General features: G+C 35.6%; 3 protein-coding genes and 1 long non-coding RNA gene across 4 annotated transcripts; 1 reads left to right on the top strand and 3 right to left on the bottom strand.

Moving 5' to 3' along the window:
- Positions 1-2,128: 2,128 nt before the first annotated feature.
- Positions 2,129-15,066, top strand: LOC126614288 (fatty acyl-CoA reductase 3-like). Its single transcript, XM_050281871.1, has 10 exons — positions 2,129-2,334; positions 2,445-2,548; positions 4,343-4,545; positions 4,873-4,973; positions 5,878-6,070; positions 12,987-13,148; positions 13,256-13,337; positions 13,757-14,023; positions 14,396-14,523; positions 14,632-15,066. The coding sequence occupies exons 1-10, from the start codon at positions 2,256-2,258 to the stop codon at positions 14,783-14,785; spliced, it is 1,473 nt and encodes a 490-aa protein (XP_050137828.1). The 5' UTR covers positions 2,129-2,255; the 3' UTR covers positions 14,786-15,066.
- Positions 9,997-11,558, bottom strand: LOC126614289 (uncharacterized). Its single transcript, XR_007620334.1, has 2 exons — positions 10,813-11,558; positions 9,997-10,736 (listed from the first exon to the last, which is right to left on the bottom strand). It is a non-coding gene; the product is annotated as an uncharacterized LOC126614289 (long non-coding RNA).
- A 25,919-nt stretch (positions 15,067-40,985) lies between the features above and the next one.
- LOC126617499 (alcohol-forming fatty acyl-CoA reductase-like) lies at positions 40,986-50,448 on the bottom strand. The gene is made up of 10 exons (XM_050285592.1): positions 50,248-50,448; positions 49,426-49,529; positions 49,130-49,332; positions 48,896-48,996; positions 43,549-43,744; positions 43,222-43,383; positions 42,887-42,968; positions 41,914-42,180; positions 41,610-41,737; positions 40,986-41,501 (listed from the first exon to the last, which is right to left on the bottom strand). Exons 1-10 carry the CDS (start codon positions 50,324-50,326, stop codon positions 41,342-41,344), a joined length of 1,482 nt encoding a protein of 493 aa, XP_050141549.1. The 5' UTR covers positions 50,327-50,448; the 3' UTR covers positions 40,986-41,341.
- A 10,024-nt stretch (positions 50,449-60,472) lies between these two features.
- On the bottom strand, positions 60,473-62,466 carry LOC126617010 (uncharacterized). The gene is made up of 4 exons (XM_050285097.1): positions 62,385-62,466; positions 61,367-61,962; positions 61,175-61,243; positions 60,473-61,033 (listed from the first exon to the last, which is right to left on the bottom strand). Exons 1-4 carry the CDS (start codon positions 62,464-62,466, stop codon positions 60,473-60,475), a joined length of 1,308 nt encoding a protein of 435 aa, XP_050141054.1.
- Between the last annotated feature and the right edge of the window lie 9,623 nt (positions 62,467-72,089).

Genomic DNA, 72,089 nt, shown 5'->3' with positions numbered 1-72,089 from the left:
TATTTTATTTTTTTATAAAGTCAAAAATAAAAAATAAAAGTATTATTTTTTATTATTTTATAATAAAAATAATAATATTTTAATAAATTGACTAGGCTATTTTTGTAGGGGTGGAGATGTTTTAGTTTATTATTGTTCACTGGAGTCTATTATTGTTCACTTGAGTGAATAAATACGCTGGGTGCTGGCTCAAAGTCTTTAGGGGTGGACTTGCTCTTATAATCCTACCCACCTTAAAAAGTTAAAATATTAAAATGCTATTTCCCCACCCACTATTATTCTCAAAATAACTTTAACATATGCACACATATGAAATTATAAAACAACATATAATTTTCATAATGCATCACATACGTGGTATTTCAACTGGCTCTCGTGCTAGGGTGCTGCTGATTCATTCCAAGCGTTCTAAAATGCACACATCAATGAAACAGCAAAAAAAGGAAAGGATTGTTTGATTTGCTTAAAGATTTTCGTAGGTGAGTTTTGTGTTTCTCAACATATGTTGGCCAAATTCAAATAAGCAATAAAAATAAGGATATGTTGCCCAAATCCTTTTTGCTGATCTTGAAGTCATAGGAATGCAAATTCAATTGCAAAACACAGAGGTATCCAAATTCAAAAGAAAAACTTCGACGACATATATAAAGTGCAGCAAATGCAAGAGATCCATATAAAAAATTATACTTTTACCTCTTCAATAGAAATATAATCTTCTACCTCTTCCATAGAAGCGACATCTTCTACTTCTTGAACGAAAAAGTCATCTTCTAAATTCTTTTTTTTTTCTTTCTCTAGATGAAAAGAGATGGAAGTATGAGCTAGGGTCTAAGATAGACTGAACATGCAACCAAACCCTTTTTTTTAACGCAAAAGAGGATAATTAATATCCTTATCAGTCGTTTTATAAATAAACAAATTTATAATTAAAAAAATTAATTAAAGATGAATGAAAAGATCTAAAAATATTAGCCGTGTGTCATGTGCCGGGGAAAATGCACTGCAGCTTTAATATTTGCAGGGAGGGTAGGTTGACGTATTGGTCAGACCCTACTAGAATGCCAAAAGAGTGTACAAGTGTTGCTAATCCGAAGATGCGATCCACAATTTTTATTATATATATATATATATATATATGTATGTATGTATGTATGTATATATATAAGCTTTAATATTTGATATTTACGGGGAGGGTAGGTTGTATTATTGGTCATACCCCAACTAGAATGCCAAAAGAGTGTACAAGTGTTGCTAATCCTAAGATATCCACAATTTTTATTATATATATATATATATATATATATATATATATATATATATATATTTTTTTTTTTTTTTTTGACTTGTTCATTGGGTAAGTAGTGTGGGCTACCTTCTCCATATGATATCCAAAATATTCAAAAGAGTAAACTAAAGAGAATAAATTTGTAAATAAAGTTTTAAAAATTAAAGGACATAAAAGTTGATGATTGGTTTATTACTTACACGTTGATAAACGTGCTTATTCTTATTGGTGACACATAATTTAATTTACAAATTTAGTTTCTAGATTTAGTCTCTCTATGATTATCCTATCCAAAATAAACCAAATCATGGGCAAGTGTACGTATATATAAATTAATTACTTATGTATATATTAGTTGCAAAAGAAGAAAATGAAATAGAAAGGTGATGTGGGATTTTTCTTTGGTTTCTAAAAATATAATTATTTAAATGCAAACGTGAATTAAGTTAGCGTGTTTGTTTGTTTTTTTTTTTTTTTTTCGTTGATCGTTTTTATGTAAGTTTTATTATGATAATGAAGGATGAGATACTAAAATTTAAGACATCTTTCATATTGAGAAGAAAATACTAGAGAGATTAAATTTTGGAAATTAAATGACATGAAAATTGATGATTAAATTATGACTTGAGAATTGATAAATGTATTTATTTCTATTATTAACGCATCATTTAATTTTCAAACTTTGTCGAAAATAAACAAATATAAAATATAATAAAAGGGGTAAAATGATTGAAGTAATTAATCCTTTGTCTAAATGAGTGTACCAAGCGAAGCAACTGTCCAACTACTTCAGTACACTCCACCTCATAATATTAAAATCATAAAATGGCTGTACGACAATATATCTCCACACCACTCCCTCACTTTGGTTCACATTTGAAGCATACAAGTCACTCTATAATTTGATCTCTCTTTAGTCTTTCTTCCTCTCCCACCTCACCTTCTGGTAAATACCTTCAACTTTCCTCCAATGGAGTTGGAAAGTATCCTTTATTTCACCGAGAGCAAGAACATTTTAGTCACTGGTGCCACTGGCTTTCTAGCAAAGAGTACTATTCGATTCTACCCCTCTCTCTCTCTCTCCCTCTCTCTCTTTCTCTCTCTGTTTTTGTGTCTTTTTTTAGTTAGAGAGCATCTAAATATGCTTGAATGGATGCAGTTTTTGTAGAGAAGATACTGAGGGTGCAACCAAATGTTAAGAAGCTCTATCTTCTTTTAAGAGCTCCAGATACAAAATCAGCTACTCAGCGTTTGAATAATGAGGTATGTATATATGCAACTGGTCGATTGCCCTTTGATTTTCTTCTTCAATCCATTGCATCTAGGGTTCAAAGTAAAATAAGGTATATGTACAGCTATCTATATATAACTTTTAGTTTAGTGCAGGAGAAATGTGTGCTTCAAATGTATTTACCTTTTGCTTCTACATATCTTCTTTTTGCGCATACAAAATAGGCAAGAACGGCAAAAAAATATAGGCATTTGTGTCTTGGACCACCTCAGTCAGTCTATCTAAGAAGAAGTTTGGTGCACTACAATAAATGTAGGGAACTTTCATGAAAATGACTTGTGTTAAGTTTATTTTAACCAAAAAACATGTCAAGCTTTATTTAATGAAAAAGAATTAAATATTAATAAAAAAAAGCCTTAAATTTTAATAAAAAGGAAAAAAAAACTTAAATTTTAATGAAAATGACACAATTTAAAAAAAATAAATAAAACCTGATGTGTGCGGGACTTGTGCGTCCATCACAGATACTGTTTATGAAACTGAACACTATTTATGAAACTAAACGGTACTACGCTATTTATGAAACTGAACTGTAATACACTATTTATTGGTCTAATTTCATAAATAGTGCCTAATTTTTTGTTCACTTTCATAAATAGTGTATAGTTCTTGGTTGCCTAATTATTGAGTCCAATTTCATAAAAAAATGTATAGAAATTGGTACAATTCATAAATAGTGTCTATTTCTTGGTCTGGTTTCATAAACAGTGCATAGTTATTGGTTTACTTTCATAAATAGTGTCTAGTTCTTGGTCATATTTCATAAATATTGTTTAGTTCTTACTCTAGTTTTATAAATAGTGTATAGTCTAGTTTCATAAATAGCTTCCACCTATTGGTTTAGTTTTGGAAATAATGCCAAATTCTTGTTTTTGTTTCATAAGTGGTGTCTACTTATTGGTCTAGTTGCATAAATAGTCTACTTATTTGTCTAGTTTCATGAATAATGTCTACTTATTGGTCAAGTTTTATAAATAGTGTTTAATTCTTGGTTCAGTTTCATAAGGTTTGAAACTTGAACCCTTTTTGGTCCTATAAAAACACCCATTGCACGAAAACGATGAACCCATAAATGACTCTTTAGATCAAAACTTAAGAAGATTATGTTCTTAGTAATTATATTTAAAAAGCTATTTTCAATTACCAAATTAAAATTTCCTCAAATTTTTTTAATGCCTACAATAATAAATGAGCTCTACATCCAATTCTTGAGCTTGAGTGTTATCTTGGAGAAATTTTTCATTGTGCCCATAACACAAATGGTATATCACGACGTGTTATTATGTAAGTAGTTGGAATTTTTATTTTTTATGTAATTAAATTTTTAACTCAAGAATCTCACAACTTGTATAGAGACACATGGTGTACCATCTCGTGTTCCGGCGACATTGAAAAATCTCTCATCATCATGACTACTATTGAGAAACAACACTACAAAATTAAAACTGGGGAATGTAATTCAATTTGAAGTCTTTTTCTTATTCTAAGCAAAAAAAAAAAAAATCTATTAATGTAGCTGACAATGGGAGAAAAAAGTGGTATTGTTTTTTTTGTTTTTTTTGTCTTTATCATTAAATAAAGTTAGTGGGTGATTTTTAATTATAATGTAAAGATTTGAAACCATTTTAATTAGTTTTCCTATAAATATATGAAATGTGGGGAAACAAATATTTTTGTTTCTGAATTTGAAATGGGATGGAAATCTGAATTTTGTCATTGCAAGTTTTTTTTTTTAAAAAAACTCTTTTGGCCACTTCTATATGTAGATAATTGGGAAGGATCTTTTTAGAGTGGTGAAAGAAAAATGGGGAGCAGGTATGAACTCAATCATCTCGGAAAAGCTGACTGTGGTGCCTGGAGACATTTCTCGTGAGGATTTGGGCTTGAATGATTCTAACTTGAGGGAAGAGATGTTGAGTCAGATAGATGTCATTGTGAACTTAGCTGCAACAACCAACTTTGACGAAAGGTAATGATGTTTAGGAAAGTGATTTCCACATGCTTCGACTTTATAAATTTAAAAAGATCATGCAACAAAATAAATAAAAGTATGCCGAGGAATAAAAGTAGTGTGCAGATATCACTTCTTTAATATTTATTATTGTTGAATCCCAATTTACTTAGAATTATAGTTTGTTTTTGTATTCTTGTCAGACTGTGAACTTATAAACACAATCAATTATTTTGACGCATAATTGAGATTTATGGTTTGATTGTTTAGTATGTCTGGAAAAATATTACCTATATAATATAGGAATATAGTAAACTAGATTAAAATATATGATGTTGTGTGCAGATATGATATTGCACTTGCTCTCAATACTTTGGGAGCAAAGCATGTATTGAACTTTGCCAAGCAATGTGTTAAACTAAAGGTGCTGGTCCACGTATCCACAGGTTAGTATCTGATATCTGTCATCCCTTCGAATGTTTCTGGATCTTTTGATTTTTAATTAAGATGATATTATCATTAAACGTTGTTCTAGATTGCTTTTAATTAGCATGACCTTTTAGTCCCTTTGTTCTGAACTAATTATAAGATTAGAATACCAAGCTTGAAATAATACGACCAAAATATAAAATGGATGTGTGTGTGTGTGTGTGTTTAAGAGAAAAATGGTGAATTTATTCAATTTACAAAGTCATATCATCATTCCAGAGAACATCATGAATAACGTTCGGAGGTTCCTCAAACTAATACGAAACCAAATTATATAAAATATTTAACAAATTTACTTAAAAACACAGTAAAATAGCAGAAATATTTTTTTTTTTAAACAAGTTTTTAAGGTCATTAAAGTTGTGTAACAAATGCACAAGCTATATTATCCGTGCGAGGATGTGAAGGTAAAAGAATTCAATATTTGTGAAAGGAGAAACCTTACAATGGCTTATAAGAGGTTGGACCATATAGCCAATTAGTTTTATGGTGGAACTCCAACTTTCTTTATGATATCATAGCAGGTTGCCCCACATGTAAAGCCCAACGGCCACACGTGTTCCATCTCACCATATTCGTGTTGTCCACATGTTTGGCTTGAAAAATCGCCACACGTGAGGGGACACGCGAGGATGTGAAGGTAAAATAGTCCTACATTAGTGAAAGGAGAAACCTTGCAAGAGCTTATAAGAGATTGAATTATTCTCCATATAGCCAATTAGTTTGGTGGAACTCCAACTTTCTTCAATCTGAACTTTTTATGTTGAGCGAATTTTTAACATTTTTTTAGCTAAAATTGAACCTTTGAACATATCATAATCCTTATTCATTATCCCACTTTCTGCTGTTTTATGATTTCAGCTTATGTTTGCGGCGAAAAGGAGGGACTTCTATTGGAAAACCCATACCACATGGGTGAGACACTCAATGGGACCACAGGTCTGGATATAGACAATGAAATCAGGCTGGTCCACGAAAAACTGAAAGAACTCCGAGCGGAGGAAGCATCAGAACGAGCAATCACTCTCGCCCTCAAAGACTTTGGACTCAAAAGGTTTGTCAAAAATAAAAAATAAAAAAATCTCCCGAGCTCCTTCTTCTTTCACTTGTTTGTTCGCTTAAACACTTTGAACTCATTAGAAATTTTGACATGCATGCTACGATGACAATGTATATGCTGTGATGGAAGTCCTCGGATCAGTTTATTGTTTGTTTAGACCTGGTCTAAAGCTTAACCTAAGCTATACCGTTGAACTAGGACAACTAGACTTATACCTGTGAGCCTTAAACGTTAAGTGTTCATGGTAGCTTTAATTTATGGTGTTTAAGGTTGACCATCTTTGATTAGTAGCCAGATTGAGTGATTGTTTTTGGTGCTATACAGTATCCTGTCGTTCAAAGGCACAAAGGCAGCCATCAATTCACGAGTAAAACTATCAAAATTAAAAGAAAGAATAATAAGATATTAATCATATTATACATGACATATGGTTTAAGTAGGCAACATATGTGCAAATTTTGCCGATGCTTTTGCTTGTCAGAGCCTTCTTATTACTGATTGTCATATTTGGGATCATAGTACTCTCTCCTTTGCTTTTGATACTTTTCGCTTTGATTATGTAGGGAATGGTTGTATTCGGGGTTTCTCTCTTCAATAAATTACTTCTTTGTTTCAAAATAAAAATAAAAATATGAGAATGACATAGTAGAATACCACTTGAGGTGTACCCGTATCATATAAGTTGTTGCCCTTATATTCTTGGCTTGGGTTTACTGTTTCCCTAAAGATATTTATTGTTGTCAACTGATAGCTTTCATTCAATTAATTCAAGAGAAATTTTATTTGAACTCATACAACCTCTTTTTACACCTAATTTATTCTCCACACCCATATTATTTTTAACTAAATTATTAATATCTCTTTAAACCCAAACTTACTACTTAAACTACCCTCACAAACACAATTTGATATATAAATTTATCTTTACACCCATTTAAAAAATAAAAATAAAAAATCAATGTTTTGAAATTCATTCAAGGCATAAAGACAACAATATCTCTCACATATTTGTCTCATGCGTAATCCTTCTTTTTTGCTGATTTTACTCAATCCCATATCTGTTTTAATTTATCTTTCATCTGTTGATTTTGCTTAATCCCATATAGATGATTAAAAAAATTAAATATTTAAATCCCATATGTTTTTATTTTATTTTTGTTCAATCAGTATGCGTTTTTTTGCAACTGATCAAAATTGGATCAGCCAGTCCCTCCAATATTTAGTACAAAATCCAAAAGTTTCACATGGTCCGTTGGATCAGCTTTTCATTCATGTGATCTGAAGTTTGAAGAATCCTTGGTTGCTTCGAATCCATAAACAATAACATAAGCATGTAAAAACTCAGAAGTAACATCGAGCTAGTGCGATGAAGGCACGACACATTACCAGATGGTAGCAAGAAGTAGATTGATTATTGGGTATATATTGGTCTATTGATAAATTTTGGTTTTATTGTTCATTTCATCTTGTACTTGACAGTAATTATGCAATAGGGTAAGAAAGAAAATTCATATTTAAAGTTTAAGTTGGGTGTAGAAAAAAGTTATATGAGTCCAAATAAAATTTCCCTTAATTCAAATATCAACGTTTACATCTTCCATGAACATTAAATAAAAATTCAAGAAATAAAATTCCGTGAAGAATTATTGATATGATTCATTATAATAAATGAAAATATGACTTTGGCCCTACAAACTTAATTTTCTTTACCTAAAACTTAACATAATTTTTTTTACTTGATTAAAACCCAGATGACTAGAATCCATATAAACAAAGGAAAACTAATGAAAAGGGCTTGAAAACTTTGAGTTTTAATGATAAGGACAAAATAAAGGGTAAATTGAATAGTACCAGGATTGACTTTTTAGTGTAAAAATATGGTTTTTCGTTAAAGTGAACAGTACCGGATGCTTTTCGTTAAAGTTCCCTATAAACAAATTCCTTAATGAAGCTTGAATTCAATTAATTTATATGTTCCGAATGCCGAAATACCCCTATTAATATCAATTGGATTTAATTATTTTTATTTACCGTCAATTATTGTAAATTGGCTAATTAGTCATTAGTTGTGTTAAGTGTGGGATTGCGCATTGCATTGTGCCATTTCTTTTCCTATTCCAAATTTCACAATTATTCTTGCTTCCTATATTTTTGTTTGAAATTAATTTATTATATGCATCTATGTAATTATTGTGCTTGTGAATATAGGTAAATTAGTGGACATTAAAAATAGTAATTAGTGTGCATGTAAATATTAGGTAGGTACATTAAGTTAAAAGCCGACCAAAGAAAAATTGTCTTATGTTATTCTGGAAAAAGTATCATGTGATGTCCTAAAATAATGTGTCTATTATTCCCTCGTCTTTTAGTTGTAATATATATTGGTGTATGAAAAGAGTATGAAAAGAGTGTACTTATAATTTCTTTCAAGACAAGTTGTAAGTTACATTCATTGACATGATTGGGGAATAGTATCACATGTTTTAAATAATTTGTAATAATAGGTCAACTATTTCTCTAGCTTGTAACTTAGATTAAATTTTGGGTTTTATTTAGAGTCTAAAAGGTGTAAGTTTATGTTTATAAAATAAGAGTTGCAAGAGTTTATCTTTAAAAAACAACAAAATAAAGAATAGTGAAACAAATATGGTGAGGGCAATGATACCTCAGAGTCAAAAAGGGTTTTTTTTTTTTAGGTTTTTATCACCAATGGTTCATGAGATTGACCAAACTTATCATTTTAGTCACTCACTTTCAAAATCAATCAATGTCGTTATTGACATTCACTATCTCACATCAATTTGGTCATTCTGTTTAGAATCCGTCAATTATTTTGTTAATTTGTACTAACATTTGCCTACACACTTTGTGTGTATAAACGCATTTTTTTTAGAAAAATGGGAAGGAGAGAGGGAGAGAGAACGTTTTGGGGGGGGGGAGTGAGAGGTTTTTTTTTTTTGGTTTTTTTTTGTAATTTTAAATATTGAAGATATTTTAATATCATTTGTAAGTGAAGCTTCGATAAAAAACAATAAATATTGAAGATATTTTTACATTATTGCCTATCATTTTTTTTGTGTAATAAGAGACTAAATAGTCTTTTTTTCTCTCTTTTGGTTGACAAAGAGGGTTTCATAAATGTAGTTTTAGATGTAGGACCCACAAATCCAATAAAATAGTGACACATAGATTATACAAATGGTCCTTAACATTGATCAAACACCTCATTTTGGTCCTTGAGTTTCAAAAATCAATAAATTTAGTTCCTGACTTTTTCTACCTCACATCAATTCAATATTTTTTGTTAGGGTGATAATATGGTCCCACTAATCTAATCATATGGCGCCACATGAGTTAACTATATAAAAAAAAATCTTTTTAAGATTTAAAACTAAAAGTAAAATAAGAAATTTAAAACTAAAACTAAAAGGTAAAAAAGAGACATCATTGTCATCATCTAGATATGCTCAAAAAGAAAACGAAGGCACCATGACACTACTAAAGCTCTTAACCTCCCAGCCTCACTCCTCATTCTATCCAGTTGATTATAATCCTATCAAATTTGAATTGAATTTGGATTTGATTTTATCGAATTTGGATTGCATTTTTTTTCTTTCCAACTGGAATTGTGGGATGCGAGAGAAATGCCAGTGTGGAATATTCATCAGTTGGATCTTCCTAAAAAAAATAGTTTCATATAAATAATCTACTTGGTGTCATATGATTGGATTAGTAGGACCACATCAACACACTGACAAAAAATATTTACGAAATTTTAATGGGAGGACTCAATTGATGTGCGATATTGAAAGTCAGGAACCAAATTTATCGATTTTTGAAACTTATGGACCAGAATGAGGAGTTTGATCAATATCACGGATCATTTGCAATAAAAACCCTTCTTTTGTGTAATCCACGTGTCATTATTTTATTGAATTTGTGGGTCCCACATACAAACTAACAGAATAATTGACGGAATTTAATTGGAAGGACCAAATTGATATGTGGTAGTGAATGTTAGAGACAACATTAATTGATTTTGAAAGTGAGAGCATTTGGGATAAAAATTCTTTCTTTTTCGGTAAGATGATAAATTAAAGAGACCAAGATTGTGTGCCCTCCCATCTTTCCATCCCCTTCTATTCCTTCTTTTTTTTTTTAACCATTGATTTCATGTTAAGTTAATTTAATGCTCCAGATTTTACCATCTCACGTATTTTCACTCTTTTTTCTTCCACTTCGCTTCTGCTGCTGCATTCACAGACCAAGAAACATTTTCAGCTGCACAACAACAACAACATCCTCCACCAAGAATGCCATTGAATTATAATACAATTTCCGAGTTGCTTTTCGGATTCTAAATCATGGGTTTCCTTCTTAGCTTCCAAAAAATAATGAGTTTTTAACTAATCTGCTGATTGTTCAAGTGGGAGAGGAAAATTTTAAGAATCTTCTGCCGATGGTTGATGCTCCAAATTTAGACGAGTTACAAAATTTGAGATTTGCATCATAAATCCAAGCACAAAGGCGATATTTGAGATCCCAACTCGAACATCATGAAATAAATTTCAAAACAGGCATTGAAATCGAAACTGAAATTAAATAGATTTGAGAGTTGATTCATATCCGGCTTTCGAACCCTGTCACCAGGAACCAAACCCTGAAACCCAAGAACACAAAAATAAAGTTAAACAGCAAAAAGCACTGAAATTTAGCATAATTTTCGCATTCCATACCTTCTTCGCGAAATGTCAGCGAGAGGAGTGGTATCGCGGCCACTTCAGGCTCTGCCCCGGTGAGTTTGCCAGCTCCGGACTCGATTTTCTGACGAGTTTGCCAACATCATGAATTAAATATTACCTTCATCCTCTGGTCAGGTTGTGAATTAAAGGTTGATGAATTACAGGGGCTATCGTGCTCCTTATAGGCTCTGTTACAACAAAATCTTATATTCTGACTTCCAAAATTTTGAGAATCTTCTGCTGATGGCTGCTGATTCTCAAAATTTTCCTCTCCCACTTGAACAATCAGCAAATTAGTTAAAAACCCATTATTTTTTGGAAGCAAAATGGAAACCCATGATTTAGAATCCGAAAAGCAACTCGGAAATCGTAATTCCATGGCATTCTTGGTGGAGGATGTTGTTGTGCAGCTGAAAATGTTTCTTAGTCTGTGAATGCAGCAGCAGAAGCGAAGAGGAAGAAAGGAGAGTGAAAATGTGTGAGCTGATAAAATCTAGAGCACTAAATTAACTCAACATGTAATCAATGGCTAGAACAATGGAAGGGGATGAAAATTGGAGAGCAGACAATCTTGATCCAAATTAAAGGTGGACCTGTGATTTGCCATCAAACTTTGGAGCACCTAATTAACTCAACATGTAATCAATGGCTAGAACAATGGAAGGGGATGAAAATTGGAGAGCAGACAATCTTGATCCAAATTAAAGGTGGACCTGTGATTTGCCATCAAACTTGGAGTATGCATTGATTGAGATATAAATCAAGCACATCAGTTATTAATATTTTTTTACCAATGTTATATTTATTATATATTTTTAGAATAATGCTAAATAGATCAAAGTTTTAAAACAAATTTCTAAACCAAATGATGTGTCATCAATAAGAAATAAACACGTTAATCAATACCTATTAATAATCAAATCATCAACTACCACATTATTTAGTTTATAATATTTGATATCTCTAATATTATCCTATTTTTATATTATGTTTGTATCACACATCTAATAGAGGTTGGCCCTTGTGTATTGAGACATAAGCCAAACACATCAGATATTAATATCTTTGTAGGAATGATACACTTATTATATTTTTTATATCATATTTATATCATCTATTTAATAAAAGTAGAGCCCAACCACATATGTAGATCTCATTTCTATTTGAGCGGTGGTACAAGTGTCATATGAAAAATGTTGCAAGTGTAACATTTTTGATATACCATCTCATGTGACAAATAATGTGTACATGGCACATCAATGAATAAATTTATTTAATTGAACATTGGTTTTATTCATCACTTATTACATGGTATAGTATAACAATGTGGCATTCCTAGCATCACTCCTTTTTTTTTTTTTCAAACATATCATTTATCACCTGCATGTTAGTTTTTACTTTTTGAAAAAAAAAAAAAAGAAGTTGACATATTTAAAATACTCAAAACCTAATCATTTAGCAATTAAAATTAATTTTTTTTTCTGTATGTATTTGCAACAAACATTGTGAGTTCTATCTGGATTAATTGCGCCCTTGAAACTAATCTTACGAAGAAACGGTTAATACAATAAAGAACACATACCACTCTATGCCTTAGTAGTCTTATCAAAAGCATGAACTCTTTGTCGAACTTCTTTTTTAACAAACGATATCTACATTAAGAGGTGGGGAAGTGGACTAAGCCTAACAGTGAGTTAACACTAATGTGGTTCAAACTCTTTGTCAACCTTTTATCTAATAATTTATACTTTGAAGCAAATTAGGATAAATAGATATAATGAATTATAAGGATAAATAGATATAATGAATTATAACAAGGAAGGATTTCCATACACCTTTTGTCCTTCTACGCGTTCATGTTTATCTTGACAATTTTTTTTGAACAAATAAGAAAAAATCAATGTGAATATAAATAAATAAGAGAGTGTAGAACGAGAGAACGGTGGCTGAAAATCACTATCTCATGATAAATCTACTGAACTATACCTAGTGTGCATTGTAAAGTTATGAAATCTGCTGAATATTATATATCTAAATTTGTTTATTAACTTTTCTTGTCCTCTTTCTCATTAACTATAGTAGGATAAATTGATTGTAGTTATGTAAACTATTGAAATCCAAACGATGCAAATTCTAAATCGCACTTTTTTGGTAAATTACTTTCTTAGAGCAATTCAGTATGGATGGCCAAACACGTATGTGTTTACCAAGGCAATGGGAGAAATGCTAATAGGAGATCTAAAAGAAAATCTACCTGTGGTCATTATTCGCCCTACCATCATCACCAGCACTTACAAAGAACCTTTTCCTGGTTGGGTTGAAGGAATCAGGTGTGTCGATACGAATAAACCTTTCTTATTATTTTTAAACATATAACTAGTTTTTGGTGTTATATAAATATTTACTTTTTTTATCTGTTCACTTGTGTCACATGCAGAACCATTGATAGCATTGCAGTTGGCTATGCTAAAGGAAAATTAACATTCTTTCTCTGCGACATTAATGCAATTGTTGATGTGGTGAGTTAACAAAATACTTCATTTTGTTACTATTCGTACCTTCTTATCTCCAAGGTTTGAGTACATTAAAATCAAATACAAAATTACGTAGCTATCTATATGTGAAAATCCATCTGTACTCATAAAAAAATGTAATTGACATGTGTACATACTTTTCTACAAATATATATTCATATAAATGTCAAACTATGATCTTCAAATAAGGAAGAATGACGCTCTATCTATAAACAACCGAACAATGTTCATTAAAGAAGTCGTATTATACCTGTTACAAATATTAGGTTGGTCGGCCAACAAGTTCATTAGCCCAATAAAGAAAAGAAAAAGAAATTCTACTTAATTAGTGCTTATCTTTCATTTATATTCTTAAGCATTTACAAAACATTTGATGATATATTACTTATATAAACATCGTGCAGATACCAGCTGACATGGTTGTGAATGCAATACTTGCTGCAATGGCAGCCCATGCAAACCAACCTGGTGAAGTAATTTATCAAGTAGGATCCTCTAGGAGAAATCCTGTAAGATATGGTAATCTTTACGATTATGGAGTCCATTTCTTCACCAAGAAACCATGGATTAATAAAGATGGGACGCCAGTTAAGGTTGGCAAGGTTCCAATTATGGGCAGCATGGCTAGCTTTCACAGATACATGACTGTCCGTTACTTACTTTTCCTAAAGGTAATTGGTTCTACATATTCTTCTGCATCCATAATAATATTTTTCAATCACAGCTTGTCGACGAACGTAACCAAGAAAACTGTGAGGTCAAGTGCTGGCGTGGCATTGCGAGTCAATATAAATTATAACACGTGTAATGAAATTCAGGTTGACCGCTTGTGGTTTAAAGTTAGATGTTAAATGCACATGCTATGGTATTTTAGCGGGACTCGTAGCACGACATGAGAACATGTCTGGTTCCATCATCTAGAGGTTCCCCATCGAGTCTTATTTTACCTTTTACTTTCTCTAAAAGTATGTAAAAGTAGCCCCTTGAGTTCTCTGTGTCTATTTTGATATTGTATTCTTTGTCTAATTTTTCCAACGCAACAGGGATTGGAAGTGGTTAATGCAGCATTTTGCCAATACTTCAAGGGCACGTACGTGGATGTCAATAGAAAGATCAAATTTGTGATGAGACTGGTGGAGCTTTACAGGCCATACTTGTTCTTCAAAGGAGTGTATGTATATGTGATTTTCCTTATGTTCTTCATGCCATTGGTCTTGAAAGATTATTTTGATCCATATTGTGAGACCCTAACTAACTATGAACTAATTATTGCATACAGCTTCGATGATATGAACACAGAGAAGCTGCAAATGGCAGTAAGAGGAAACACCACAGAGGCAGATATATTTTACTTTGACCCAAAGTGCATAAATTGGGAAGACTACTTTCTGAATGTCCATCTTGCTGGCGTCGTAAAGTACGTTTTTAAATGATTACCCAAATTGGGATTAAGTTAATGTTTCTTTTGTCTTTCATTTGTATTGATATAATATATTTTGGAATTGGTGGAAGTAATTGGGAGGACTCTAGCCAGTGTGTTTACTCGAGGCTGTATGCTGTGGCTCCGAATAGCATATTATAGTAAACTTCAATAAGTGTACGAATTATGATAGAATGTTATTGGTATTTGTTTTCATAATCATTGATGGTGAAAAATTGTTGTCGTCAATGTAATATGTTATATGAAAGTGTTTACTTTAATTGGTTAACTAAATTTTGTGTTTTCATTGTTTATTTTTTTTGGTCCAAGTATAATTCTAAGTGCTACTTTGTACTACGATCAAGTGGTATTCATTTTCACTTCTAAATGAGAGGTATTCTATACAACTTGTATGTATTGATGAAAAGATATTTGGTTGTATGCGAAATTGTTGTTGTATTTACTTACATTGTAAAGCATAGGTGTTGATGTAGGGGTAGGTTGTGCGCAAATGCAACTGCACCATGTAGCAGTGGTACATGGATGGTCCTGTTTTGTATATCTATGATGGGGGATCATACATATTTTAGGAGTGATCATGTTTGTTATATACACGATGGGTGATCACTGCCTACACGATTAGATTGTGCATATGGTTCTGCTTGGTATATTCGCGATGAGGGTCCATATGCATTATAAGAGTGAGCATGCTTAGTATATCCGCAATGAGTGATCACTACCTAATCTAATCCTATAGGATATAGTCCTGCTTGGTAAATCCGCGATGGGGGACTAGTAGAGAATGCTTTGAATAATATTTTATTCTTCTCAATGAGAGGTATTTATACAAGGTGTACAACCCTAATGTAATACGAAGAAAACTAATTACACAAGATTACAAGAGATTACACGGAATTGATATCAATTAGGAATCCTACCTAAAATACAAAGTCAACACTCCCCCTCAAGTTGGTGCATATATGTTACTCATGCCCAACTTATGTAAGAAACTTGAAAACTTATGACTTGAAACAACTTTCGTGAGGATATCTGCCAACTGATCTTCTGTTTTTATTGTCGATAGCTCAATTATTTTTCCTTCTAATTTTTCTTTGATGAAGAACCGATCAACTTTAACATGCTTTGTTCTATCATGTTGTACCAGATTATGTGCAATGTCATAGACAGCTTTATTATCACAAAATAATTTCATGGGCTGATCATGTAGTATATCCAAATTGCGAAGCAGGAGCCTAAGCCACATAATTTCACAAATCCCCAAAGCCATACCTCTATATTCAGCTTCTGCACTGGAACGGGCAACCACATTCTGTTTCTTACTTCTCCATGTAACCAAGTTACCCCCAACAAATGTAAAGTAACCTAATGTTGAGCTTCTATCGTCAATCGAACCTGCCCAATCTGCATTAGTATAACCTTGAACTCTAAGATGATCATTCCTTTTAAACAAAATTCTTTTGCCGGGACTTCCTTTCAAATATCTCAAAATTCGCATCACTGCATTCATATGTTGTTCTCCGGGATCATGCATGTATTGACTCACTACACTTAAGGCATAAGCAAGGTTCGGTCTTGTGTGTGCCAAGTACATTAAACGACCTACTAACCTTTGGTATCTCCCTTTGTCAACTAGTACTTGATTAGGATCAACACTAAGCTTCAATCCTTCCTCTAATGGTGTAGCTACTAGTTGACAAGCTGACATGCTGGTTTCGTGCAACAAATCAATAATATACTTCATCTGTGATAAGAAAATTCTTGAATTGCTTCTCGATACCTCAATCCCCAAAAAATATTTCAAGGATCCAAGGTCCTTCATCTCAAATTCTGTAGACAATTATCTTTGCAATGCCGTACGTTCTTCTGGATCATTACCTGTTACCACCATATCATCTACATACACAATAAGTGCAGTAAGTTTTCCATTTCGTCTTTTTAGGAACAGAGTATGATCGGAGTTACTTTGTTTGTAGCCAAATGCTCTAATAGATTTTGTGAATCTTCCAAACCATGCCCGAGAGGACTGCTTTAAACCATATAAGGATTTCTTCAACCTGCACACTTTTCTTCAACCATAGTAGCATTATGAAATGTGGTTAGTGTTTTCTCCATGGGGATATAGATACGGAGATTTACATTTAAATTCCCAAAGCATTACATGGACTGGTTCAAATAGTTCCAAACCATGAAACACCCTCTTAACTTGTTTGAGGCGTTCATTTACAATCTGATGGAAGTGGTATACCTGTCTAAGTGATTATTTGATCAGTCAATGATGAATTATGCCCTTACGTGTTAAACTATGAAGTCTTATTCCGAATTGCTAGAGTTACGGTTTATGTTGTTAACACGAATCTCACTAAGACTCCGGAAGAGCTTGAGAAAACTGTCTCGCACCTGAAGATGGAATTTGAGATGAATGATCTTGGGAAAACTCGTTTATGCCTTAACCTGAAGTTAAAGCGTTGTTCTGATGGTACCTTGGTCTACCAGTCAAACTACACCCCGAATGTGTTACCTTTGAGTATACCTATGATCGTCCATACGTTATATGCAACTAAGACCCTTGAAGAGGTTATGGAATCCGAAATTCCATATCTAAAGTTCAACTTTGCGCTTCGTTGTACTTAGCTCATTGTATTAAGATAAGACATCTCCTTCGATGTTGATTTATTGGTAAAGATGCCTCACCACGCCTACACGCAACCACTGAATTGGTATTAAAGACGTACCCTAAAGGTACTATGATTTTGGGCAAATCCCAAAGCATCTTGAGCGGATCCAACCCCCTGATCCTCGGAATGATGCTTGCCTTGTTTATTAAGCTGACGTAGGTTACTTTATCAAACCCGCACAAAGCAAAATCCCCAAATGGTTATGTCTTTATCATTTAGGGATATCGGAATATCTTGGAGGTCCACGATATGACCTTAGTTGCGAGATCTTCGAATCATTCCAAGACTTAGCTTACTTCACTACGCCATACGTGAGACATGGTTAGGAGTTCTTGTTGAGTATATTCGAAATACTTGTTATTTTCATCCATCGTTGAGTCCCAACGACGATCTATGAAGATTATGCCGTATGTATCCACCCGACCAAGCCATGATACACCAACGAAGTCAACGACAAGATATATTGCGTCCACATCTACATCAGCAAAGCATCAAGAGATTAAAGGTATGCAAGCCGATCTCAGACAACCTTGCCGACCTCTACACGACATCACTATCGAAGTCAACTTTCCAGAAGCTTGTTCGAGGAATTAGTATGCTTAACTATCATATCCAATGCTTGTAATTCTCATTTAGAAGTTCTGTCAAACTCAATGAGAGTATCTAGAAGCATACTCACTTGATCTTAATGTACTCTTTTTCCCTACAATTAGGAGCATTTTTCCCACTAGGTTTTTGCTACCTAACTAGGTTTTGACGAGGCACCCATCCTGGGTAGATCATACCCTTGTGAGCTCTTCTATTTGCGTCCAAAAGACGTATAATTTTGACTTAATGCAACTTCTTACTTTTCTCTTTAGTCTATAGGATTTTCTCCCACCTTGAGTTTACCATAGCGAGGTTTTGTGAGTTTTACTTTTTATGCATTATTCAGTTGATTTGAGACTCGCATTCGCTCATTATGCCAAGGACTTCATCAACTGTACTTGCTTCATCACTAAAAACGTGATGCGCCATTTACTTGAGTATTTACACACTCAAGGGGGAGTGTTGCAGTCCTAGTAGATTAGAAATGTGATTGTGTAAATCCTAGTAGATCTAGGAATATCTCTTATATTCTTATTAGGAGTTGATTACCTATTAAGAGTTGTAATCCTAAAAGGGTAAATATTTTACTTATCCTACTACTATAAATAAAAGTACAATAAGGTGGAATAGAACACACCTCACAAATACACATCTCTATCTTCTCTCTCTATGCCGCACCTTCTCTCTTTGGCCTTTATATTTGTTCAGTAAATTATGCTTACAACATAGATAACAATTGAAAAACTAAAAAAAGAAAGTGAAAAGAGAGGGAGGAGGCAGCAACGGGAGAATCTAAAAAAATTAGTGATTGGTTGACTTCTGAACTTTTAATTAATGAAATACTAACATTTATAATTTTTTAATATATGTGATTATTCACATCAATTGTCACAAAGATTATTTTCAAGTGATATAACTATCAGCGTGTCATATGTTTCACTATGCCCCTTGCGCTCATCATTTGTGCCTCACTTAATCAATTTTGACAGATGGGTTGAAAGGGGCAGGAAGTTTCGCTAATTGAAGGGGTTCTTTGATTTTACACCCTTGCTTTCACATCTACATCCAAAACCACAAAAATCACATTGGAACGTAAATTAAAATACCAAAACACCCCTATAAAAAATACCCCCAAATTCTTTGGAAAACCCTAAATGATTTAACTTTCTAGTTATCTTGTTATTAAAACTCATACTTTTTTTAGAGAATTGTTATTGGCATTTCAAAATTCTTATTCTACACTCCAAACTTTCTATATTTAGAAAGGAAAATACACTTGTGAGGAGTATATAATGAGATTTTTAAAATACCAATAACACTTCCCTTTTTTTAACCTATCCTTATTACTGCTGAAAAGACAAAGTGACTCTACATCAGCGAAACTAATGTTTCTTTCAATCCACTTAATGAAATGGGGTAATATGAAACAAAAAAAAAAATTAGTACAAGAGATAAAGTGAGACTAAATAGAATATAATGAATAAAAGTGAGTTTTTACTATACGTAAGCTTTATTAAGCTTTATTTAATACCAAGAATGTGTATGTAGATGGAACTGGCTGAATTTGAAGGCCTTTGAAAATGTAAAGTTTAAGGTGGTTTAAAAGTTTACTTGACGAGGATATGCATGTAGAAAAAAGATTACTTGAATGCGTACTCACATTTTGTCTTCCACGTGCTTAAACCCCTAGATATTGGAAAATAATCATCGTCGAATTTTTTTTCTGGGGATTCAGAAAATTTCGTGATAATAATTGTTCATCGTACATTATGCAGTAAAAAATTATTTTAAATTTTAAATTTAAAATTAAATATAAATAATACCTAATAAAAACTAATCATATGATGTACGATATACGATGAATGATCATGATCAGAGGATCTATCAGATCCCTATAAAAATGATCATCGCTGAATCATTTTCCCTAGATATATTTTTTTTTTGGTATTTATCCATCACCAACCCAACAATTAATATCCTTTTCCCTAGATATTTATCCATCACCAACCTAACAATTAATAGATTACCTTTTAGTCACGCAACCATCTCTTCCTTCCTTTTTCGCTATTTAAATATTTTTTCTCTTCTTACTACAAGAACACTGATTTTCTACGAAGTATCAACCTGGTCCAGGGGAAAAAAATTGTAGTTACGTATTCAAGTGAACATGCCATGAGAAGGGATATATCTATTTTTGGACAAAAAAAAATAAGTTATGGAATATATTTCAGATCGAATTTCAACAATTTGAATCGTCCATATTGTAAATCACGATTTCTAGATTATTCTTGCAAAAATTCAATTCAATCCAAAGTTATTTGCCCATTCAATTGTTATGATGAAATTTCAATATTTATTAAACCATTGTGTTTGTTGATTTTTTTAAACTCAATTAGATATCTCAAATATTTTTGACTTGGCTAATATTTTGCAAGAATGATTTATGAAGTGAAACTTGAAAAATAGATAGTTCGAATTATTGAAGTTCGATACCGTTTGTGCCCTACAATTAATACGCATTTAAAAAAAAATTGGAAATCCCTTCCTTTAAAATGGTGGATGATATTGGAAAGGTCACAACGAATCATTTACTTAACTAGTTTCGGAGTTTCGAATAGAGAATTGTTATAAGCACTCTAAAAATCTCATTTTGCACTCTAAATTTTCTATAATTAGAAACGAAAAAAAATGCATTTGTGAAGAGTGTATAATGAAATTTATAGAGTGCTAATAATAATTCCCTTTGGATAATACAAAGATTATAGGCAATCAAACGCAAGTTGATAAAGAGTAGAGAGTGAGATCCAATTATGAATTATGCCAGGTGGGTAATTAGAATAATATAAAATGGGTAAAAGACTGTTTACTACCCTCATGTTTTGTGGTTTTCAACATTTAGTACATCAAGTTTTTTTCGTTTCAGATTCATACCTAAAGTGTAAATTTTGGGACAGTCTCATACATCCGTTAGTCAAACTGTTAAATCTGCCGTTAATTGTGACGTGGCGCCATGATTGGGCGCCACATGTCATCCACGTTTTTTTTTCTTTTTTTTTCTTTTCTTTTCTTCTTCCTTCTTCTGCAACTTTTTTTTTTCTTCCTCCTTCTCCTTCTTCCTTCCTCCTTTCTTCCACTTCTTCTCCTTCTTCATTCTTCCTTCTTCTTCCTTCTTCTTCCTTCTCCTTCTCCTTCTTCTTCTTCCTCCGAATATGGGGAATTTTTTTTTCTTTTTTCTTTTTTCTTCTTCTTCCTCCTTATTCCTCTTTCTTCTTCTTCTTCTTCTTCCTCCGACTGCAACTTTTTTTTTTCTTCCTCCTTCTCCTTCTTCCTTCCCCTTCTTCTCCTTCTTCCTTCTTCTTCCTTCTTCTTCCTTCTTCTTCTTCTTCTTCTTCTTCTTCTTCTTCGTCCTTCGAATCTGGGGAAGATGAAGGTTTTTTTTTCTTCCTCCTTCTTCTCCTTCTTCCTTCCTCCTTCTTCCTTCCCCTTCTTCTTCTTCTTCCTTCTTCTTCCTCCGAATCTGGGGAAGATGAAGGTTTTTTTTTCTTCTTTCTTCTTTCTTCTTCTTCCTCCTCCTTCCTCCCTCTTCTTCCTTCTTCTTCTTCTTCTTCCTCTGACTGCAACTTTTTTTTTCCCTCCTTCTTCCTCCTTCTTCCTCCTTCTTCTTCTCCTTTTTCCTTCCTCCTTCTTCCTTCCCCTTCTTCCCCTTCTTCCTTCTTCTTCATCTTCCTCAAAAAAAAAAAAAAAAACCCTTCATCTTCCCCAGATTTGAGGAAGAAGAAGAAGAAGGAGGAAGAAAAAAAAAAGTTTGCAGTCGGAGGAAGAAGAAGAAGAAGAAAGAAAAAGAAGGAGGAAAAAGGAGGAAGAAGAAGAAAAAAAAAAAAACTTCCCCAGATTCGGAGGAAGAAGAAGAAGAAGGAAAAAGGGGAAGAAGGGGAAGGAAGAAGGAGGAAGAATGAAGGAAGAAGGAGAAGGAGGAAGAAAAAAAAATTGCAGAAGAAAGAAGAAAAGAAAAAAAAAACGTGGATGACACGTGGTGTCCAGTCATGGCGCCACGTCATAATTAACAGCAAATTTAACAGTTTGACTAACGGATGTATGAGACTGTCCCAAAATTTACACTTTAGGTATGAATCTGAAACGAAAAAAACTTAATGTACTAAATGTTGAAAACCACAAAACATGAGGGTAGTAAACAGTCTTTTACCCATATAAAATTTTCAATCTCATAGTATATGGCATGTTTACTTACTTCAATTGGGTACCTGTAATTTTATCAATACCTGATTTTTTTCTTTTCTTTTCAAATGGTAGGTTTTATTAAATTCTAAATGAAGGGATATATCTTCTGCGAGAACATTGAAAATAAATTTGGGACCAATACAATCCCATTCGAAAAAGTCTCATTCCTTAAAAACATACGCCACAACAAGATGTGCCGCCCAGTTTCCTTCTCTGGGTGTATACACAAACTCTACTGTTGGAACTAAATTCATACACATTCGCGGACGGAGGTGAAATCCAGTCGGACTAACCCATGATCTCTGTTGAGGGGAAAATGAGGTTGATTGGGGGTATGGTTGGATCCGAAAAGGACTGCTTACGTATCTCAAGAAAGGAGAATCAAACCACAGGTGTAGTTTTAAGAAAAAATGGAGTAAACCATCATTGACGAATAACCTATGACAGGGCGTTGGGAGATGAGTTCTCCATGGACGTGTCTACACGTAGAGGCCTCGGTCAGGCATAGAGAATGTGTGTGTAGTATATGACTTAGAGAGATAAGTCGATGATAGAGATGTGATGTCTACATTTCTGAGAGAGAGATAGAAAGATAGATAGATCATCCCCTGATAAATACCCAGGCTAATGTATTTATAAGGATCTTAAGAGTTCTTGCAGGAAAAGTAATATTCATCAAATCGGGAGACTATCTAGGAGGAAATCTAGGATAAGATACCCAATCTTCCTAGAATTATGATTATGTTGCCTAATCCCTAAGATATCCTAATTTGACTTTAGTTAGGTTTTCCTTATTTTGGAGGCAATACTTTTGATAGGCTTAAACCTATCCTACCGGACTACGCTTCATTGGCTTCGGGCATACTGATCATTCTTTCCACGTGTCATAGGCCTAGAAAATCATGGTCCCACAATTGCCCTTAACTATGGTTCTGAGAATGTGTTTCTCTTCGAAGATGGATAGTTACCAACGGACCATGAGTGAGTCATCTAAAAATAATTTATTTGGAATGACCTTTGAATTGCTTACGTGATTCGGAGCTAACCAAGTCTGGCCAGTCCTAACTTCTTGTCTCTTAAAGGTTTGATCTTTCAGAGTTTCGAACTGTATTGTAAACACCTGGTCGAATTTTTTAATGCATAGCTAAATAGCTAGATGCGAGGTAGAGTATGCCTTAGGAATATTCTTCTAAGTCTTTTTTACTCAAGTCATTCAGTTTGTTAGAGTAAACGCTTGGTACTTTTCATCTTTTGCTTCCTAATCGTGAAATATAGTTTAATTCGTCAATCTTTTAGAAGTAAGGAGTACTGAGGCAAAACAAGAGTAAGCTTGTAGGCACGGGATAGAGTTCATCAAAAACCCCCTCGGTGACATTGATTCGAAAAAATGTTAGCTTTCAAACCTTGTGTTTATAAAGAGTCCCATTGCGATAACTGGAGTAACACCTTACTCCAGCACCAGGTATTATATACTAAACTCATCCTTTTACCCCAAACTTGTGATAATGCATTGATCAAATTAAGGATGAGAAAGTGTCGGATCATACTCATGATGGCCTCCAAATTTTAATGTCAGTCTAACATATTTGAGTTATCTTATTTGTTGATTCCGTTTGTTCACATATTTGAGTTATCTTATTTGTTGATTCCGTTTGTTCTTTGACCTGCCCTCATTCTAGGTCTGAGGATTTTAATAGTGCAATGTGTAACTAAGAAGGGATTTCCTTCTCAATCTGAATTGTTGATTCATCCCTAGTGAATCTTAAACAAAAGTTTGTTATGGACTTGGTCACCTGCATGTGGTCAAAAACACTTTTTGAATCCTTTTGTCAGATCTTATGTGTCATACCTAAGCATTTCTGATCGGACTACATTTAATTGGTTTGGCTAAGGCATTTCCAATTATCGGAGATCCCATGGAATAAAATTCCTCTTAAGGATTTCCTAATCTAGATGCCTCATTCAGACCTACTTAACACATGGTGTTGCGGAACGTATTTGGCTTAGTACACTAGTCCAAAATAGAAGTAGTCATACTCAGGAAAGGTGTTTAGAGCCACTCTCGGATGACTTTCAAATTGCCTTTTGGACTATTGTCTCGATTGGCGTAGAGCCCGGGTTTGAATGTTACAGCTCACAACCTTTCTAGTTGTATAATCTTTTCAAAAGCCGGATGGTGCATTGGACTTCCGGGTTAAGGTGTTATGTGCTCATGTCGATAAACCGGCAATCGTAACCAGACTTATTACGGCTCGAGCCTCTCAAGTTGCTAACCGTACAATATAGGATGGGCTTAATAGAGACTCCTCTGACTACTTTGAATTTTTAGATTTGTAGTCATGCGAAGTTTCAAAGTTTTTCATATTTCTAAAATTTAGGGTATTCAATGTACTGCGATGAATGGTGCAAGAAAGAACAAACGATGGCGAGGATCTGAAAAGATCATTTCCCGCTTTGGGTATTTTGTCCTTGGCATGCATTTAATTGAGTATATAATCAAAAGATTAAAAGTACTTGTCTCTTGGATCGATATATCATGGTTTGGACCAAGGTTGTTCACCTGTTGGATGGGCCTTCAAGTTGTTTTCCCCATTTGTCTTTGATAATGCCTTTGAGAATTCCAGAGGATATCTAGGGATACATATTATATCATCTTAGAAGTGTGATTACTTGCAACGTGTGCCAATTCCTAGATTGTAGAAACTCCAAGACTTAAAGGATTTGATTGTGTCTATATCTAAATCAGATCGCATGTCTTGCAGTACAAGCATGGTCATCGACTCTGCTTGCTCTGGAATAGGGTGATGGTGGCATCACTGCTCCGTCTGATAGAGTCTGCCCAGAACTGGTGAGTCCATAACTGAACTACGAAAGTTCTTCTCACTTCAATCTGCCTTGCTCCGATTGGTTTCAAATTGAGGTAAGTAATTCGCTGTTTAGACATCTACAAGTGTAGGAATCTGACTTCATAACTGCCATGTGGTGTAGGAGTTGTTCGGATTCATGAAACTTTTCTTCTTACTCAATGCAATATACTTGTCATTTTCCATTACAAGCTAGCAGTAGAAGAGGACAAATGTGGAGTTATCTTTGCACTATTCTTTAGTTTGTAGCTCGTTGGGGCGGACTTGAATGGGTTGGAACCTTTATGTTAACAGTTAACTTGATCATGACTGTGTGTATCCTGAACTCGAGGTTGTTGCATGCTGTTGCTTGTTGTTCAATGTAAGTTCAGAGGAAAAACTTAAGGGATTCTATAGAGAAATCAGTCTGTGTTATGATGGTAAAACGACAATAATGTCTTCCACAGGTAACTCAGAATTGAGTTATGCAAAGTTTTCTAGAAAAATGACTTCCATACCTTTGCAAAAATATATGGCTCGAAATCCAGTTTGCTCCGAGCAGGTACAGTTTAATCTGAAAAGTCAATAGTGTTGTTGTGATATGTTGCCTGAGTTAACTTATTGTTCAGCTGTTTTGCCTGCCATTTTTTAGACCTTTTTTTCTTTTGGAAAATTCTGAAAAAATAAGAATATTGTAGCTCGATTTTTAGCTTTCCAAGCATATATGGCATGTCATGGGGAAAAATCAAGAAAGCCTTGAAAACTTCGTTTTCCCATAGTTGTGTGGTTCCGACGAGAATACAGCTTCGACTATCTTCGTACATAAAACTAGAAATTAGCTTTGTTGAAAATTTTGAAACTTTGTGTTGACCCTAAAAACTATCAAGCCTATGTGGCGCGCAGGCCAAGTAATTAATAAGCTAACTACGTCCTTCAATTGTTTGCAGGGCGTGCCAACACGTCGGCCGGGCTCAACCGAGGAGTAAAATGTGTTGATGTTGCGGTTGAGCGTGCAGCTGACTTCTCGATTTTGCGATTGCGGTCGAGGAAGGAACACTCTTGATCTTCGGGTTCTAGAGCCTGAAGACAAGGCTACTAGTTCTGCAAAGTTCATAAATCATCGACGTCAGATTCGGTCACAATGATTATATTTGTAAGAGTATAAGCACGCCAAATCAACACCAGAGTATAGGGACATAGGTACTCAAAGAAAATGTATGTCTTGATCGTGAAAGTGGTTCGGCCGTTAGAATGTCGAACTCTAAAACCTACTTTAGAATACCCAATCATAAATAACTCGGCGTTCGATGTGCCGAGCCCTAGTAACTCATCACTTCACCGAGAAGGTTGATAAGACGACAGGATCCGAAAATCCTTCTTGATCGAGACTTGATAGATAACCAGTCGACCCCGTTGTAGTGTTGTTTATCCAAACTGAATGTGCTTCATGGTCGGCTGATTCTACGGCAACAGTGATGTTTATCCAAACTAAAGATGTTCGCCGGTTGCCTCCACAGTGCTGTTTATCCAAACTGAAGGTATGTCGGCAGAAAAGAAAACAAAAATCTCAAGGTTGTTAAGAGGTTTCGCATAGAGCGAGGGTTTGCGCAGGGCAGTTTGTGTGTTGAATTGGAGAGGGCTTGTTCGATGTCCTCCCTCCCTATTTATAGTAGCCACCTATATCGAATCCCAATCATTCTCGGATTAGAACTCCTTTCCCCGATTCAACCCTATCTCGGCCAGTCCTACTCCTAATAGGACTTTGAACTTAACTCATTATCAGGCCGCATTCAATTTCAAACTCTAACATCCTTATCTTACCGAAACTCCTTCTCGTAATATGCATCACCCACATCCCACAGGTTCCCGACGGGATATGGCCAGCTTCGACGGCGCGGCCCATGAGCTAGATACCTCTCTAAACACGGCCTCTGGGCCGAGAACAATTCTACACTCAGCCCAACTAGCACCAGGCTGAGAACAATTCTAAACTCGGCCCAAACCAATATTTTTTGGCCCAAACACTTTGATACAACAATCTTTGAGTCTTAACTTCCGTCTCCAACTGGCCTTGTGTCAAAATTCATCAGGGAAGTCAGTTTTTCATTGAAAATCATTCAAGTACACATAATGGTTTTAGGCATTATTACATTGCTCCTAGAGCTTTTGTGAAAGCACTTGCCCCAGTCAGAATGTTAATAGACTCAAATTGAGTTGCATGTAGACTTTAGACAGAAAATCTAAAAGAGTCGATCTTGTGGTGAGGTGTTAGTCCGCATGGAGCCAAACTTGTTTTCGATTCCCTGGCTTGGTAGCTCTTATGAACTAAGCTCATCCGGGGCAAATTTACTTGGATACGATTTTCCCTGAGTCTTAAGGTCACCATTTTCTTCCTTTTTCGTGATTTTTCGTGTTATGGCATGATCATTTACTTATCTACCTTTCTTCTTTTTTTGGTTAAATGCTAGAACTTTTCCCACTTCTCGGACTTGTAGAAAAGCCTTACGTATTGATCTTGCAGATTCATGAAAATAGAGTTGCCCATTTTGTAAGCCAGAATATCGTTGGTTTTGCTGAACGTCGGAACAATTAGACGATTTCAGAGTAGTTTTGATTATGCAATGCTTAGTGTCTTCGTGGTTCTACCATGAATAGGAGCTACTGTGCTCCATGTTCTCTCAGAGTTCGTCCAAACTAATCGGATTCAAGACACAATGGAGCAATGGATGCTCATGTTGTCTTTGGACTATAGAGATGCTGTGAATTGAATTAGTGTTGCATGCCCAGATGTATGGATCATGGAGTTGATTCGATGATGGATGTATAAGTCCAAAATCATTTAATCAGTGCAGGTCAAATCGCAGATGGATATCATGGGTCCGGAAATTGTTTTTGCAAGTCGCATTGCAATTAGACATGTCAATAAACTGTTGCAACTGGGCTCACGTTCTGATTGCCAATGGTTCATTCTATTCGTAGCCTTATTAGGAGCAGAAATTGCAAGACGAGGTCGCGGTGTTCATTTCTTGAACGGGGAAAGGTCGATCGCCCTACGTATGCGAGACCTAGTAATTCTATTATGAGGTTGTGGTCGCGGTGAACAGATTACAGAACTGGAACCCTGCTTTCAATATTTTTCTCATCGATCTGGGAATATTTCCCTCATTCGACACTGTCTTTGCTGATCGTCATGATTTTGTCAACTTTTGAGGATTTGGGAAACGTTGATTCTTAAACTTTTCATCTCTCTAATGGCATTGTCATGGCTACTCGATCAAAGGTTTGGGAAGAGTTGATTCTTGAACTTTAAATCTATATATCTCTGGACTGATAAATGTCCCTTCTAGTTTTCATTTGGCATGCCTAATTCTGCTGTTCCATATTGGATTCCTAGTCATGAAATCTTCCCTCGTGTTTAATTCAATGCCCCATGCCATCAAGTTGTTTGAGTTCTCAAGGATGGTAGCCTCAAACATATTCATGTCATTGTTCTGAATATGTGGTTCCTACATACAAGGATATCTAGTGACGCAACAATTACTTTAATTGAATTATTAACCAAGATTAAATAATTTTTAGACCGCAAAGAACTAGGTGTGTTCGCTCCCTAAATCCGCCATGGCGCCTTGTGGGCAAGCCGGGGATTTACTTCACATACGAGATTGGTGGGTGCGGGCGTGCCACTACTAGATGCCGCTAGTAGACGGGATTTGAATGATTGAGGTTGCGCCTTTTGACTTCAAATCAAGGGATTGTGCCATTTGAGTGGGAGTTGCTCAAATTAAGGTTCTTTGTTTGCCTTAAAAATAAGGACTTTACTTATATGAAGAGATAGAACAATATGTAAATGACAAGGTTGCTTGGAAATGTAACTGACAGAGGAAAGTGACTAATATTGCAGATTGCTTGTAATTTATATGACTGGAAATGAGTACATAAAAGCTACAAATGAAATCGATACTACAAGTGAGTAGCAGAGCTAATAAACTAGAGAAAAGAAGGCTTTTTGGTGAAGGTTGATCCCGAAAGGGATGAAGGCTTGGTGCTGACTACAGCTTCGTTTGAAGGCAAATCTGGCTTTTTAAGCAGAGTTTGTGCTTTTGTTTGTTTGTTTGAGTGTCCATAATCCTTGTGCAGCTGCTCCTTTTTATAGAGGTCTGGAGGAAACCCTCCTGTTGAGGTTTTGTATCTGCCCGAAAAAAGCTTGGGCAGCTTGTATTCCATTGCTTTAGACAGCTTGCATGCTTTTCACTTGCCAACTTGCATGGAGAAATAATATTAAAAGGAGAACTTGCATTTCCACCACAAGCTTTTAGCACATGTTTTCCCACTTGTAATAAAATAACATTTAAAAGAAGCAAGTTGGCTTCTTTCACATGTTCCTTGCCCGAAAGCTTGCTGATGCCTTTCCATCTACTTGCAATACATGCATGTATCTTGATTAAACAAATGCTAGACAAACCTCCACCACCCAAACAAATAGGAGAAACAATATTATAGTGTAAAACATATCCCACTTGCACCAAATATCTCTCCAAGTTAGCTTTCTTGCATATTAATCCTCCAAATGCCATATTTTACCCAAATTGCCCAAATAAGTAAAAATGGGTATATTTTGAGTGCAAACAGTGCCCCCCAAGTTTTACAAATTTGAGCAAAGTTTGTGAAACTTACAACCCCAATGCTGCCAGGATTGATGTCGAAGGAAGAGGCACGTCTACCTCTTCAGTCCTTTCGTCGTTGAGAAACTTGGCAAGATGAGCAAGGCAATTGGTAGTGTAACTAGCATTGGAAAGAATGTTGTCTGACTTGTGCATCCTTCTTGTTGATACCAAAAAACATGGGAGCAACCTCACTGATTACATAGATAATAAATTGGACAAATGCTCGAAGTCGGGCAAACTGGAGAACAAGGATAAAACATAAATAAACTTGGGCAACTATTTATTTTTTGTCTTTTTCTTTTGGCCTCTTTTCATATGTAATATAATATATAATACAAATACATATATATATATAATATAGCCCACTCGGCAAAGAGAACAGAAAGAGACAAGAAGAAAGAGAAAGGAAGGAAAAGAAAATAAATAAATAAAGAAAAAGGAAGAAAGAGAAGAGGACCCTTTCGGGCAAGAAGGGAACGGAAGAGACAGAAGAGAAAGAAAGGTGAAAGGAAAAGGGAGAGAGGGAAAGAAATAATAAAACAAAAGCACTATACTTTCTTTCTTAGGCCACATACTATAATATAGATAGTATGCTGCCCTTTCGGGCCAAGTGAAGGACAGACCTTGAGAAATGGACAAGGAACAGAAAGCAAGAGAAAAGAAAAAAGAAAAGGAAAAGGAAAAAGAAAGAGATAGATAGAGAGAAAAAGATACCCACTTTCTCTAGCCTTTCCTCTTCTCCAAAAGAGAAGCTGTTTCTCTGTTCGAGGTAACACTTAAAGATCAAGGTGCGGCAACCATAATCCAAGTCTGAGAGAGAGAGAGAGAGCTGCTGGTCAAATGAGAAGAAAGTGGTGATTTTTCCTGGAGCTATGAAAGGGTATGCCTTGTGCGTGCGTGAAGAAAATAACCCAAGTCCACGGATCATGAAATTTGATTGTTGCAGAAAGAAAGGAAAGCTATTAGTGTTTGTTGGAGATCCAATCCCTTCCTCCTCCTTTTTAACTGGGAACATGTACCAAGCTCCGTCTGCAAAGGTAAATTTCTGCATACTTCCTTCAACTAGTGGTGAAGCTTCAAGGGGTGAAAGAGACGGCCGAAGGCCGGGTAGGTCTGGCTTCGAAGCTGCGGCTGTTATGTTAGCTGCCATTGTTCCCTTATTCCAACTCCTGCGTATCAAGAGATCCTGCTTGAGGTTTAGAATTCTGCTTCCCAAATCAAGGTAGTGCTGTCTACTTTGCGCTGTTGCTTTTGTTCCGCTCGGAGGGAGGTGGTCATGTTTGACCGATCGGGAGTTGTAGTTCACCGCAAGTTGACCAAGATATTTTGCCGTTGAGATTTTGTTGAAGCGCAGATCCAAAATAGTCAGTGGTATTACTTCAAGTGACTGGGAGTGGCAACCACCACATCTGCTCCTTGATCAGTATCTCTCAGTTGTGGACCCTTTGGAGCTTCTTCATACGAACGCACAAGACATCTTCGACGACTTCCCAAACTTTACTGCCTCCTTTTGAATCTATTTTGCCAGCTCCCTAGTTTGATGATAACATCAATACAGTTGGAAATGGAAGGAGTGAGCGGGGGCTGTACTAGACTTTGATCCGCTGTTTGATGTTCTTTGCCCGAGCTGCGATTCCAAGACACCAACCATGGATTCTTTTTTGGAGTAACAACACCACCTCGGGCTCATGGGATTTTGCAACAACCCCGCTGTCGAAAGCATTGCTGGAATTAAGTTCGTTATCACTTCCAACATGATGTTGATGCGCAGGTTTTGGCTGGCTTTTGTTGTCTTCTTCTTCCCGCGAGCTCCGGTATACTGAAGGTGAAGACTCACCGGTGCCTCTTTCCGTTCCCCTGTCGGTGATGCACTCTTTGCTTTTGAAGAAATGGCATCTTGGTGGAGAAGTGCCTCTCGTGCTCTTCCTTTGCTTTGTAGGCGGCATATTGGGCAGCCATGGCTTGCATCTTGTCGACCTTGCCCACTTCATGCTGCAGAAGGCTGCCCTACGTTTAGACGGTCTGGTATCTACAAGAAGTTTCAGTGCTCTCCTTCGAACCTTTAATTCTTTTGTAAGCAGCTTGGTAACACGTCATTGAAGCTACAACGGTTATGGCAAGAACACTTCAGATATGTTTGCCAGATCAAACATGGGGCCCCACGTTTGATTGACAACATCGAGCAAGATAAAATGTCCTGCTCATCGGGCAAGATTATAGCTCTCTCGGGCAGCAGCAACATACTTTCATCAAGCATTCGGGCAAACTGCAAAAACAATTATGCACCCACCATCCAACCTCCACGGTTTAATCGTAGCCTCCAATGGTAGTCGTCGAAGTAGCCCGACCCTTGGTTGTAGGAGCTGGTGAGAGTTAGGGAGACATGCAGAGTCTGTTGGTGGTGAGCAGGGAAGACGTCACTTCCGTCGGGCATGGTTATGATGGTCTCATCGGGCACCACCAATCGGGCAAGATAACCCCCTGTTCTTTTGCAATAGCCATTGAGAAGCTGTCTGATAGATTTTTGTACAGGAAAGCCATGATTTGGCTTTTTATAAAACCTCCAATTCCAAGATTCTGGGTGAGATTTGTGGAAAATGTAGTTTTATTGGATGGTTTTGGGTTCGGGCTAAATACACCCATTGGATAAGAGAAAAGTGGAAAGAAGGGTAAAAATGGCTACTCACAAACTGCCCAACTCTTTGATATTTTCTTTAAAGTTCCCCAGCAAAGAAAATAAAAAGGGAAAGAAAACAAGAAAAACAAAAGCATGAAAGCAAAATGTTTTTGTAACTTTTGGAATTTTTAATTTTTATATCTTTTTCTTTGTAACAGCACAAGAACACACAAAGAAAACAGAGTCCTTTCAAATACTATAATATTAATATATATACACATAAAGCCCTTTTCGGGCAAAGTACATAATATAATATAATAATATAATAATATAATATAAGACACATATATATATATATAAGGCCCATTCGGGCAACACTTTTATTATATAAAATATATATATCAAAAAACTATATATATAGCCCTTTCGGGCAACATTTTACAAAACATATTATAATACTATATATATATATATATATATATAATCTCCATCCCCCTACTATAACATATATGTACATACAGCCCTTGTCGGGCAAAACACTTTTATCATATAATATAATAAATATAGACACATAGATATAAAAGTGTTTTGGGCAGCATAAAGATACGTGAGAGAGAGATAGGAAGGAAAAGAAAGGAAGAAAGAAAGAAAGAAAGGAAAAAAAGGAAAGAGAAGGAAAAGGAGGAGAATGGTACTGGAGAAAATGCACAAAAGAATAACACAAAAGAAAGCCATTCGGGCAAATTAGATGAAGCCCTTTGGCTGCTCAATTGTTATTCTTCTCTCAACACTCAAATCTTTTTCTCTTTTTAAAATTGAGTGTAGAGAGATCATACCCATCATTTAAATTGGCCATGCCATATAGCTTGGGAACCATAGGAGGTGGCCATTCATGCTTGATCCCAAGCTTTGTCCTCCTTGAGATCTCGATGCAGACAACATGCTTGTGTTGGCGGGGAAGAGTGTAGGAGCTATTTTCTTCTTCTTCGGGCTCCACATGAGGTGTGGGCTCATGCCCCCCGAGCGTTGGTGTTTGGCCTACAACGGTTTGGACTTCTACAACTATATCCATTTTCATGGATTTTTCCTTGGGTGGGGCCATTGTTTGGCCTTCATCAACATGTATGATCTGTTCTTCCTTGGTTGTAGTAGGGTGAGTGTGCTTTGTAGAGGGGATTTGACACATTTGATCTATCAACTTTCCCAAAGTTTCTCCAAAAGTTGTATAGCTTTCCTCCACCTTTTTAAAACACTTAGTCACCTCTTCACCATATTCGATGCTTGCCATATGGAGTTTGGACACCTTCTCTAATTTGCCCACATCCTCTTTGTAGAGCTTTTCATCCGGATGATCATGAGTTGGCATCTCATATATTGGCTCTATGTACTCATTGGAAGCCTTTTGATACTCAAAGCCATTTGTTGGCCTATCATAGTATTCATGAATATGATTGTCTTCAAAAGAATAATAACCTTCATCATAGCCATAAGTTGGCCAATCTGTAAGATTATTATTTATTTGATGGCCATTAGTTGGCCGACAATCATGTTCCATGGGACTTGAGTACTCTTCAGCCATGTACCCATAAGTTGGCAACTCATAGGTTGGCTTTATGTGATAGCCATAGCTTGGGCGCTCTTCCACACCGTCATCCTCCAAAAAATCATGAACATAAGGATTGTTCATGATCTAACTTCATATAAGGATCCCACCGAGCGTGCCAAAATATGTTCGCTCCCTAAATCCGCCATGGCGCCTTGCGGGCAAGCCGGGGATTTACTTCACATACGAGATTGGTGGGTGCGGGCGTGCCACTACTAGATGCCGCTAGTAGACGGGATTTGAATGATTGAGGTTGCGCCTTTTGACTTCAAATCAAGGGATTGTGCCATTTGAGTGGGAGTTGCTCAAATTAAGGTTCTTTGTTTGCCTTAAAAATAAGGACTTTACTTATATGAAGAGATAGAACAATATGTAAATGACAAGGTTGCTTGGAAATGTAACTGACAGAGGAAAGTGACTAATATTGCAGATTGCTTGTAATTTATATGACTGGAAATGAGTACATAAAAGCTACAAATGAAATCGATACTACAAGTGAGTAGCAGAGCTAATAAACTAGAGAAAAGAAGGCTTTTTGGTGAAGGTTGATCCCGAAAGGGATGAAGGCTTGGTGCTGACTACAGCTTCGTTTGAAGGCAAATCTGGCTTTTTAAGCAGAGTTTGTGCTTTTGTTTGTTTGTTTGAGTGTCCATAATCCTTGTGCAGCTGCTCCTTTTTATAGAGGTCTGGAGGAAACCCTCCTGTTGAGGTTTTGTATCTGCCCGAAAAAAGCTTGGGCAGCTTGTATTCCATTGCTTTAGACAGCTTGCATGCTTTTCACTTGCCAACTTGCATGGAGAAATAATATTAAAAGGGGAACTTGCATTTCCACCACAAGCTTTTAGCACATGTTTTCCCACTTGTAATAAACTAACATTTAAAAGAAGCAAGTTGGCTTCTTTCACATGTTCCTTGCCCGAAAGCTTGCTGATGCCTTTCCATCTACTTGCAATACATGCATGTATCTTGATTAAACAAATGCTAGACAAACCTCCACCACCCAAACAAATAGGAGAAACAATATTATAGTGTAAAACATATCCCACTTGCACCAAATATCTCTCCAAGTTAGCTTTCGAGAGCCCAAGAGGCCGAGACGTGTTCCTTTCTCGGCCGTAATCGCAAGACGCAGAAGTCAGCCGCGCACCCAACATCAACAAATTTTTACTCCTCGGCCGAGCTCGGCCGACGAGTTGGCACGCCCCGCATTCACCGAATGACGTAGTTAGCTTATAGATTACTCGGCCTGCGTGCCACGTAGGCTTGGTAGTTTCTAGGGTCAACACCCTGCCACAACATTCTAAACCTGCCTATGAAGGCATCCCTATTTACTTCCTTTATTGTCAATACCTAAGCAAGTACGCTATAGTGGAACCCTACTAAAGCCTCTTCCACTTCGTTCTTGTCTAAAAGTTTGTGTTTGGCACCAAACCTTCGCCCTAGTTCCTCCAACTCAAAACCCTCCTTCATGTCTTCCATCCTCCTCTTTCCCCGCTTGCTCCATTGCCATCGACGATACTACCACGCTCATAAACACCAACAAACCCTTAGAATTTTACTAGAAACCCTAGGGTGCAATATCATAAGAATCCCTAACACTAGATGTTTTCTTGCCGTCAAAGAGAAACCCTAACCCTTCTTTCGATGACTAACCCTACCCCAATATCTTATTTTGATTCACGGCTGATCTTGCGTTTACTAATTCCTATGGAATAAAACTTAATGTTTTTCAATACGAATTATGATCTCCAATTTAAAACTATGAGTTAGATTGATTCATTCTCATTCATTCTCTCTCATCTTCCATAAATTCATGATTCATGATTGTTCTTTTTCTTTTTCTTTTTTCAAAACGATAGAATAGTATTCATTAATCAATTCGAATAGCAATGTTCACACCCTCTGCTAGAATATAAAAAAAAGAAATTTAGGAAACAATAATCCCCATCTATGATGACTCCCTTTTCGATTACATACTCAATGGCATCTAATTGTCATGCTCTTACGTATATCAAATAGGATGCACTCAACCCTAGCTTCATATTTTATTTAACCTTTAGCATAAATATGAGGTTCACCGAGTCGGATTCGACTATTACACGCTGATGCCCACCCTCCGTGCAAGCGCAAAGAGCAGCACGAACTACCTCCGCCTTCATTACCATGTTTGACATAGCTAACAAACCCCCACATTGTCCTTGTATCAAAAACCACCCAACGTTGTTTCTTAATGCCTACCCCATTCCTCCTGTTAATGTCTCAGCATGCTAGGCTCCATTGTAATTAAGTCTTGCCCATCCCATTTCTAATTTCCTTCAAGAACATACCTTATTTTTCCTTCAGGATTTCTTGTCCGTGTGTTGCTATTCCTTATCCCCTTCTTCTTCGTTTTCTGGCTCTCGGTGGTTGTTTCCTTCCATTCAATCCATTGCATCATGAAACTTTTGATAACTTCTATGGGATTACAAACCTCGCTTTGAAATGTTGCGGAGTTTCTACACTTCCAAATATGCCAACAACTGAATACAAAGCCTTGCAACAACCCCTCTTCCTTTTTCATTTCCGAATACCATGGCACCAATTTTTCCCCAGACCTCTATAAAAGTTCATTCCTTTCATCTTGTTGCTATCTAGCTGCAAAGAACAACCATAATAGAATGTTCGCGCATACGCAATAGCAAAATAAAAATAGTCTGATTAAAAGGATTTCGTAGATGCAGCTTTAAAAAATAAAATAGAAGTTTCCTTCACATAGGTGGAGTATACACGTAAATGTTTGTGCAAGTTGCATCGTTGTCTAATTTGATCGTACGATTAAACCTACATTTTCATCTATCACCTTTTAAACCACACCCGATGATGGAATTTTTTTTTTTTTAACAAACGATATTATCTATATTAAGATAGAGGGGTAGGCTTAGTCTCATAATAGGCTAGGGGTGGGCACGGGCCTGGTAGGGCCCAAAATTGAAGGGACCGGACCGGACCTGCTTAAAAATACAACGGGCCAGGCCAGGGTGGATTTTACTATTTTAAAACTAAGAACCGGACCTAATCCAGCCCGTATAAAATGGGCCGGTTCCTACGGGTACCCTTTTTTTTTTTTTTTTTTCCTTCTAATTTCCAGTATTCTAGAACCCAGATTCCCAATTGAATTCAAGTTCGAAATCGAATCTGGACAAGAAGAGAGCACCTTCGGAGATTGAATCAAGCTATTTCCTTAGCTGCTGCGAGAAAATCCTGTAAGCATCCATCCTCAGATCAACAACTGCAGCCAATTAAATATTTTTTTTTTCCAACACAAAAGGTGAAGGACAACCTCATTGAGGTCATTTTCCTCAGCATATAAGGGAATCGAAGTCGTGGATGACCCAATTAACGCTCGAGTGTTGGACGAAATGCGTGACTGAATGCTTGAGCATGTCGTATGCTTTTTTGAGGTAGGGAGCTTTGTTGATTGGTAGCTCAGAGGTGGACTCGACGTATTCAGGTAAGCCGTCAACGACAGAGAGTTGAAGCTCGATGAAATCGATCAAGTTAATAGTGCCACAGAATCAGGCAAGTCGAACCAGATTGCGTGGTCAGCTTCGATTTGTTCACCTTCATCATCTCCGATCTATTTGAGCGCCACAGAATTTGCCCAGTTATTCACATTCGTCTTTTTCGATCTGCTTGAGCCTAGTCTTCTCCGATTTGAAGCCTCGCAACTTTCATCTTCTCTGATCTGATTGAGCCAGCTGTCTTTCATCGTTCGGCCCCTCGAGTTCGATAGAGAGAGACTGAGTGTGTCATTCATCTCTTCAAGTTCGATAGAGAGAGACCAAGAATCGAGAAGGATGAGATTTATTTTGGACTCTGGAATAGAGAGATCAAGAGGGAGGAGATCGAGATACGAGAGGGGTGACAGAGAGAAGAGATTCATTCTGAGTTTGGGAATCTTCGAGAAAGTGAACCGAGAGGAGTTCATTGGATACGGTCCGAGCCGGGGGCCCGTGTCTTTAGAAAATTGGATCCGCCCTGCCCCGTTTTGTATATAGCATGATATTGACCCACCCCGAACCGCTAGTACCCGCCCTTAGGCCCGTTTGGCCACCCCTACAATAGGCTAGCAATAATGTGGGTCAAACTCGTCTTTGGCGAAAATCCAACCTAAGATCTCTCACTTACAAGTGAAGATGAATACCACTAAATTGTAGTACTAAGTAGCAATTGATCAAATTTTGTTAATTACCCTTTTTCTTGTTTTTTCGTCTATCTTGCCACTTTTTGTCAAATAAAAAAGTATATTCATCAAACAAACTAAAAAACTGCACAGAACTATATTGAACTAGACTACTTTAAGCACTATTTTGGCTTGGTTAAGCTTGACTTAAGCAAAATATAGAAGTCTGGCCATGGGTTAGTTGTCCCGAATTATGTGTCTTCTCTAATCTTGTGACACGTGTTCTCCGCTTAAATTTAACCTTTAACGCTGTTACTTTGCATAAAATTTAATTAAAAATTAAAAATATTGAAAAAAAATAAAAAAACGGGCAGGCCATTATATAAACCATGTGGAAACTCATCATCTTCAATCTCCCTGCAATCCTTCCCCTAATCTCCTGCAATCCTTCAAAAGAATCCCTTAAACCATGTGCAAACAAATCATCCTTATTGTCCTTATCAACCCCATCAATCCAATCATAGTCCTCGATCTCCCAACCCGTAGAAGAACCCACAAACCCAAGATGTTCCCCCAAATCGTCTTTGTCTCTGCCACTAATTCAACCCAAATAAACCTAGAACTCCAATCGTCACTACCGCCAATCCAACACAAACAAACCTAGAACCAGTATGTTAAGGAGGATGAGGTTGACGACGAAGAAGACGATCCAGAACAAGTAGGCTATGGAAGCCCTAAACTGGGTTTCTTTGTTTTGACCCAGAAGAAAAAGATGACGATGATGGGTTGGTGATATGAGCATATTTATGCGACCTATTTAGCTTGTGTCCTTGCATATACGTAGTTAGTTTCTACTTTTTAGAGTGTTTTAAGCCATTTTCGTGTGTTTGTAGGTTCAAATGGCAAAGGGGACAAGAAAGAGCATTTTGGAGCTGTTTTGGGCTTGGAATGGACAACATATGAATGGAGCAAGGTGGATGGACATTTTTGAAGATCAAAAGAGGCTAGGAATGTGCTACAAATCTGGAAGAAATTAATTCAAGACATAGAAGATAAGGAATCAGCTAAAAAGAAGGAACATTATCATAACCATCCTTATCTTATCCAGTCCTGCTTTATCTCAAACTAACCTTATCTTATCCTATCCTAATCCTATTCTACCTAAATTCTAGCTGCAAGGGGGATTCCTTTTCATATTAAACCACCTCTTATCTGATTTCTAGGAGTCCTAAAACAATGCTAACAACTAATCCTTTTCCTCCACAAACAATGTCGTGTATCTGCCCTATAAATATACACCCTTGCCGCAGAATTCGGAGGGGAGAGCTTTAGAGAGAAATTCAGATAAAAAAAAATATAAAGATTGTCGCAGCTTTGCAAGGAAGGAAAAAGAAGCTTGGAGCCGTGCCTACCATTCAAGACCTTTGGATTGTTGGAGCGTTTCTAGGTGTATTCTATCTTTTGTTTTCAATGTTTACTTTTAATTATCTTTGTTCAATTGCAAACATGTGGAACTAATTTTGTTTTAGCTAGAGGTGAATTCAAAGCCATGAAAATATATGTGATATGAATTGGTAACATCCAAATTGTGAATGCAATTTACTTATTTGTTTGTTTGATATCTTATTCTTGTATGTTGATTAAGGAGGCCTACTTAGTTTGCATGCAAGGATTTGATGCTAGAATATAAGAGAATTTCACCTAATAGTTATGAACTTATATTCACAAGTAGTGGAGGTTGCTAGTCACGATCACGTTAAATAAATTCCTGGCAGGAGTATCATGCAGTTCATAGTTACGAATGCCATGTCAATGCTTATGATTTTCATAGAACTTAATGATCTTTGATATGTATCTCTAGTATGCAGTTCATGTAGGGAACTTGATAAGAATAATTTGGTTACATCGCTGAGTCCAATTCAATGAATTTAGGAAAATCTGATGATTAATTTGTGTAGTTCACGATTAACTTGGGGCATTGTCATTCATGGTTTATAGGAAGAATAACTGGAAATCGATTTGTATGCATATGTGTCCTGTGTGGAGAAGGGCCTTCTAGCTAGCCTCTCACCCCTTAATTCACCCAATTTCTTACCCTTTAGTTTGTTTATTTAAATCTTAAATTCGTCAAAACAACCCCCCATTTAGTATTCTGAGTCTTCTTAGTGTAATTTTCGTCCAAACTTCCCTTTAGTTCCTGTTTCGATTCAATTTAACTTAGTTTGTGTGTTTTGAATCAGTTTAGCTTATTTTGAGTAGTTTAAGTTTAGTTTTCTGGTTTTTTTAGTCTAATTTTGTGTTTTTAAGTTAAATTTGTGTAGATTAGCATCCCTCCTAATCTCCGCCCTAGAACAATCCCTACTTGCTCATACTACAACTGTCTAAAAAAGATTTAATTTGTGTGTTAGTTCTTACGACATCAGTTGGTGAATAAGGGTCGAAGCCCATGTATTTCGGTGATTAGGAGCGTAACGGTCGGCGATTGGGGCGAGGGGTGGCTATCGGAGTGATGTGGTCGGTGGACAATGGGTGATTGAGTTTTTGGGGATTTATTTGTATTTCTTAAAAAAAAATTATTAATTATATTAAAAAATTTAACAGTGTTTTTCTAGAGTTCCTGGGTTCGAGAGAATAACTGTGGTCAAGGAGTTGAAATGACTCTATGAGTCTTTCTGGTTTTGGAAATAGATGAATAACCGTGACTTATCATCAGTTATTTCTTTTTTAAAAAGAAAAAACAGTGTTTTTCTAGAGTTAAATTGAATGACACATGTCAAAAAATTAAATAAAAAGACACAAAGTTGACCTTTTTTCAGATACCATCGTATACAAGAAACTGTGTACAGTTCTTTCTCAAATTCGTTTGTTTGATCTTCAAACACTGTTTAGAACAATAAAAATTACTAAGAGGAGAATATGGGTGTATTTAATATCAAAAGCAGCTACAGTTATGGGTATAATTTTCAGCAATTAAAAATGAACAGAAATGATGCTTGAGTATACAACCATCTGCCTTCTTCTTCATTAACCAACTTTGACGAACAGCTTTCAGCTGCCATGTAGAAACTTGGAAAGGTAGAACATAGGATAGCGTTGATGAACTTGTTCATCAGAATGCAACATATATTATCTCAATGACAATGTATGAACCTTTTAATTATCGTTTCATCATAACATGTTTCTTGAGGCCTGGAATGTGAGTTTTCATAATGTAGTCTTCCCAATCAATGCACCTCGGATCAAAACCAAAACTTTCTGCTTCCACAAAACTCTCCCTTGCCATCATTCGCAACTTCTCAGTATTACTGTCATCAAAGCTACATACATTTCAAAGATGTGAGTTCAACGCATGATTACGTATCATTACATACGATGATAAAGTTACAAATTCACCTATGCTTAGATGCAAAATAAAACATACGTACATGCCCTTGAACAGCATATAAGGCTCATATAGCTCCACCAAGCGCATCGCCAATTTGAGTTTCTGATTGTAGTTAAGATACATGTCTTGGAAATAATGGCCAAATACTTGATTCACAAACTTTAAACCCTTCAAAAAAGAAAGAAAAAGGGTCCCATGAAGAAATATTTATAGATAAAATTGCATACCGTTATCCATATATAAATTATTACACATATACCGATATACGTCTATACATATTATGTTCGTATTCACTATTTTATTTGTTCAATTGTATAGTACTAGCAACGAAAGAAATAACAAACCTCCAAAGGTAGCATGAAACGAAATTGCATATACATGTGAAAAGTTGCCATATTCTTGAATACTGTACCCTTGCCAACCTTGACAGGCATTCCATCCTTGTTAATCCATGGATCTTTGGTGAAGTATCGGAAGATAAAATTGTGAATACGAGAGAAAATTATAGGATTCTTCGACGATGTTCCCACATGATAAATGATTGTAGAAGAACATTTTGCATTAGCCACCAAGGCTATAATTATTGAATTTACCACCATGTCAACTGGAATCTGCATGATTTAAAAGTAAATGTTTGCTCTTTAGTTCTAAAAAAAAAATAAAAAATTGCATAAGTAAATCTGAGTTTAACAAAACTGTTTAAATTAGAATATCCCTTGAAAAAATTGTATGAAAACATAGAATATAGTAGCACGCGCTTGTGAGTCGATCAATAAATATTGAGAAACAAAGAAAGTTTATTCGCCATGTTTAGGACCACCACTCTGTAATACATGTATGGCGTCGTATGAATCACAGCACAATAAAAGATGATTTTATCATCTCAAATAAGTTCTGAAATAAATATGATAGTATTCAGATATTTAAGTGAATTTAATTAAAAATTTTCTTTTTGGCACGAAAATATCTTTAAATGTCATGTGTTAGGGTAATGTGGCAACAACATAAGATAACTGTGTTTTTGAATTGTAAAATTGCATTGCGCATGATATATAGAGAGAGAGTAATGTTTTCTTGTTATATTTTTGTTTCTTGACTATATAATTAAATAGAGCAATGATTAACTAGGTAATGGCAAGAAAATTACTATGTATATAACTTAATAAATTGTGTCTGTGCGCAATGGGAATTAATAGTTCACATATCATAGTAAAACTTCACTAGGAAAGGAAAAAAAAAAAGTTGTATTATTTTCATGATTAAAGAATTATTGTGGGTGTGTATGGTGGGGATATCATGAAGTTTAATTTCACTCACCATATCAAATACTGACGTTGGATCGAAGAGTAGACATGTCAGTTTTCCTTTACAGTAACCAGCAATTACGCTATCAATGGTTCTGTAGCAAACGAAAATAGCATATATTCAGGAGTTTAGAAATGTCCTAAATAAGGCCAACCAAATGAAATCATAATATTATTTGACAAAACTACACTAGCTAGGAAAAAAAATACAATTATTAAGCATTGCATAATGAATTTTTCAGAGTGTCAACGATAATAGTAAAAAAAAACCCAAATAATTTATGAACTACTCCAAGGGACAATTATATTCCCCAAAGAAACACTTCAAAGTGCTAGCACGCTTCTTACCTGAAACCTTGAACCCATCCCGGAAATGGTTCCTTGTATGTACTGGTAACTACCGTTGGGCGTAGGATGAGTACGGGTAGATTATCTTTTGAATGCTCTATAACTATTTCTCCCATTGCCTTTGTAAACACATAGGTGTTTGGCCATCCGTATGATTTTGACCTAAGAGTTAGATAATTCTGTGAGAAAATAAACAAAAAGTTGCAAACAAAACTTAGGAACGTTTAAATTGAAAATTAGCAAAAAGTCGGGTTAATTTATTGATGAAAACCACTTTTTTAATGTTTTGTGAAAAAAAAGTCATCTTTTGTTTTCGTTTGGAGAAACCTTTCAATGCCAAAATCCTTCATTGTGGTTGTAATGACTTCTTCTATCGCATTTTCTGCTTCTAGCTCCTTCAATTTCTCCTCTACCAGATTCTTCTCAAGCGCCTTGAAATCAAACTTAGCTGTCTCCTTTACCATCTCATCCATGCAAGATGAGTCCTCCAGTATGAGTCCTTCCTTTCTGCCGCACACATAGGCTGAGAAACTGTCACAATCAGTACTGAATAGCAAATCAAAAGACCATAATGCGGTAAACAAATTCGAGATTCATTGATATGCAGCTTAGAGAAGGTAAATTAAGAGACTTGGCAAATGGTGTTTCTTGCTAAATACGACTCGAGGAGCTGCGTAGGATAAACTAGCTCCAATAGACTCGTCAACACAAGTCTTCATATTGGGAGAGATTTTTCAATATATTTCAAACACAAGGTTGTACACCCCCGTACATGACACGTATCATAATATAAAATGAAGGGACAATACAAAATTAGTTATTCTTTGGACACCCAAAATAATTTAATAAAGTTTCAAAAATACCCTCTTTTGCTTTTTATGAATTTATTTTTTTTCCATTTTTCATATTCCTTAGACACCTATCCTCCCTTCCACATCAGATCGCGGATACCTCGACTCAACAACACAAGTTAGATTCACATCCGGGCCATGCTATCTCCCATCCCTTTCTTGAAAAACTTGAAAGGTTGAATGGGGTGTGGCTGTGGCTGGGGCTGGGATTAGGGTGGGAGGGTGTGGGACGCAGAACTGATACTGTAGATAGTATCCTCCACGTGGTGTATATATTGGGTTACCACGTTATTTCTTTAAGAAATCACCTAGCCTGATGTGATATTTATGGGTGCTTTAGATTTAGTCCTTTACAACCATTAATCTCTAGACATAAGCCCTCGTCTATTAAAACATAAAAAATAAGACCCAAATTATAAATTTGATGCCATGTAATATAAGGATGTCCATACGTTTTAATTTATTTACAAAACCATGCCATCATTGCGCTGTATGGCTATAAGTTTTTGGGGCTTTTAGATCCAGGTCTAAAAATATAGAGTGTTTTTAGGAGTAACTCAATTTATCTAATTATATGTTTTTATTTCTTTTATACTCCTTTTATATTTTCTAAAAATATTAAAAATCAATTAAAATATCTAATTAATATCTTATAAACAAAAAATCTAATTAATATACTAACATAAATCTATCTGCAAAACATTCTACCCTAACTCAAGTAGCAAAATATATGAATGTATATTATACCTATAAGTGAGATATGAAACCTAACTAAAAGATAGAAAAAAAAAAAATATACCTACAAACAAGACACATTAATATGTGACAAGTTGACTATGAAAAAAAATATGTCCTATAGGTAGATAAATACAATTAACCTGTGATATAAGTTGATTATAAAAATTTTAAAAAAAATCTATAAATGGGTTAAAACAGGAGGAAAAACAAGATACAACAAAAAAAACATATAAAAAGAGATAATTAGGAAGAAAATTGATTTTTACAATAAGTTTTTTCTTTTAAGAGATAATTATTGATAATTAAATAATTAAATTTAAAGAATTGAACTTATTTTAATAAATTGGATCATTTATACTATTGGCTCAAAAAATTAGAGTTATATCAAGTTTCCCTAAGTTTTTTTTTAGACAATTTATTTCGTTTGATTGATTCGTAGACCTTTCCCCGCTTCCTCTCTTCGCGTCAGTGGGAGACCGCGATTATCTTTAGTCAAAGAGGCCTTCTCGTGGATTTCGGCTTTTTTGAGGGCTTGTATCGTGCCTCTCAATTCCCACTTCAAGGTTGGGAACTGGGAAGTGCCTTGCTTTAATCTTAATTAGTTCAAATATATACATTCTAAATATGTATACTAACAGAGAGCTTAAGGGGAGGGATCCCTATTTTTTTCAAAAAAATGGGGACACGTTTCCCACCGTTAGATTGACTTTAATGAAATTGTGTGGTTGAGATTGTGTGGCCTGTGTTTTAATCTCAACCACACAATTTCATTAAAGTCAATCTAACGGTGGGGAGCGTGTCCCCATTTTTTCAAAAAAATGGAGATCCCTCCCCTTAAGCCATTCCTGTATACTAATACGATAAATAAAAAGTAGATACATTAATTTTGTAAAAATTAAACAATAGGCACATTATTTTTTATAAAAAAAATAAATAACAGGTACTTGATTTTTGTATAAATAAACTAGAAGATACATTGTTTATTGTAAAAATTAAACAACAATTACATTTATTTTCATAAAAATTAAACAATATGTAAATTATTTTTTCGTAAAATTAAGTAATAGGTACATTATTTTGTAAAAAAATAAGTAATATGTACTTTGTTTCTTGTAAAAATTAAGCAAGAACAACATAAAATTAAGGGTAAATTACAAAGTAGCCCCTCAGGTATTGAGGTTATTACAACCTCATACAACAACTTTAAAACATTTCACTTTCATACCTCATGTACTATTTTATTTCAAAACAACACCTCCGTTAGATTTTCCATCCAATGGACTGTTAAAGGCTGACGTGGCTGCCACATTTGTATTGATGTGGCTGCCACATGGCCAAAATAATAATTTTTTATACATTAATAATATTATAATATTAACCCTATTAAAAAAAAAAAAACAAGAAAAACCCGAACCCAATCCCCTTCATTTCCCCCACCTATCTGTAACTCCCCCAGAAGAAGAAGAAACCAAACCCCTCCACCTCCCGCCGAAGACCCACTTGCCTTTCCCCCCTCGCGACGACCCACTTGCTGTGAAACCCCCCCCCCCCCGCGCGACGACCCATCTGCCGTGACCCACCCCTCCGGCGCAACGACCCACCTGCCGTGACCCCCCCCCCCACGATGACCCACCTGCTGTGAACACCCCCCCCCGGCGCGACGATCCACCTGCCGTGACCCCCCCCCCCCCCCCCCCCCGCGACGACCCATCTAGGCACCTATGCCCTTCCCGTCGATGATAAGCTCGCAACCCCCCCCCAGGCGACGGTTGCAGGTATTTGGGTTGTGGGTTGTGGTTTTGCAGGTAGTGGGTTGCGGGTTGTGGTTTTGCAGGTAGTGGGTTGCAGGTATTTGGGTTGCAGGGGTTTCTAAGAAAACTAATGGAAAAAAAGCAGATAAGTGATTAAAGGTGGGGGCTTTGAGGCGGGAGAGGTGGAGGGGGATATGGATTTTGGGGGAAGGAGACGCATGGAGGCAGAGGGTGGCGGGGGAAGAGGTGGGGAGATGGGTGGAATTCGAAGTTCAAACCCTAGAGAAGGAGAGGGAATGAAGGAATTGAAAAAAGGGTGTCAGGGAGTGTGTTGGGGTTAGTGTGGAGGAAGAAGAAGAGTGGGAGAGATGGGTAAGGGGGTGGGGACAGACGGACGGGAAGGAAGAGATGGGTAAGGGGGTGGGGGTGAGATGTGGGGTTGTGGGGAAGGGGATCTGGGTTGGGGTTTTCTGGTTTTTTTTTTTTTTTTTTTTTTTTTTTTTTTTTTTTTTTAGGGTTAATATTATAATATTGTTAATGTATAAAAATTTATTTTTTTTGCCATGTGGCAGCCACATCAGCACAAATGTGGCAGCCACGTCAGCATTTAACAGTCCATTGGATGGAAAATCTAACGAAGGTGTTGTTTTGAAATAAAATAGTACATGAGGTATGAAAGTGAAATATTTTAAAGTTGTTGTATGAGGTTGTAATAACCTCAATACCTGAGGGGCTACTGTGTAATTTACCCTAAAATTAAGGCTTATTAGTCGAAATGTCTCCTAAAACTGCTATTGAGTCTCAGTTTATCTTTTGAAACTGGTTTTGTCTCACTTTGCCCCCTGAAATTGACATTTTCAACTCTTTTGTCTCACTTTACCCACTTCCGTTAATTGACTGTTAAATCCAAGAGTATTTCAGATATTTTATTTTTTACACATTTATTTACTTCTAGCCTACACTAAATGAGTCTCAATTTTATTTTTGAAACTCTAATTCAAACCCATAAATTTTGTGCATTTTATAAAATAAATTATTTAATCAATAGAAAAATTCCAAGCAACAAAATCATTGTATCAACCAAAATAAGAGTTACATTTTGTTCATAGAGTCATTTCACTTGTAAAACATTCATGTATTGGCTCGAAACTTTGCAATTAAAAAATATTCATCACAGCAAAATCATTATATCATTAAGCTATCATATCCAAAATACTTACCAAACCAAAAAAATCATTTAAAGAAAATGTGCACAGTTTGAAACAAAAAATTTCACATGGTTGAATTATTGGGTTTGAATTACAGTTTCAAACTATTGAATTTATGGGTTTGAATTAGAGTTTCAAAATTAAATTTGAGACTTGATTAGTGTGTAGGCTAGAAGTATATAAATATGTAAAAAATGAAATGTCTAAAATACCCTTAAATTTAACAGTCCATTAACAGAAGTAGTGAGACAAAAGAGTTGAAAATGTCAATTTCAGGAGGTAAAGTGAGATAAAACCAATTTCAAAAGGTAAAATGAGACACAATGGTAATTTCAGGGGGCATTTCAGCTAATAAGCCTAAACAATGAGTAAATTATTTTCGTCAAATTAAATAATAGGTACATTATTTTCGCAAAAATTTAATTTTTTTTTATTAATAATGCATTGAAACTATAGCATTAATGCTCTTATGTTTTTAGCCACACAGTACATATCCTGACATCAATTCAATTTGTCATTAATACGCATTGAATTTTATAACATTAATTGTTTGTTATTAATATGCATTGAATTTTATAACATCAATTGTCATATATATAATGTACTTAGGGGTATTTTAGGCATTGTACAAAAAATGCCTGAAGTCAAACTTAATTAATGATTTTGCTTATGTAGAGTCTAGTTGGTGGGTTTAGTTAGAGAGAAAAAAAAAAAACTATGTGGGGTTTTAAGTAAAGAAAATTCATTTTTAGAGGGTAAATTCATATTTTTCAGTTAAGTTTAACCGGGTGTAAGAGCCTTTTTATTTTAAATAAAATTAATAGGTGAGACATGAAACTTCAGTGTATAAAAATCCACTCATTAAAAATATACTCTAAAGTGAGACATATTAATCATGTCATCCACGTATACAAATAAAAAATTATCTCATATTGGAACAATGATACCACATATTTGGATCATTATTTGTATAATTTCTATAACAGAGATGGGATCATATGTGTTGGTGTGCCTTACCTCTATTAGAAAGAATGTACAAATATTTGTGAAGTGTAACATTTTGCGAAAAGTAAATAAAAAACTATTTCATATTGGAACCAAAATGAGAAAAACGAACACCACTAACCAGTTGACACGTGGAGCAGGATCTCTAGTTTTAGACATTTCTTTGCCATGCTCAATACATGCTGAACTCCAAATGTATTGACGCTCAGTGCAATATCATATCTATAGAACAAATAGTAAGGACATAAATTTACATGTTTATTTTAGTATTTTATAGAGAGACGATATTATACGATAAATTTACATGTTTATTTTAGTATTTACATGTTTTCAGTGGTCCATATGTAGTAAATACCTTTCATCAAAGTTGGTGGTTCCTGCAGAGTTTAATATGATTTCAATTTCACCACACATTTCTTCCCTCAACTTGAATTCTTTCACTCCCAAATCTTCAGAAACTACGTCTCCCGGGATAGCCACAACTTTGTTTGCAATGAAGGAATCAAACTCTGTGCCCCATTCCTCCTTCAGAACACTGAACAACTCCTTCTTTATGATCTGAGATTATATAATACAAGTTAATATTTAATAAAATGTACGTGATTAACTACAAGATAATTAAACAAAACTATTGCGTATTCACAGATAAACCTCTTTATGCATGCGATCTGTGGCTGCCTTGGTATCTGTAGCTCTTATAAGAAGATAAATCTTTTTCACATCTGGTTGAACTCTTAGTATTTTCTCCACAAACACTGCATGTATTTGCAAAAAGGGTTTTTGAACATTGGTCCTTGCAAAAAATTAGAATTTAAAAAAGAAAATCTAATGCTACATTACATGTTCAATTTAATCCTTTATAAGTGTACTTTTATTAAAATTTATATTCTATTATTATTATTTAATATGTATTTTTATTTAATGTCTCCACATTAAAAAATTTATTTTATTAATACGCGCATATTAGTTCTTTCAATTATAAATGAACATAAATGAGAAAATATTAAAAGAAATTAGTGACACATAAATATGTAAATACATAAGTGTACATAAATGGTTGTACTGAAATGTTTGTACCGACATATATTATAATGAACCTAAATGTATTATATTGAATTAATGTACCTAAATGTCAATACCGAATTGTCCGTACCGAAATGAATATATTGAATGAATGTATGGAAATGTATTATATTGAATTAATGTACCTACATATTTGTATCAATGGATATACCAAAATATATCAAATGAATTAATGTACCTAAATGAAGATTATACAAATTGTATATTCCTATATTATATGTAAAAAATTAGTTTACCTAAATGTATATTATGATGAATGAAATGAAAATGAAATTTAAATGTAGGGTTTAGTCTTACACAAAGTTAAGAAATGAGAGAGAGAGAGAGAGAGAGAGAGAGAGAGAGAGAGAGAGAGAGAGAGAGAGAGAGAGAGAGAGAGAGAGACCATACCCATTCCAAGGAAGCCAGTGGCTCCAGTTACTAAGATGGTCTTGTTCCGAAAATATCCTAAAATGCTCTCCAACTCCATTACTGTGGATACTGGATAGATAGAGAAAAGTTTCTAGGTTTTTTTAACTCTTGTTTGAGTATATAGCTGATAACTTGGATTCAGGGTACTGATTGAAGTCAGTCTTGGTCACTTATATAGTATGCAAACGAGGAAATATCACCGACTGATCCCCTTAGCCGGGAGTATAAGTTTTAGTTTTCTTTTCCTTTTTTCATTCTTAAGGCCGGGACCATGTCGTGCACTTCTTGTTGCCGCTCACCGACCATCATTCATTTTCTCAACCAATTATATATTGTCGATCGTTCAAACAAATTAACTTCCTCGTAATGCTTGGGAAAGTTGTGTTGCTCATTGTGATTGCTACTAAATAAGATATAGTCAGAAAATCAATTTATCAACTTGAAAACTTCTATCATGGACTATCTGATCATTTTGTTCTTATAAACAATGGCATCTTTGCTTCAATCTTTTTTTTTTTTTTTGTATTAATATATAGATTCATGCAGGTGAGTTAATGAAGATATAACTTAAACGTATAAGATAAATAAGTGGGGACGTTCGCATTCATTCATATCTCATATTTCTGTAAAATTCATAAATACGTAAGAGTGGGTCGATAGTGGGTAGAGCAAGCTAATGTTGACAAACAGTGTATCTTAACATGGATGGATGGGCATGCTATAACTACATGAGTAAACTGTCAAATAACTCCCGCACTATCTGCCAATTACACTTTGAACTATTTTTCTTGTGGATTTACCCCCTTAACTAGTATGAGACTATCAATTATCTTCTTGTCGTTAGATTTGAGAACTTCATCCAAATTTTTGTTAAGTGGTGAAGTGTGAGAGGCATGTGACAATTTCAAGGACAAACATGGAATTCGACTCAGGAAAACAACAAGATTCAAGAGGATTTTATTGTCCAAATAGTTCGGGGGAGAGGGGATAATTGACATCCATATGTGGTTCAGCACTCGAAAATATATCACAGGCCTATAAATGACATCACTTAACAGAAATTTGGATGAAATTCTCTTGAAATTAATGGCAAGGGTGTAATTAATTAGCAGCCTTGTATTAGCTTAAGGAGGCAATTGGCAACCTTGTGATAGTTCGAAGGATATTTGACAGTTTACCCTAACTAAAAAGAAGCCTCCGTCTTCCTCCGCAACGAAGAAGGAAAATAATAATAATAATAATAATAATAATAATAATAATAATAATAATAATAATAATAATAATAATGTGCAAACTAGTTGAGAGAACAAGTACCAAATAACCACGAGTCGTTTATCAAAAAAAAAAAAACCACGAGTAGAGTCGGGCACCCCAACAGTGTCATGTTTCTTTCATTAGTTATCACTGTTGGGCCCAAAAGAATTCAAGAAATAGTAAATAGTTTATTTTTTGCTATGCCCTTTAAACTCAACTTTAATCTCACATTGCCCATTAAAACTCAATTTTTTTCCTTGAAACTCAGTTTTTGCGCCACTTTGTAATTTTTCCTCATTTTGTCGAAAATCTGTTAATTCCCTGGCTTGGCATAATTGGGGCACCCAAATTACCATATTCGGTGGATATTTTTTTAGGAAAACTAATGAAAAATATTTGAAAACTTTAAGTTTTAACGATAAAGACAAATTAAATGGTAAAGTGAATAATACCATAATTGACTTTTTAGTGCAAAAAATGTAGTTTTTCGTTAAAATGAGCAGTACCAGGACATTTTCATTAGAGTTCCCTATGTACTTGCTAATTAAGGCATGCATATATTCTAGGGCACTAGGATCAATATATATATATATATATATATGTTAGAATATGGAGACATACATTTTGACACACGTTTTTGTGGCTCTCATTCTACAACTTTTTTCAATGATTCAAACCGTCTATATTTTAATTCATCATTCATTGATCATCGTTGCAAAAAATTAGACAAATCCCAAACTATTAAAACATTCAATTGTAATGAATAAAATGGATGAATATTGTTCTACAAAGAAGCACAAAAGTTAATCCAATAGTCATATATGGCTTCGTATTTGAGTACTTTTTGATAAATATGATATTTAAGAGAAGATATAAAAGATAGACGGTTAAATCGCTAGAATACATTACAAAGTGAACCCCACAAAAATATGTGTCAAAAATTTCTCCAAATCGTAACCATATATATATAATCGCATTTGATGATAAGAGTAAAAACATGTGGGTGAGGGTGTGTATTTGGTAAGAGGTGAGGGTGCACCATCAACAATGAACCTGAATATGAGTTTGGTCAAAATCACAATGAACTAAACTCAATTTATTTGTTCAAGGGAGTTCCAAGTTTCGTGTCCCGTATCACTTTCTTTAAAATCCCCATGACTGCGAAAAATAACGTCCACGTTTTTTGTTTGAATGGTCGGTCAACTTCCCAACAACCAAAAGAGGAAATGCTGGCTGCCAACCCATGCTAATGACTTGACTTTTGTCTAAAGTAGGGGGGAGAAGGGCACTGTGAAATTTTTGCCTCAATTTCACTCTATTTACGAGTTTGCCACCGGGCTGATTTGGGTCCGAATTCGCTTTATTTACAAAATTGCCACCGCCTCGGGTGCCGATCTGGGATCGAGATGGACGGACGGTGGGAGAGGGAGAGAGAGCGATAGAGGGACCGAGGGAGGAGTGGGGATTTGAGGGGTAGGCTGGTTTCCATTGTCATTTCGATTTGGGAGAGGGTGGTTACTGTCGGTGAGATCGAGGGATGGGTGTGAGATTCGGTGAGGGTAAATCTCAGACTCAGCGGGTCAAACTCAGTCCTTGGCACCCTTGCAAATCTAGCTTCGAGCTGTACATTTTTCTCTCTGCATCTGCACAACCTTGTCCTGCCACTGTTTAGTGAATTTTTCATGATTTTGTAAAAAAATTCGTTTAAATTTCTGAGCTTTGGAGGGTTCTTCATTTAACTTATGGGTTTTTTAGAATACTTAGATTAAATTTGTGAGTTTGGTAGTGGTATTTTTTCTGTGCATTTTTGGTGAACGTGGTTGTGGGTTTTGATGTTTGTCTGCAGCAGGGAAGGGGAAGAAAATCATTCCACGCCATCCAACAGTTCCTGACTCTCAGGGTGCACCGTCAACTCACTAACCAAGTGCTATTTCAGCACCTGTAGGAGAGGTCCTCTACAAATGCAGCACTATCTAATTTGGTTGATTTAATCAAAGCATAAAAGCAAACAACTCACATACAGAAATTATATCAAGCAACTGGCTATTCAATCAAAATTTAACACAGCAAAATGTTAACCTAAAACCCTCTCTTGTACGGCTACATTGATGTCAACAACCTTTTAGTTTGTTAGTCTGCACAGGTTCGGTGGCTTCTTTGTAATGATATTCCTTATGACCCTAGGGTCTGCTCAGTCGACTGGTAGAATAAGGTCCCAATATTTCTACCTTTATATTTCTACCTTTATTTATATATATATGTATGGATAGCTGCTTCGATGTTCACTTGGTGTACATATTTTACACACAAAGCACTTTTGAAAGTTTACTGTTATTAATGTGAGTTAGTTTATTCTTTTTTACTATTAAACTAATTTGTAGACCCTAATTTCTACGAGAGCATCTCATTATCGTGGAAAAAAATAACATAATACATCATAAAATTAAAGAGGAGGGCTTGGTTATAACTAGGGATGGGCAAATACCCATTGGTTATGGGTAACCGCGGTTACCCGCCCATTTAAATTAAACGGTTACGGTTATGGGTAACCGTTTAGATAAATAAACGGTTATGGGTATAACCGTTTACCCGCGAAATTTAAATGGGCGGTTATGGGTATTAACCACCGTTATAAATGGGTAACCGTTTACCCATTTATTTTATATATGTAAAATTAACACAAACCATGTTCTCAATCCAGTAATATTTAGCACCCAATAAATTAGCAAGGAATTCATCGGTCATTCGCTCAATAACACTACTATAGGAATGATGATTCTCATCAGCAAGAAATTGGCCAAATTAATTTAAATTCTTTGTAGGTAACCGTGAAATTGATAGAAATGTTTTGACAGAAATATCTTCTAAACAATTTTTGTAACCCAATAATACTTATCAAATATTATATTTACCTTCATTGGTAACAGTTAAAAATATCGTCCGTAAACTATTATTTCAATTATTGGAATGGTATAAGGACTTAAAAAATTAAAATATGGAAATGTATGATGAATGTACCTATAACGGTGTTTAATTGTCAAAAAAAAAAAATTATGACAATTTTTTTTTAATTTTCAAGTTGTTAAAAAACATGTAGACGGGTGAAAAAAGGGTAATGGTAAAAAAAAGAAGATAAACGGGTTAAAAATGATAAATGGGTAAACGGGTATTAAACGGTTACGGTTAAATGGGTATGCGGTTATGGGTATGGATATAACCGTTTAGGCAATTACCCAACGGGTAAACGGTTATGTGGGTATAAGCATAAACGGTTATGGGTAAATTAACCGCGGTTACCCGCCCGCATAACCATTGCCCATCCTTAGTCATAACTATATTTGATAATTAATTCATAACTCTTATTACACGTAACATGTGATATTCATTTTGTTTGCTAAAAAGAAAGTGATTCGTTATATATGCATGGTGTGTGTGAGTTAGCACAGAGCTAATAGGTGAATCTACAAAGAAAAGCATTTATATACCTGCTGCTTGATGTGGAATTTTGCTTTTGTTTTTAGCAATAACACGTACAATCTTGGATTCTATTACAACGAAAGCAGATCAGTTTCAGAGTGAAGTTTATAATTGATTTTGTAGTTTTATTGGTGTGAATTATCCTGCACACACCATGGTATCTTTGCTAATGAGTAGTCTGCAGGGTCCTTTGGTCCGAAAGAGTTTCAGCAGCTAGGCAGTGCAACAGTCGTTGAGTACTTCCATGTGCCTCCTTATGCTGGGATTTTGTTAGACTGGTATCCCAGGTGTGTATTTTATCTTCATATAGTTCATAGTTTTATTTAGTTTTGTTATATAATCAACTAGAAACACATTCAGTTGGGCAAATTCTGCATCATGACATACATGACATTGGAGTTATGCTCTGTTTTTTTATTAAGGATGGTTGTTATGTTTTCTCATATTTACATTAATACTGTGAAATGTTGAGTAAAAATCAATTTAGGGGAACTATTTACTGGTAGAGATGTGCATATTAATCCTGCCTAAATAATTTAGTTTATTGGAATTTGCTTTGTGGTTTTGCTTTAAGCAAATTAAGTACAATTAAGTGCAATTGTGGCTTCTTCTTGCTCTGTGTTTGTTAAAGATTCGCTATAGCTGATAGCTCTAGATGTGTAATTACATAATAATTAGCCTCGTTGGTTAATTCAATTAGTTGAGGTAAGGAATATATTTTGACTGATACAACTGCATGCTCTCATGGATTTCTCCTAAAGATTGGATTTTCAGTTTTGGGGAATGTTAAAAATTTAGTTTTTTGATATTTTCTTGAAAGGATATGAAATTGGAAATCGAAAATATCAGTTTTTTGTTGACATTATTTGACTTTTGGTTCAAAAATTTGAATGCAAGAGGTCCTGTTGGTCCATTTTTGACCGTATTTTTTTAAATTTTATTATTATATTTTGTTGTTAGCAATGAATTTAGGAGACCATCTGAGGCCGCTTGAATTTTTTTTTGCACAGGATTTTAATAGAGCTTTAAGCTCTTCTTATTCCGTTTCAATTATTAGCTTCTGTTTAGTGTGCTGTTAGTTTTGTTGTTAGGTTGCTGGCATTGTCTGTTAATTATTATTAACAAGTTTTTGTTGTGTGATTTGAATTTAAACGAAATTAGTAAACACAACAGAGAAAAGTTTAGCGCAAAGTTTTGTCCTGTGTTTTCAGCCATTTATCTATATGAAATAGTAGGACAGTTAGAGTCTCCAGTTTTGAAGATTCTTTTAGATTTTGTTTCTTGAATTTCAGTTTCTTCATGACCGACTATTTGGGGTTCAGTTATACTTACAAATGTAATCGACCTTACAAGAATGCTTGTCAAAAACTATGTATGTTATAAAATAAAAATAATCACAGTTATTTTTCTTTAACATCTAAAGAACATTATATCAAAGACAGCTAAAGAAACTTTTAAATGTGTTCTTCAGTACTGTACCTAGGTACCTCCGAAGAAATCAAATCAAGTGCATTTCACTTTTATGTTTTTTTTATTGCATCTAATGATGTGATTTATCAATTGCAGGAAGAAGTTGTCAAGTTAAGTGAACAATTGAGTCATTTGAAAAGTTTGGTAAGTGTCTTATGCCCTCGTTTATGTTCAAGCCTGGGTTTCTTAGTTAGCCTACAGTGACTATATTTCTATTCATATATTTGGGTGTGGTGGTACTGTTGGCGCCATAGCTTTGAATCCCAAGATTTTTCAATTATGGCACTTAGATTTTGTCTGATGATCAATTATGACACTTAAGGTTCAATTATGACAAAATGTACTCATATTAACTAGTGGTTAATTTGAGTTGTTCAGAAACTTTACTAAGTTACCACATTCAACAAGTGGCAGTCTCCATTTTCAGTTGGTCTTTACGTAGTAGTGTCCAATCTTAATTAAGTGTTGAAAATTTGAACATTTTTGTTTCCTTAATAGATGCCATTCATGTTTCCTGCATTCATGTCTGCTCTAGCGAGCATACTGCCAACCAAAATGCCAGAAAACGGGATCATATGTGAAACCCCAAAAACATGAGAACAATTTGAGAGTTAATGGAAGCACATGCATGTTTCTACCTTTCCCATGTATCAGAAATGTCATTAGCAGTTCTGCAGCTATTTCCTTCTTTAACACCCCGTTGAGCAGGGTGCATATCTCCCCTAAAAAACGAAATAGAATACAAACTACAAATTAAGCCTCTTACTAAGGAAATAAAAAAAAAAACGTGGTTTTTCAGTTTAGGCAAACAGGACCGTTACCATTCACAAAGAGAAAAGAATATGGGATGACCTGCTTTCATCAGAGCTTGGGTCATTACAGGGTACCTACAAGAAGAGTTGAAATGTTTATCAATATGTATACCATATGGAGACCTTATCCCAGGATAATTAAGTGAAGGCAGGAAAGTTTGTGCTTTATCACCAAAGAAATTCTTGGTATTTCCCCTAAAAGTTGGCTTGGAGTCATCATTATTACAGTTATCATACTTCAAATAATCAATTCCCTGCAAAGAAAGTGCATGAGCATTTCAAGATTCTCTGACAACATATCATCATTGGAGATGTTGATTGAGTGAATTGATTACAACATATATATCATACCCAAGCAGCAAATTATTGAAAACTATTTGTGTCCCTCTTTGACTGCTCATCTTCTGATTGTAACTGGACATGATCTTTTTTTTATGGTTTATTCACTGTTTGGTTCTGGCTCAGTTGTCCACCCTTGGGTTGGAAGTACAAGAAATGTTAGATTATGAAATTAGGAGAGTTGGGAGATATTTTTCCTGATTTCTATTTGTTAACTAACTTTTGTATTTTTGGTTGCTACCTTGCTCTTAATTTCTATTTTTCTTCCTTCTTAGCTGCTCTTTGATTTTTACAGTCCCACTGCAAAAATCGCACCATACCTTGCTCTTAAGTTCAAAATGTGCCCTTTTTAGTACAAAAACATATGTTAAAAAAAAATATTTAACGAGGGCTGGAACCCAGTCGAAGCTGGGGGGCTAGGCCCTCACGCCCAAATTATATTACCTGAGAAAATATACAACGGGGGGGACATAGTACCTAAACCCCGACAATCAAAAGTACAATCATATTCAACCACTCCTAGCAAATCTCCTTCAAATTTCAACCTTTAAGAAATTGTCTTCTAGTAATTTTTGAAGCAAAATCATCAATTATATCATCATACTCCAAGTCTTCAATCTCATCCTTTTCAATGCATAAGATTGCTAATCCATTTAGCCTATCTTGAGTCATAGTGGTCCGCAAATAAGATTTTAATAATTTCAATTTTGAAAAACTTCTTTCTGCAGATGCCACAGTCACAGGTACAGTCAACATTACACGATAAGCAATCAAGACATTAGGACACATGTCAATTTCTTTGACAAAGTTTGCTATTTGATAGGAGCATATTTATGCGCCTTAGTTAGCTAGTTCTTATGCATTTTCGTTATGTTTTCTTCGTTAAAGTAGTCTTTTGAGCTACTTTCATGTGTTTTCAGGCTTAAAGGGCATATGACATAAAAGGATGCAAATTGGAGCCTTTTGGAGCAAAATGGAGCTTAGATTGGAAAGTACATGCTTGGAGCACAAGGAATGGACGAGTTTGAAGGGCAAAGGAGCTTAAGAAATGAAGAAATGAATGTGAAGAACAAAGAATTCAGAATTAGAAACCAAAGTTTCTAAAGTTGGAAGTTTCTATTCTTGGAGGTTTCCGTTTTCGAGAGTTTCTATTCTTGGTTTTGGGCTTTCTAGAAGCCCTATCTACAAACCCAAACCCTAGCCCACTAATTTGCCGCACCTAGGCCTTTAAAATTTCTGATTTCCTTGCCTTGCAAGGCATTCTAGAAGCCTAAACCCTAGCCCACTAAACCAGCCGAACCCTAGGCCTTTTCCCTTGCAAATTCTGATTGTTTTAACCTATTTTCTGGTGGATTTGGGTTTCTAGAAACCCTAATCTGATTGCTAGGGTTTTTAAGTGCCTATATATACTCTCTTAAACCTCTTGGCCGAATCTACCACCCTCTCCATATTCAGAAATTCGTCCAAAACCCTATTTCCCACCTTGCCGCAGCCTTCCATCCCCAAACTCCCAACTTTCTGCCCAAATTCAACCTTGCCGCAGCCTTCCATCCCCAAACTCCCAACTTTCTGCCCAAATTCAACCTTGCCGCAACCTTCCATTCAAATAACCATTCATCCACCATAGCCGTGCCTTCCCACCACCATCACCACCTTGTGCAGCCACTAAAGGAGGAGAAAGAAGGAGTGCCGTGCAGTCCAAAGGAAGGAGAAGCCTTGCACATGCAATCTGCCATTAGTGGAGTGTTTGGAGTTCTTTCTTTCTTTGTTTCTGTTTTCATGTTTAATTTAAATTGTTGTTCAATTATGTTAGACATGTGGAACTAATTTCTTTTTAGTTAGAGGTGAATTTGAAGCCATGGACATATGTTTTATATGATTTGATTTCTTCCAATTATGATTTCAGAAATTGTGAATGTGATTTACTTACCTATTTGATTGATAACTTGTTTATGTATGTGGGTTGAGGGTCGACACTTAATTTGCATGCCTAAACTTGATGCTAGGATATAAGGGAATTTCACCTAATCGTTATTAACTTATATTCATAAGTAGTGAAAGTCGCTAGTCACGATTGTGTTAAGTAAATCCTAGGCAAGAGTAACATGCGTATCCCATAGTTATGAATGCCTCGTCAATGCTTATGATGTCCATTGAACTTAATGATCTTTGATATGTGTCTCTATCATGCGTATTCCATAGTTAGGGTCCTTGATAAGAATAATTTGGTTGTAATGCGTATTCCATTCAATTCAATGAATCTAGGGAAATCTGAGAATTAATTGGTGCAATCTAGTTAATTTGGGGCATTGTCATTCATGATTTGTTGAAAGAGTAATTGGAGATTGAGTTGTATGCATATGTTCATGTGTGGATAAGGAACCCTCTAACTAGCTTCTCACCATTCTATTTAATCAAAATCTGTTTTGCTTTACATTTGTTTTTAAAGTTTGAGTTTTAAAGTTTTAATTTCGTCAAAATCATTCCCCCATCTATTTTAAAGTGTTAGATTAGTTAGAAATCCATTTAGTTGTGTTTCTAAGTGTTTTGAGTCAAGTCATAGTCCAAATTCGTCCAAAGTAGTGTAGGTGCTCAAAACTGCCCAGAAAGTGGTTTTTAGGCAGTTTTGAGCCTTCTAGTTGCTGTTTTGAGTTTTTAGTTTGTTTAGGTGTTTTAAACCCTAGTTTTGCATTAATTGAGTCTAGTTTAGTGTTCTACATTATATTTTTATGTTCTTGAGTCAGTTTTACATTGATTAGCATCCCTAGTTAATCCCCGGTTAGAACGATCCCTATTTGCTCATATACTACAATTGTCATCCATAGGGTTTAATTTGTGTGTCAAGTTAATTTTCACATCACTATTTCCATGGATGTCCAAGGGTTATTAGAGAGAAATGATTTTTCAGGTAACATCATTTGCAAAACCTGTAATTCGGAACATAAGTCGGCTCCATCTACATCCATGGTATTTCCATGTTTCAAATGTGCTTCAAGATTCATACAATTTTGTTTTAGCTCTTGATCATCCAATGAAATTAACTTCGATGCATCAAACAAGAAGCCAAAAATATATTCAAAAGCCTTTAACTGTTCAAACCTGTGTTTCAGTTGAGAAAGAGCAATATCCACTATAACAAGAAAATAATCTGTTCTAAATGATTCTTCAGCAGACTGTTGTTCCCTCTCATTACCATCAACTTCATCATGATGTCTTTTTCTAGGTCTATGACCTTTAGTTTGAAAAACAGGGTCAATTTCTGAATCAAGTGCAATTTCTTTAGCATCACTCATGGCAGAAGCAAAACCAGTTTCTCTATAGTTTTCGAAAAACGTAACAAGTGCTTCCAATGCCTTTACAGCAACATCAAGACGCATGTCTTCAGATTGTAATTTTGTACTCACCATGTTAATCTTCAACAAAATGTCATACCAAATAACCAAACTTAATACAAAATCAAAACTTGAAAGTTCTCCTGATGCTAAACATTCTGCATCCCTACTCAATTGGGGATTTTCAGTAATTTCCACCAATTGAAACAAAGCATTTCTAACCTGGGCTACTTGGGACTTAATCGCTTTAACACTTTCAATGTGACTTTCCCATCGAGTAGTTGACAATGACTTCAAAGTTAAACCATCAATATGTTCAAGCAAAATATTCCAACGCTTTGTAGAGTTGGAAAACACTGTATATATGCATTGACACGCTCCAAAAAAAGATTTTGCTTTAAGACATGAACTTGCCATATCACAAACTATTAAATTAAGACAATGAGAACCACATGGCATGTAAAAAGCTCTGGGATTTATGTCTAGCAATCTTTTCTGGACACCTTGGTGTTTCCCTCTCATGTTAGATCCATTATCATAACCTTGTCCTCTCACATTATCAATATCAAGATCAAGAGACTTTAGGACATCTTGCAACTCATTAAAAAGTCCTAATCCTGATGTATCATAAATTTCACCCGTTCGTAATTTTCGACCATAATAGTGTGATGAAAATTTTCTAGAGAGTTTGTCCTTAGGATATGTGAAATTAGTTTCTCGAATTGGTCCCTTTTCTATAAGTAAGTCTTTCATTTCTGCATTAAGGCTATCCCAAACTTTTGGATCATAAATGTTTAAATGGAAAATAGGTTCAGGAGATTCAATATTTTCCTCTACACCAATATGATCATCATCAACATTTAAATCCACATCACCACCATTTTCATGATCTTGAGACTCATCACCAACATTTTCCTCTAAATCACCACTATTTTCTTGGTCATTAACATCTTCCTCCACATAACCACCAATTTCATGATCATGAGATTCCCCAACAACATTTTGTGACTCTTCACCAACATCATTTTCTCTCAAATTTTCAACCAACTCATTCTTTGTAGAAAAAAATTTATTAAGAGATCCTCTTAAACTTTCGGCAATTTCGTTATCCTTTGCCTTTTTTTTCCTTTTCATATTACCAGAGAGTTGTTTCCTAAAAGACATGGCTTTGATAATTTGTTTGCAAAAATTACCTACACATGATATAACAAAAATTTCCTATTAAAATTATCATTCCAAGTCTAACACATATTATATATTATAAAAACACTAACATCTATACATCAATTAATCAAGAATTCAATTCATCAACAACAACAATTCTATACATCAATTATCATATAATTCTATGTCACTTGCAAAATTTAATTTAAATTATGAATTAATAATTCAAATTTTAAAAATTAGTTTATCAAATTACCTCAAAAGTTACTCGGGTTGGTGAATGCACAATGGCAACCGGCAGCAATGATTGTGGCTGAGAAAGACAAAGACCTGTGGTGGGCACTGGGCATGTATCTGACTGTGTGTCGGGGTTGGAAGGCTGGAATAAGCAGTGCTGACTGATGGCAGTGAGGAAAAATAACAAACGGCTGGGGAAACAAAGGGGGGGGGGAATTGGGAAAAAGGAATTAGGGTTAGGTGGGAGGGGGGGACCGGGGAGGTCCCTTTACATTATTATTATTATATATATTTTGGTTAGGTGGGAGGGGGGGGACCGGGGAGGTCCCTTTACATTATTATTATTATATATAATTTTTTTTTTTTTAGGCTAAAACCTGTCGGTTCAATTATATATATATATATATTTTTTTTAATCCTGAAACTTGGGCCTTTTCCTTTATTGTCAAATTTGGGCCTCTTGCCCTCCATTCTTTATTTTTGGGCTCTGGACAAATTTTTTTTTTATACCTAATTATTTGGATTTTTTTTTTGGTGCCCCTTTAAATTTTGGGCCCTGGACAATGACCCTGGTTGCACTGGGCCTGGGCCGGCCCTGAGTGGTGATCTTGCATGTTTTTTCATCTGTGCTTATGTTTTGGAGGTTTTATTTGGGACGGTCTATTGTTTATTGCTTTTCATGGCTACTGGTTTGGTTAGATTGCTGCCTTTGATTTATTTAGGGCTGGTTTGGTTACCATTTTTACTTTATTTTTTTTTTTTTGCCATTTTGTGACTGGGATGTGATTTTATGCTTCTTCCATTTCTCTGTATTTCTCCGATGCTTGCTTACATTAGTTTTAAGCACTGAAGAAATCCTTGGATTGTTTTGTTTTTTTTTTTCAAAAGAACCTAGGATTATTTTGATGAGTGTTGTTAAACAATTTTGATTTAATAATTAGGGTTTAGGGTTATGTTTTGGTAATGGGTTCAATCATTTTCCTTCTCCAAACTGTCAGTTTACGGATGGTTAGGGCAAGTGTAGGAAAGGAAATGAAAATTGACATTTTGAGGCTTACCTTTTGGTTGGTGGGTGAGAAAAATGGGGGAAAAGGAAAAGAAAATAGTAGTGTTGAGTGGCTCAGTGGTGGTGTTTATGCAGGCATTTTTTTTAAAACTAAGTCGAAATGCATTTTTGTTTATGTGGAATCTGCCACAGATTTAAGTCCATTACACTGTCACATATTAAGTTCATTTCCCTCTGTCCATTTGTTTTCACTTTGAATTCTTACTCTGAATCTCTCTAATTTTTTGCACCTTAGTTCGGACTCCCATCGCAACATCATAATCTGCTCTTGCTGCTGCCTTTGATGCAGGGGTTCTAAGCCATTGCTTCTAAATCAAGACTTTGGTATGCCGCTTCCCGTGTTATCCATTTGAGCCAGCATGACTTTATGTTTTTTAATCTGTTGTTTGATTTTCTGGGCTTATGTTATTTGTATGCCCTCTGCTTTGTTTCTCATTCTTGGTTGTCACTGTGATCCTGTGGTTGTTTAAAGGTCTGTTGGTTTCTCTATTTTTTTGTTTGTTTTGGGTTTAAGTTTTGTCTTTGTGATTCTGTAATTGTTCAAAGGTCCCTTGCTGTCTCTGTGATTCTGGTTGAACCCAGTGTTCTTAATTTTTTTTTCGAATGCTGTTAGACATTTTACATGTATTTTTTGTCAGTTGCTTTCTTTCTTTTTGGCATTTTCAACTTTCCAAATTATTGTTCAAAGGTCGGTTGCTTTGGTTGGTTGGTGTTTTCATTAGGTTTTTCTGGGAGTGGACTCTCTCATCCACCCCGAAGTGCTTTAATGAATGCTGTTGATAAGTACATTCTCTCAGCGATCCAGAAATATTTCAGGAAAAATCACAACGTACGTGTTTAGGAAAATGAGTAGCCTTTTAACAATACATGAGCGCAGCTGATTGCGTTCGTGTGTTTTCGATGCTTAATCAGTTATCATTGGAAAATCTTTGTTTTCTGTTTAACTTTTCTGCATCTCTCAAGTTGTTTGTTATTGTGAGGGTATCTTGCGTTTTTTCATGTGTGCTTATGTTTTAGACAATTTTTTTAGAGAATCTATTTTTTTTCCCCTAATGGTTGCTGTTTTGGTTGAATCGTTGTGCTTTTCTGTGGCTTTATTGATTTTTTTGTTCAGTGATAATTGTGTTCATTTGTTTTTAGTTCTTCATGAGTTGTCTTGGCAGCATCTTTGTTCCCTCTTCAGCTTATTTGAGTATAAAATGGTAAAGAGTACGGATTAAATACAAGGTTCGATACCCTCAAATATAAGGAGTAAAAATTTTCTCAGTTAGCTTAATTATATTTAGGCTGATTCAATGATAGAAAAAAACGTATGTGATAGAATATACTGTGAGATGACCGATTTGAGAATTCATTTTAATGGCTTTATCCGGCTGCTAATTGAGAACATTATCAATTATAAATGACTGGTCATTAGCTACCGGTGGATCACCATAATTACACATGGATAGATTTATTTAAAACCCCATTGTGGGTTAGAGCATTGCCAAGCACCGAGCAAAGATGTCTCAATATGATTCGTTAGTTAGTTTTTTCATGACACAATTTCAATTTGTTTGCTTTGTTTGGGAATTTGTGCGTTTATCTTTGGTCAAATGTAGGGGATAAAGTGAAAAGTGATGTTTTGAGACTTACCCTTTGATTGGTGCACTGTCACAGATTGAGTCCATTGCACCGTCACAGTTTGAGTTACTTTTACTGTGTCTATTTGTTTGGGCTTCAAATTCTTACTCTCAATCTCGCTAATTTTTTCGAGTTAAGCTCGAGGTCTCATCACAACATCATAATTTGCTCTTACTGCTGCCTTTCATCTAAGGGTTTTGAGGCATTATGTTTGAATCAAGGCTTTGGTATGTCCTGAACTTCGATGCGTTGTTTCCCCATGCCTTCTGTTTGAAACAGCACGGCTGTATCATTTTTTAATTGGTTGTTTGGTTTTTTCGGCTTATATTATTCCTTTGCTTATGCTTTGTTTCTCATTCTTGGTTGTCTCTGTGACCTTTGATTGTCTAGTGGTTCAACAATTTCTTTTCTTTCTTTTTTTCATTTTTTTAATTTTGCTTGTGCAATACTGTTATTGTTTGAAGATCTCTTGCCGTCTCTGTGATTCTGGTTTAACCCAGTGTTCTTGATTCTTTATCAACTGTTATTAGGCATTTTTTATGTTTTTTTTGTTGCTTTCTTTCTTTGTTGTATCTTAATTTTCCAAATCGTTGTTCAGATCATTTGATCGGTACTTAGTTAAGTTTAATACTGGCAGTTTGGCTGTGATTGAATTGATCCAGTCTCGAATAGTGTGGCATGTGAGATGATAATATACTAACAGAGAAGGAGTTGATGCATCTTTGTTTGATTTACAAATTTTGGCAAATCCTTGCCATTTTTTTGGTTTCCTGGTGATATATATCTTTCATAACCAAATAGCGATAACTTGAGTTTTTAGAAGTTTTAATGTGTTTCGCGTCCTGCATTTTTGTAACGTCCATACAAGTTGTCACTAAGATCTTTTGGTTTTTGGCTACATTAGTTTTTCAGCATTGAATTGTAGGATTAAAGTTTTTTATTGAGTTCTTATTTAATTTCAGATTGGAATGGGAACAATCTGAGCACTCCTAAAACTGAAAAGGTCTTCAAAGATTGCGAGAATGGCTGTGCCAAATATGGATTATCATCCATGCAAGGATGACGTACGACAATGGAGGATGCTGTGAGTGCATTAAACTTTTCTCTTCCTATTTGAAGTTGTTTTCAGAACATAAATTCTTTTATGTCCATTCTCAGAAGTTTCTACTGTAGTATCCTTTTCTGTCTTTATTTAGCATGTTATAGTTAGGATTCAACTGAATATGATTTTACTTGACATGTTCAAATCCTCTTAATCATGTTCTTGAATTTTACTATATGTATCGTGTTCTTTGCATTTCATTATTTAACTCCGTTATTTGAATTTGGTTACCTGAATCGTGCCTAATATTTGATGTGGCCGGTGGTTTTGTATGGCTAGCTGGTGTGATTTGGGAGTGTTTTTAGTCAATAGGAGACAGAGGACAAAGGTGTGGGGTAGCGATGTCAAGTGGGATTAGGAATTTAGGATAGTAGAATTTTTGCTAATTTATGGGATTAGAAGTCTTCCTTTATTTTTGTCTTGGTGTGATCAATTGTAACCAAGAATTTTCATTAAATTGAGGCATTGAACCTAGATCTAGCATTTTCAACCCGACCCTTTCTGACCTGTTAAAATTAGTATTTGGATGAGTGATAAACGGGTCGGGTGGTTAACGGGTTAACCTGTTAAATAACGGGTCATTTTGGGTGAACTCGCAAAACCCGTTAACACCCGTTATTGAGGACTTTTGTGTAATTTCAATAGTCCTAATAGAAAACCCGTTAACACCTGTGTTTCTGTATGTCCTTTCTCTCTCCTCACTGGTTCTCTCTCTCGAGAAGCACAAAGCTACCAGACTCAAGATCGAAGCCATATCGAAATCGCTGGTGACTAATCCCTACCTATCCTCTTTCTGATACAGAAAATTCCTTTTCTTATCTATTTTTAATTGTTTATTTATGGAACGATTATATGCAAATTCCACAGTTTAGACGTTATAATTTAATTCAAAGTTTGTTCAGAATTTCAGTTCCGAATTTGCTTGAAATTTTGGATGGGATATGCGAGATGAAGTGTGATTTGAGATATAAACCCTAAACCAAAAGACTAAGAAACCGATCATCGTGTATTCTTATTCTGAATCCTTGATCTGGTTATTTCCTCTGTGGAATTCAAAAGGAATGTTATTGATATGGATGAAATGTAAAAATATAAAATAAAATAAAATTGTTAACGGATGACCCATTAGCTTCTTTTTCAACTGTTTATCTATAGTCTTCTTGTTCGCGTCAGGAATTTCCGTCGGAGATGTTTCCTGGCCGACGAGCACACAGCTCCCCTGGAGGTTGGCGCCGGTTGAAGGCTGCTATCGGGCTTCTGCTTTGCTGTCGGGCGTTGTCGGGCAAGTCTCGTCGGGCAAGACTCTTCAGGCAAGGCTGAAAGAGAAGGACAGCGTTAACTTTGAGATGTGCCTTTGTGGGGCCTTAGGTGTAGGCCTTGAAGCTCACAATCAAGGTTAACATTTAGGTGCTCAGGCGTGCCACTGCCATCTTTAGCATGGCAGATGTAACATGGTAGTCGTGCTTTAGTTGTATATATGTATGTATCCAAGAAACCGTGTTAGTTATAACAGGTGCCTTTGTGGGGCCTTAGGGGTAGGCCTTGAGGCTTCCCATAAATAACTAAACCAGTGCTCGAACACATCATATTTGTTCTCGTGATTGCCGGAGTTTTCTAACTATTATACTTCTGATTACCCGAATCCAAGAAGTAGAATGAACCCAAATAGGTGCCTTTGTGGGGCCTTAGGTGTAGGCCTTGAGGCTTCCCATCAGAGTTCATTCTTACACTTAGACTCTTTAGATCGCTGAACGGAATGAATCCAAATGGATGCCTTTGTGGGGCCTTAGGTGTAGGCCTTGAGGCTTTCCATTAGAATTCATTCCATGCTCAAACGTTCTATGGTAATCATGATATAATAGAAAGAAAACTAAAAGGTAGGTTGATTACTTGCGCCCCAAGTAACTTCGGACTTCTCGTTTATCAAGGACTGTCGTGGATGGGTTAAGTCCACATAAGGTTCTTTTTTATGCCTTGAGGCCAAGGACTTTTAACTGATCAGATTTAGATGCCCGAGGGCTTAGGACTTGGATCTGGTTTGAACACTGACGATATATTCAAATCGGATTCAAGTACTGAGAAAGCCTCTTAATAATCATGTTGCTAGAAATAACTTGCATATAACTGGAAGTATACAACATATTGAAAAGACAAAACCAAAGCAAAAAAGGTCGGGCAAGGTTAAACCTTATTGGGTAAGGTTGCTCGTCTTGCAGGTTCCTATCTTTGTAGTTTTGTCAAAGGTTTGAAAGTTTAGAGGGGTAGAGAGAGAGAGATTACAAAAGATAAATCGATACTACAGCAAGGTTGAACAAGGTAGCAGAGCTATTACAAAAAGTTGAAGAGAGGGTTATCCCGAGAGGGATGAAGGCTTGTCCCGAAAGGGATGAAGGCTGACTACAGCTTTGTTTTGAAGGCAAATCTGGCTTTGAGCAGAGTTTGTGCTTGCATTTGTTTGTTTGATTGAGTGTCCTTAATCCTGGATTTTCTTTCCTCTTATATAGACAACTCGGCTTGGCCTTTGGTAGCAGCAGCTTTGCCCGAATGCGGTTTGAGGGTGATGACTCATCAACTATTTTACATGTAATGCCACCATAAAGTACTTTATTGGCTGTGTAACTGATCAGTCTACACCACTTGGCCTTTGGGTAGGTAAGCAAGTGGTCTTCATGAGCTGCACCAAGTCAGAAAAGGCCATTTCTGCCTTCTGGGCTTCGACTGGGCTTCGGCTATCTTCCCTTTGGGCCTCCTTTCGGGCCAGCTCCCTTCTTGAGCCCAAAGTTTAGGTTTTGATCCAAACACTTCTCCAATCTCTTGGACCAAGCATGAAATCCCAAGCACTATATCACCACAAAGCAAGCAAGCTGAAAAGCAATCCAACAAACCCTTTTTCCAGAAGCACTTAACAGAACCCTTCTATGGGTGAATTGTTGTTTCAATTATACCAGATTGAAAACGAGTATGGAACCATTGGTCAAGCATATGGGGCTGTTGCTTCTTTTTCTCAGGGAAATAGAGCATTTTTTTGCAACCACATCTTTTGTAATCAGCTCAGTTGAATATATATAAAAGCTAAGCTGCTTATCTTACCGACATTGTTCACTCATCTATCTCTTTTGTTCATTGATGATTATATTGAATTTTTTTTTCAGGTTAAATGTGTCTTATTCATGTACTTAAGGCTGGTGCATTCAAGTCACGTAGCAACGCGCGGGCATATTCCTAGTATTATCTAATGCGGAGACCTTCGTCTTTGCAATCTGCAGATCCACGGGCATTTGGGCAATGGTGGGTTTGCAGACCAGGTAAATGGAGAAAACATGCTGAGTTCGAACATCTAACTACCGCCTAACTAAAAAAAGAACATCAACTACCCCCATTTAATTATACATGGCTACCCAAATTACTGGGAGAAATTTGGAAAAATACAATAACAACAAAGCCTTTTCCTACTAAGTAGGGTCGGCTATATGAATCCTAAAACGTCATTGCACTTAGTTTTGTGTCATGTCCTCCGTTAGAAGAAATTTGGAAAAATAACCAGAATTTTTACCTCATATATAGTTATAGCCAACATTTTAAGTTTGTGATAATTATAATCAAAATTTAATAGGGAAATTTTATTTAAACCCATATAACTTATTTCTATACTCAACTTAAATTTTAAATGTTAATCGTCTATTTTACCTTATTGCATAATTACTATTAAGTACAAAATGAAATTAATAATAAAACTTAAATTTATCAATAAACCCAAACATTATAATTAAACCCTACGATCACTCTTTGTTTATCCTATGTTCAATCCGGCTAAAACTCTAATAGCTCTCATAGGGGAAAACAATTTTTTTTATTGATGGATGGTGATTTTGAAGTTTTGAATCCTTCAATCAAGGTATGACTCAATTTATGAATTTTTTGTTCATTTGATTTCAAGTTTTTAGAGTTTAGAAGATGTGTATTTTAACTTTTAGATGTACATTCTTAAATTTTCATGTACTATATTAGTATTTACGATTTCACACAAACAGTAATATTTCTGACATTCAAACACCAAAGACTAACTAAGATGCATCTTGAAATACAATATAATTCAATATAATTTGCAGCCTTTGATATCCTGCAGGTAAGTAAGTCTTGTGTCTACGACATATGTGCTTGTAAATTCGACATTTGTGCTTGTAAACTAATGTGTGCTACAAATCTTAGGCTGGTGGTGGTTGTCTTGCACCTTTAAGGCCTGGCCGTTGGTTAGACTTGTACAGTGGTACTGGATCAGTTGGAATTTCATAAGCAAAATTTGCAATTGATATGCGAGTGTGCAGTTTTGAAATTACAGAGATATTATCTTGTCAAACAAACAATAATGTTTTCGAACAAACCCAATTTGATTACTAGTGCTCCATGCACTTCATGAAGCCTATAGAAAGATTCCCATATGAAAAGGTATGGTAGCAGACACATGCTCATGAAACATAGACCACACAGAGAGAGATGGTGATACATGGTTTTTGTCAACGTCTATAGAAGTGACAGTCTTGTTGTCAACCATGGTTGAATTCACACCTCAATTCTCATTGTCCATTTCCAAACGGCGTAAAGATAGAGTTATTGTGACAACCCGTCCCAAATTTTACGATTTTATAAATCTTAAAATGTGAATTCACGAGAATACCCTAGAGGTAAGGGTATCAATTTTCGTTGATCGCTAATTCATGACACGTATGAACTATTACCTTACCGTATTTCAAAAGTACTTGGCGGTGTGAATATGTAGATGCATGCAAAAATTGAATTCGGAACTACGACAGAGGTTCTACGGAACTATAAATTTGAAAGTATGTAGGTAAGGGTTGTTATTTATTATTCTATTTATGTCTTTTAGTTATTGTTATTTTAATTATTTTTTTGAAGTGGTTAGAAAAAGGAAGAATGAGAAGAGTTTCAAGAGGGAAGAAAGGAGGGGCTCGGCCAAGGGGAAGAGGATAAAGGAAGGTGACTGACCAATGGGGGAGGAGAGAAGGGAGAACAAAAGGGAAACGAGTGAGGGAGGGGATCCGGACCCCACGACCCGATTGGCTCCTTGGACTCGCGTGCGCTAACCTGGTTTTGGGCGGAAAATCCTACCAAATTCCTGCCGAATCCCAGCGATTTGAGACAAGCCACCACCTAGAAATGATTCAACATTGTCCCACCTTCCTTTCTCATCCAAAAATGGAGTTGATTGGGCTCAGTACTAGAAGAACCAAAGCCATCGACTTCGAGGATACCTGGCGACAATTGGCCATTTTCTATAACTATTCTCGTCGATCTCCACTATCAAACAACTTCCCTTGAGCGTAGGAACAATGCCCAATCATTAGTTGGAGTGTCGGAGTTGACTTGAGGACGAATCAAGGAACACCCAATTCTAGGGTTCCGGTGGATCAAGGCTGATTTTAGGTGTTTACCGGCCGAATTAGACTTGATCGCAGGTATGAAAGTTGTTCTACTAATTGAGATCTTTATTTCTGTGAAGTTTGAGAATTTTTAGAAATAGTTGAATTTTCCAGCGAGTTAGGGCAGCCAATGGCCAGTGGATTTAAGATGTCATTGTAAGTCATTTTAGATGCCTGAGTTCATAGTTGATATCCATATGATGTAAATGGATTATTCTGAATCTAGTTTGATTTAGGTATATCACTTGATTATTATATGAATCGACGATCCGACCGTTAGTAAACTTTAATATGTGATAACACATAATATTTGAAGATTATCGGAATTGACGGATCAGGAATTCAACTTGCGGATCATCCCGAATTAGATTTGCAAGTTCATAAAATAAATGTTAACCGCCATCTTGTTTTTGGCAATTGACGGAGACCCAACCATTGGATCATAGTGAAATTTTAGGATAATGTGTTAGAAGCATAATGTGGATCTTTGGAAGTTTCTGATCGGAA

This window comes from Malus sylvestris, chromosome 3 (assembly GCF_916048215.2).
Source record: "Malus sylvestris chromosome 3, drMalSylv7.2, whole genome shotgun sequence".
NCBI classification, from domain to species: Eukaryota; Viridiplantae; Streptophyta; class Magnoliopsida; order Rosales; family Rosaceae; genus Malus; species Malus sylvestris.
The sequence above is the reverse complement of the archived record's forward strand: the minus strand, read 5'-3'. Positions and strand labels throughout refer to the sequence as shown.

Excerpts from the sequence above, each read along its gene's own strand:
- LOC126614288 (XM_050281871.1), top strand. The coding sequence starts at position 2,256 with ATGGAGTTGGAAAGTATCCTTTATTTCACCGAGAGCAAGAACATTTTA. Across the intron at positions 4,546-4,872 it reads ACAACCAACTTTGACGAAAG|ATATGATATTGCACTTGCTC; the intron begins GTAATGATGTTT and ends TGTTGTGTGCAG. Across the intron at positions 4,974-5,877 it reads GCTGGTCCACGTATCCACAG|CTTATGTTTGCGGCGAAAAG; the intron begins GTTAGTATCTGA and ends TTATGATTTCAG.
- LOC126617499 (XM_050285592.1), bottom strand. The coding sequence starts at position 50,326 with ATGGAGTTGGAGAGCATTTTAGGATATTTTCGGAACAAGACCATCTTA. Across the intron at positions 49,333-49,425 it reads CAGATCGCATGCATAAAGAG|ATCATAAAGAAGGAGTTGTT; the intron begins GTTTATCTGTGA and ends ATATAATCTCAG. Across the intron at positions 41,502-41,609 it reads TATATGCTGTTCAAGGGCAT|CTTTGATGACAGTAATACTG; the intron begins GTACGTATGTTT and ends AAATGTATGTAG.
- LOC126617010 (XM_050285097.1), bottom strand. The coding sequence starts at position 62,466 with ATGCCCAGTGCCCACCACAGGTCTTTGTCTTTCTCAGCCACAATCATT. Across the intron at positions 61,963-62,384 it reads TTGTGCATTCACCAACCCGA|AGTCACAAAATGTTGTTGGG; the intron begins GTAACTTTTGAG and ends ATGTTGGTGAAG. Across the intron at positions 61,244-61,366 it reads ATTTAATAGTTTGTGATATG|TCATTGTCAACTACTCGATG; the intron begins GCAAGTTCATGT and ends TTAACTTTGAAG.